The sequence below is a fragment of the Hakea prostrata genome, chromosome 5 (genome assembly GCF_041222555.1).
Source record: "Hakea prostrata isolate BN-2017 chromosome 5, UWA_Hpros_2, whole genome shotgun sequence".
Taxonomy (NCBI): domain Eukaryota; kingdom Viridiplantae; phylum Streptophyta; class Magnoliopsida; order Proteales; family Proteaceae; genus Hakea; species Hakea prostrata.
In genome coordinates this window covers 59,306,741-59,378,158 of record NC_142604.1, presented here as the reverse complement: position 1 = coordinate 59,378,158, position 71,418 = coordinate 59,306,741, and the positions used below count along the sequence as shown (strand labels likewise).

Sequence of the window (71,418 nt, the reverse complement as noted above, 5' to 3'; positions counted from 1 at the left end):
ATGCTTAACATAATAGTCAAACCCACAAACTAAAAAAGACATCATTGTAAACCCTTCAACACCCAACTCCACCCCCCCCCCCCCCACAAAAAAAAAAAATCATAGCAGTATCTTTTTGAAATCTAGAATCCATCATACCCTTAATGGCAATCATGCAGCATTCGGGGTTAGGACATGTTGAAAATCTAGGGTTATTTTAGGATGTTAGGGATAAATATCTAAACCCCAAATTGTGGATATTTTATCAATATAAGGGGAGGGAGCCTCCAGCAACAGAATAGAAATCCTTTTGCTGGCTGCTCTTTCCCATATCTTGCAGCTTGCATCTCTTCTTCCTTCTCTTCTTCTCTTGATTTGTTTACCTAGCTAAAGGTTTGTAACAGGACCTAAATTTACTGGACATGTGCATATGAACAACAAAATATGGTAAAGATTTCAGACAAATCTAAATTTCCAAATATCATTCTAGGGTAGTGAAAATATTTTAGGGAAAAAAAAGGTCCTAGGGAAGGGAGCTCCAACAGAAACAATTAAAAAACCAAGGGGAAAGCCCACACAGTTGACTCTTGCGATCAACCAGAAAATTTGTTAGGTGACACGATGTCCCATATTCTAACAGTCAGATTGCTAAACAATTTGACAATCTGGAAGGTGCATGACTAAATCCTCAGCCCATGTTGTGGAATGTTCAGAACAAGATAGGATGCCCAGGTAAGAATGTGCCGGAAACCTGATCCCAGTTTATTATTTTTTAAAATTTCTCTAACAAAAATATAAAATCTCTCCATGTCACAGCTTAGCAGGTCTTATGGATGAGATGTGCCTTGCATATTCCAACGGTAAGACATCACCTGGACTTCCTATGGAGAGCATACCGCATCCAAGACCCTACTTGATGAAGCACAGAAACCAAACAATCATGAAATAAAAACATAACTGAATCCCCAGTGACACTCTCTCTCTCAGAGAAAGTCATATTGACAAAATATTAAGGGTAAACATCCAATATACACCATGGGTGTCAAGGCGACAAGGCAATGCTAGGCGATAGAGGGCAACGAAAACCAAGGTGACGACAAGCAAGGGCGACAAGGCATCCACCTAGGTGCGTGGCAGCCGCCCAGGCAGACGCTTTGACAACTATGATATAAACCCACTTTTTTTCTTTCTTTCTTTTTTTTTTTTTTTTTTTTTTGGGGGGGGGGGGGGGTGAATAAGAAATTCATTAGCAGAAGGAAAGAAAAGAGGGGGCGGAGTACAACCGGAGAGCTAAGGGCCAAGCCCTACAAAAGCCAGCAAGGCCAAACAAAAGGAGAAGGGGGGGGGGGAAGAAGCTAGGCCTCAAAGGCCAAGAACAAAACCCAAAATAAACTCAGGCCAAATTATTTCTGCTTTTTTTTTTTTGCTTTTTTTCTTCTCACTGATGGGAACTCAACTACATAATTATCAGCGAGGGAGTGGTGTCCTTTTGTTGAGCATGAACTTCTCCAACAAATTCGAAAGAGGTGGAGAAGCTGTCTCTTTAGAATGGTGCTTTATATTAACTTCCTAAGCACAAGGAGTGGGGACTATTAGATATACCATCAGGGAGAAATGAACCCTGACCTCCCCACTAGGGAGGCATTGATCACTACCAACTGACCTGACCTTTGATGGTCCCAAGAAGGAACCTCAATGTCAGAAGAGCCCCCAGGCTCACCAGCAGCCACCAAAATGAGATCAAGATTATACTCGCGGAAGGGGAAAGGGGAAAGAGGAAGAGTGAAGCCCAAAGAGGGGCCAGCAGGAGAGGAGAAGGGAGCAAGGATGGGCCCAATAGAAGACCGAGGAGGGAGGGGAGGGGAGGGGTAGGAGCTCTCCCAGCAGAGAAGGAGGTGAGGGAAAGGTTGGGCCCAGATGAAACCCCCCCCCCCTTTTAGAGCTAGGAAGTTACTAAGTGGTAATTTTTGTTTCCTTTTGGGACATTACTTGCCCAAGTTGATTAGATTCATTAGAAGCAAAAAAAAAAAAGGCCCTTTCTCACCCCCAAAGCCCTCACCCTCCCCCCCCTCTGCCAAGCCCGGCCCCCAACCCAAAAGATGGATTAGAAGGAGAGTGAAGAAGGGGGGAGATCCATGACACGGAAAGGAGATAGAGAACAGGAAGAATGGACAGGGTGGGCCTCACGAGGTTGCGCGGGTGGAGGGAGACCACAAAGTAGGGATTAGAGTGAGAGAGGTGAGATGGCGACTTTTTTGATTTTGTTTGTTTTTATTTTAACATTTGATCACATGTAGAGCATTAAAAAAAAGAATGAGAGGTACAAGGAATAGTAAGGGAGTGGCAGGCAAGCAGTGGGACTGAGGAGACAAGCTCACGGAGGACAGCATCACAGCCAGAACTGAGCCGGCAGAGGATACCGGAGCCACAGGGATTATCAGCGGCAGGGGAGCCAAAGAAAGGGAGATGACTAGCAAGAACGGGGGAGAGAGAGAGAGATCGAGCAGCCAACTTGCTCCCGATGACGGTAAGGAAGAAACTCCTGGAGACAGGGTTACCAGAAAAACCAGAAGGAATGACCACAAGGGGAGGAAGGGTTGTATCAGATCCAGGGGTAAGAAAGTAGCAGTGAGAGTGGAGTCATCAATAGGAGAAGGAGAGTAGCACAAATCAGTGAGAATTGCAGGGAGATCATCCACTAAGAGAGCTACAAAGTGATTTGTAAAGAGCAGGAATGACTTGCAGGAAGATCAAGTCCGGATTGACTCACTGCACCATCAGACAGGGAAACCTTGACAGAGTCAGAACTCCGCCGAGGAGGACGAGAATTGTTGAGACTGCATGACTGGTCCAAGCCTCTTGGAGGGTCTACAGAAGCTCCACTAGACACAGGGGGTGCCGGCAGCACAAGTAAAGTTACCAAAGCACTTGCATACCAAATAGTGGTGTGGCTACCAGATTCCTCCTTGATTGGATTGAAGATGGAAGAGGAGCCACAGCAGAAAACACAATGCAAATGCAAGCGAAAGATAGCCGTCCATCTTGAGGGTTCTGGTGTCTGAGAAGAGAGGAGAAGTTAATGCAGAATCAACAATACTCAAGCTGTCAGCACACCAGTAGTGAAAAGGGAGTCTCGGTGGTGAGAACCAAAGAGGGAGAGAAGCAAGGTTTTCACGTGTGAGAAGCAAATTTTGATGCCAAGGTCCAAGAAATAAAGGTTTCTTACCAACCATCCACGGCCGTTCTTCTAGCACCTCTTTGACTGAGAATCTAAAGAGGAAGAAGCGATGGTTGAGCAGGAAGATCTCAAGAGAACCCGAGGGCTTCCATTGCTTGGTCACAAAGGCTTGCACGACGTGGAAGGGGGAATCTCGAGCCAAGGAAGTTGCCAACAAGACAGCAACTCCAGGTTGAGGCTTCAGAGTTGAGAACACCATTCGGACAAAAAGCAATGACACAGCCATCTTCAACAGAGAGAGCAAAGAATGCAAGGGATCCCAACTTTGGAGGGGTTGGAGGGCGAGGAAAACAGAGATGTCCATGGAGCAGGAGTGGTAGGGGAAGACAACAAGGTAGTGGGCAGGGAAGGGGAGAAGGGGGGGGGGTCCGCCATTCCTCAACTACACTTTATTCTTTTTCCTCCTGTGAGCATGGAAGTTTCATGTGAAGCAACTAAGAGCTTCAGATACTCTTTAATTGATTTTTTCTCACTAAACATAGGAAAATGTAAATACTCCCATTTTGTTATAGGCATTTACAATAACATCTTAAGTTACAGGATTTTGTTATAATTTGTGCTGACTTCAAGAAAATATTAGTTCCGGATACTTCCGAAAACCAGGGAATCAACAAATGTTGGTGCACATAAAGTTACAAGCATAGTTCAAGTCACACTAGGAAACAAAATCAAACTAGATAACATTTGGGCCAATGACAACAAAACCTAAGTACTTCAGAAGGTTAGGCAAGGATATGAACCTTGATATGAGAAGGATCCAGGAGCAATCAGTCCTGATTCAGACAGATGAACTGAACCTGCCTGATTTTTTGCCAGTACTACTAGTAACCAACCACCTAGTGTTGAACTGTTGATTAATTGGAATTGGCTGATAGACCCAGTCTGATTCCAATACATGAAAGTTGCAAGCTTGGGTCCTAGTCCCATAACAAATATACCGTATTTGCACACGCAGTACCTGGAAAATACCATGATCTGAGAGTTTGCTGAAGAGGAAGGTTACATACCTTGGGCACCACAGTACATTGTGAACGACTTTTTGCAGTGTCAAAGCAGTGAGAAGCAGCAGCAGCTATTGAACCAGAAAATCCAGCAGCAAGACTAGCAGCCAAAGGAGATACAGGACCAATTTCTTCAATGGACCTAAAGACAATGGGATCAAAACTGAATCTTAAGGATGGTGAAGTAACAAACAACAGGAAGAACAGCACCCAGTTCCAAAGGAAATTTTCTTCATTTTTCCAATCCATACATGGTGTACACATGAGTTCAAGCATAACATGCATGGGTAAGAGCAGAATCCAAAAACTCGCCAAAATTTCACTAATTTCAATAAGTCCATGATGAAACAGGAAGCGCAAACTTCTCTACTGTGTCAAATTTATGTCCTTGCAGCCAGTTGCCCCTCCTGATGGCCAAGTGAAAGAAATGGAAAATTATGCTGTTTCAGAAAATGTGAAATTTCACTATTTCACTCCACTCATTTAGTCTGACCAGAAGGGCCTACTGGAATGAAATACTGAAGTATAGGCAAGAGTAGTGTATCCCAACAAATGGCACCATCTAGGCATCTTTTCTAAGCCAATCAAATTTGGTCAGAACAGGAAAAGACCTTATAAAACAACCTGCTTTCGTGCAAAGCACACCAATTCAGTCATTCATTGATTTCCCATTTTAGATCAGTGTATGCATAACATGGAACAAACAAAATAAAAAATTATAGAAAAATAGGTCAATCTTGGGCAGGTTGGTTTGGGACATGGACTAACTCATATGCTTGAACAAAATAGTAACCATGACACATAAATCTAAACACTCACCATGAACCTAGGCCACCAGTAATTGTTTAACCTGATGGCTCTCGCCAGATCAGCGAGGTTCAGATAGGCTGCAAAAGCAACCCAACATTTAGTACTTAATACTGCCAGTATATGATGCTCTTGGGAGAAAATTCATATATCAAAGTAGGAAAATACTTTAGATGGAAAGAATTCTTTAGTCTTCCAAAATTGTGTATTAAAATGGAAAAAAAAGAAAAACTGTCTTGGTACAAATGAATAATATAATGACCATAATACAGAGCAAGACAAAAGCAAGATACAGCTAAGAGAGAGTGAAAAGAAAATAAAGTCAACTCAAAGCAAGAAACATCATGTAATAGAGCATAAATAAAACCTGGGTGGAGGATTCATCTTTATTGCCTTCTGCTCCAGCATCCCTATGTGCAAAAACTGCCAGCCTGAAAAGAATACACCACAAAAAATGGAATCCCTAACTACAGCTGGTCGAAGGCCTCTCCACAAAGCATTCCACCCTTCCAAGGAAATGATACTTATGGGCGTCTTAACATCATAAACAGCAGGTGGTTTTCCAGAACCAGTCAGCATCCATGGATACTCTTTTAGAGCACTCACCATATTAGGATGCTTCTTAGATAGAGGGGACAAAAGTTCAGCAGTATGGTCCCATGCCTTCTTATCAAGACTATACCCATGCAGAAATCTAGCAGTTACTGGTGTGTTGACTTGGTTAGCTGTGACAGATGAAGAAGCTGGGAGATCCACAGCAGCAGTAACCTGAGCACGAAGTTTAAAAAGTTCAAATGGAGTGCTAACGAGAGCTTCTATGGCACCAGCTGCAATGCCTGCCAAAAGGGCCTCAGACACATAGACATAATGGTCTTCCCGTCCATCTGCAGAAAGGAAAAATGCAAATTGTGGCAGAACTTAAATAGACCATAAATAAGACAACCCATTAACAAAATAAAAACAAGGTCAACAAGATAAGAAAATTATTTGTTCCAATTCTCTAATCTTCGGAGTAGATAACAATTTGGCATATGTGGATTACCTGTTCCACTGTAACAGTCTACAGAAACATGCATCTGTTACCTCACTGATTATTTTAATTCCAGAACTTCCCAATTACAATATAGTCTACTACTAAACTAGGTGGCAACAGTTTGTGTGCATGATTCACTAGTTTAGCGAGTAATGACATACTTTGATGAGTATCATTGTTGTTTGCCATCAGCCATCATTTTCTGATCCCTAACGCTCCACGACCAAAAAAAATAAACAGAAAAAAGAAAACACAATTATAATCCATCGTTGTTATATTCTATCACATTTCTTAAGTGCCTTGCATTGTTCTTTCAAATACGATGACCTGTAAACCTCAATAAATCATATGTATGGCTAGAATAGGACTGGCTTGTGGTTTGATATGGTTTCCTTAACCTGTCCTACATCATCCCAGGATAGCTTAAACAAGTAGGACAAGTTAATAGAGTCAGTCATATCCAACTTAAAAAAACGGATATTTGGGGAGTCACTCTCCGTAACAAGGACACTCAGGCTGTGCACCGACCACTAACTTCTGACATTGTGAAGAACTGATAAAAAAAAAAAGGGTCTGGTTGGATATGCTAACCAGAGGGGAAGCTCACAATCTACCCACAGCAGAACCTCTTCTTTGCAGAAAAAGAACTTCACCCAGAAATCAGGAAGTCCACAGTAACAGCAAGAAAGCATCCACAAAAGTAATATTTCAACTGTAAATCACTTCTACCATCTATTATAAGTGGAATCATCAATCCTTGCTGACCAAACTTGATTGATTGTGAGTCCATAGATCAAAAGAGCCTGTGAGATGCAAAATTTGCTCCAGCCAATGCTAAAGAAATGATGCCATGTTTGACACACTGCAACCAGATCACATAGTTTCTAAACTCAGCATTTACACAACAATTCAAGGACCTTTTGGGTGAGCTGAAAGGTTCCAACTCCTTGCTCTAAAAGCCCTAAGCTGGAGAGAACAAAATACTGCAAGCTAGACCAGGTGAAATGTCATATATACTTGAAGACAGCTCGGATTCATGATGGTCTGCTCCAAACCTCCTCACAGATACGCAATTCACATCACTATGGATCCAAATGAAGAAAACTTAAATACCAAAGTAACTACAGAAATCTCCATTCTCTGTTGGGATCCTTATTGTTTTAGTGGAAGTGGAGGTTGTGGTGGCCTTTTCAACTATCAAACCAAGTCTTAGCTCTAATAACAAGTTCAGATTTTAGTACTTGAGTGCATGACAGATTAGCAAGTATAGTTGCCATGGTGCCAATTCTCCACTCACTAAGTTGTGTTGGGGAGCTTATCCCTCGGTGAATGTTTCTTATAGATATCGTGACAGGTGATGTTCCAACACCAAAAGAGAGTGCTCAGGTGGCACATAAGATAGACACGACTTTTGTCGTGTGTGAATCGGTTTGTGCTTATGAACATCAGATATTTTTCATAATACTTAAGTTGTTAACTCATTTGATTGCTCCATCGCCACATAACGGGGTTTTGGGTGTAATAAGACAAGTAGATAGTACACTGACAGATATCTTGGTGAGAAACTAAATCATTTGAGTTAATACAGTTTAATTATTTTCCTGCAGTTAATGATTAATGGATTCTCTTTATACCATTGATATTGAGATCTATGATGTGGATGTGAGATGTGGCCCTCAGCTATGAGATCCTAGATTATGTTATGTGCAGCATGCCAATTATACCCTGAACCTAATAGTTCAGGTGAGGTGTGTTAAAGAGCTACTGCCAAAAATTAGTTTCATTAAACAACAAACTGCTGATAATGTTCAAGAAAATGTGAAGGCCCATCTTTTCTTCATTTATTGTTCTCTCAATGTACCATTGATCCTCCTTTCATTCTCATAACTTACTATAATATTTCACAATTTCGTCACAGCTGGTAAAGGAAATTTAAAGAAATGTTGTTTCCACATGAGAGAACTGCATAACCATTTTACAAGCAAAATAGGAAAGATGGTTGAATCAAATAAAACTATTGAAAGCATGCACTTACTCCAAATTAAGAAAAAGGAAAGTGATCCTACCTTTATAAAAAGCTGTCAAAAGTTCATAGACTCCAAAACGAGCTGCTAGACCAGGAAGCCTTCCAAATGTGGACCACCCAAAACCAGAATACAAACCTAAATACAATCATATACAGAGTTCACCTCAGCAAACAACAATGTGTAATCAAAATTAGATATGGTATGAGCATTTCCGGAAGGAACAAAAAGGTACATGATCTAAAACTAGATACAGTATGGGCATTTTTCTAAGTGTCTTTTTTACATTCTCCACCCCCAAACGAGGGAGTAAAAAAAGCCAATGAAACCAGAAAAGTGCAATAGAAACAGCATAACTTCCGGGCTAACCCAACCTGAGCCTAGCACATCTAACCCCCATACTGAATACATTCATATGTGAAAAGATCAGGGCAGAGGGCAAACAGGGACAAAATAGATCATGTGAGATGAGAGAAATTCATCAATTGACAGAGGATGGTAGAAAGAAAAGCAAAACAAGCAAAAAAAATGAAACAATTATAGAAGTTCCAATGGAACCTTCATGAAGGACAACAACTACAATAGCCCCCAAGTCCGGAGATACCAAAAGCCACTGACATGGAAGCTGAAACAAAAACTATACCAAACAACAAATCACCAAGAGAAATCCAGAAAACTGTAATATCACAACATGAGGCAGACCATCTCAAGTTGGAAAATGGAAAACCTACACCAATAAATCTGGAAGAAAAAGCTAGGATGACCCATGGGAAAAGCCAATTGGGGAAGCAGGCTAGGAGGTGCCATATCCTAGAGAAAGGAAGTAAGGAGGAGTGGGTGGACAAGCCTTTCGAGTCTTGTCTGTTGAGACTCTATAGTCAGCTTGTCATAGCCCTGGGGTAATACCAAATCAAATCTGAATCCAACATTAGAAAGTTTGTATGATATTAAACCCCTCCCCTTGGAAACATGTCAGCTATCAATCGTATCCAACTGCCATCCCAATTACGGAGAAAGAAGAATGAAAGAACTCAATGAAAAAAACATTGTGAGTTACTTCTCAAGTCATTTCCACTTCTTCTATGTAACTTGCAATGAGATTTACATACAAGAATCATGGCATTAGCTTTAAAAAATAATGAAGCAGGTTAACAAAAGCTCTCTTCAAAGATATTTCACAAAGTATAGAGTTTAAAGACGAAAATATTAAATAAAATTAATATTGCTCATTTAATGGAAAAGCTAGTTGTTAAATTCATAGGATTGCTTTATTTAATCAACAGCACAGCAAAATGGAAATGCAAAAGCATAAAGCTTCAAAGGGTAAATTAATGGAGTCAGCTAGCTGTTAGATTCAAAGGATTGCTTTATTTAATCAACAGCACAGTGAAATGGAAATGCAAAAGCATAAGGCTTCAAAGGGTAAATTCTAGCAGCAATTGTTACTGTTAGCATGCACTATAACTTCAAAATTGGTAATCAAACGTCAAAAGAGTTGTAAGAAAGGATAGATTTTCTAATGTATTCAGGTATGCATCGTTGTCTCAGTTAATAATTGCACGGAAGATCGAATGTGAGAAACTTTGCTCCTGTAATAATGTATTAAGGTATGGAGTCTTGTCTCAATACAGAATTGAATGGAAGATAGAACATGAAAGAATTTTTACTCTTGTAAGCAAGGATAGTTTTTCTAATGTATTCAGATAAGCATTCTTGTTTCAGTAAAGAATTAAATAGAGGATAGAATGTGAAAGAAATATTTTATTAAAAAAAAATCAATTATAACCTGGTCTAGTTAATATGTTCGCCGCTTGAGTAAAAAGTTTGAGAAACCAAACAGTACAGAATCTCCCTAACATATACCCACACCCCAATGTCTCATCACCCAGAGTAGTATAAAGTGCTATCCATGAAATTCTTTGAAATATAGAATGCAAAACATCTCCTAGTATTCTCTTTTAGCAGTACCCCGGCTGGAAATGGAATCAACCCAAAATAATAGTAATAAAATAAAATAAAAATTCTTGATTTGTTTTTAATTTAAGCACTCTTCTTATTTCTCCTTACTAAACAACCAAATATCACTATATAAACTGCTGGTGAACTCCTGTAATCAAAAAATGCCTCAACCATCCGCTATTCAATCAGAGCACATGCTGATAGACACAGTTCAGAACAGTCATGTTATTGACATCAAGTAGCTTACAATTTGCTCCAGCAAAACCAGAGCATGTTCATTTTTATTTTTATTTTTTTGAGCTATAAAACCTATATTTATTCGCTTTCTTTCTCTTTTCTTCGGGCACAATTTATTTAATTCTACTTGAATATCATAAAGGGAATTTTAAGAATATCCCTGCTTTCAGCTTATCCCAAGTATAAATTAGAGATGATATCAGTTCATCGATCACTAAAATAGAAAATTTTAACTAGCTTCATTACTTTACGCTTGAAAATCTAATCCGAAATAACTCAATAATTTTTAACAGGATGCCCGGCCCCAAAATGAAAGACCATAACAACAATTGAAAGAGACAGATATCTCAAAATCACCTAAGTCCCCTCTTATTGTTCGAATCCTCTCCAGAACTTGAGCTGCTTCCAAAGGTTTGCCGGGACCTGCACCAACCTATGATCCACCCTAATAAGCAGCATTTATGATATACAGTATTGGAATTCTTTGCATAACAATTAACAAACACGAAGGAAAGGGTTAAAAAGTTATACCTGGATTAGGGTTTTAAGTGTGTCCAGAGGATGAGTGATAAAAGTTCCAAACGTTACGGAGCCAGCAGCAGCAATGGCATGGGCAGCAAACAAATGGTTCTTCAAGAGATCCTCCATCACTCACACTCCTACATAAAAACCTAATCTGCAGAAGAGGCTTTTAGCGGATAAAACTGATTCATCAACAGTCAAGACTCTTTGGCGCTTCAAATTCGAACCAGAGAGAAATTAGGCTTCAAAAATCCAATTAATATCCATGTCGACATAAACGCCTTGCAGGCTGGCAGCCGCAGGTGAAGAAAGGCTAACGCAGATGAAAACCCAAAATGGTTCAACCGGAAGCTATCAAGACAAGACGCTGAAAATTTTACTAAAATTAGAAGTACATTAATTAAGGGCCTGTTTGGTTACATGAATCCAGAAATTTCAAATCTCTAGATTCATGAATCTGAGAATTATATTCGTTTGGTTGTAAAAATCTCTAGATTCATGAAATCTAGAGATTCACATTTTTACACTAAAAACGTGAATCTGTAGATTTATGGGTAAGGGGTGAAATCTAAAGATTTCAAAAAAGCTATACATTTGCACATTCATAAAAATCAAGTCGATCAAATAGTTTTTTAAGATGAATCCACAGATTTCATTCCACAACCAAACATCTAATTTAATAAATTATAACTCCATAGATTTGAAATTTATAGATTTGAAATCTCCAAACTCATGTGAACTTATTCAATGCCATCCATGTGCTATGCCTTCCCAATCCTTCATGAAGATGAATTTAGGTTTAATTTTCCCAAAACTGATACTTTCTTAGATATATTTTATCTTAAGATAATTAAGAACAAAAACCACATAGGATTACTTAGAAATATAAATTGTGATAAATAAACAACTAGTGAGAGTAATCCATGGAGAACTATATTTCCTAAATAGGCAAGTAAAATGCTAGGATTTATCTTCAAAAAAAAATTTGTTATACAATTTAAAATTATTAGTGATTTTGTTTTTTTTTTCGGTTTTCGGTTTTCGATATTCACAAAAATATAATGTGCGATAGCCCAAAGTTGTAATCTCTCAAGAAAACTTTGATGGGATAAAGACTATATAGGAAAATTACCCTTACTCTTGAAGAAGCCTTTGGCACACATTGCGCCAACCTTCCCCCAATAATTTCCAATTCAAGTTTCAATTGAACTTTCCGTAATTTTCGATTCAAGTTTCAATTGAACTCTTACTTTGCAATCTCTCATTGATTGTTGGTATTTCAGTCTTTCCATTTGGGCATTGTATCGGTTTCTTTACTTGGTAGAATCTTCCAACAAATACTTAATGAGTTATAAAATTCAACGCGTAACATTTTAATTCAAGGGCACTCATTAAATTTATCTTAACCATTGAATTAAAATATACCATACAAGTAAATTCTATAACTCATTGAACACTCATTGGAAAAAAACCCTCCAAAAGAAGGATCAAACCAATCATTAGATTTGCTCCTTCAGGCTTCAACCCTAATTTCTTTTCTTCAATTGCCTATAATCCTGCTCCTTCCATGTGGACCTTCGAAGAGGAAATGAGAAGCATCTATATTCTCATAGGAATAAGACAAATTATCATACCATGGAGGAACTGCAGCATGCCCAACTCTTTCTGAAAAATTAAAATTAAGATCAAACAAAAGTAGATGAATTTGCAGATGACAGGATCACCCTTTATATTTCTCTCAAAACCTCAGTTCAAGAATTGAGGATGGACGCATGTCTCAGGAAAAAAAACAAGATTTGCTGGAAAATCATTAGTTCTTCCTGGCTCCAGTTTTCAGGTGTTTTCATCAGAATTGGGCTTATTCCAGGGCAATTCAAACCCTCGTGAATGAGGTTTCCGTGAATTTAGTATCGACAATTCCACCAAAGTCCTGGCCGAGGTTCAACTTTCGGTAAGGTCACCTAACAAAAGAGGGGGAAGAAAAAAAATAGGACCAAACGACACCATACATCTCAAATTTTAGGGTTCATCATGAATTCTGCAATCCCCTATGATTTATCAAAAATCTCATTTTATCATCTTATGCATTTCACTGAAGGCAAATCCCAAATGCAATCAAAATGAAAACATGCAAGCTAAGAGAAAAAAAATTTGCAAAAACATTTTGCAGTGACAGTGCTCAAGTATTAATTTGTTACAAGTTACAGTGTAAACTCTGGAAGAAGCATCATGCGATACCATGACCTCAGCAACTTTAAACTATACGCTCCAATTCTCTGGCATAGCTGAGAGTTTGATTGATCAGTTGTAGCGATGGTATCTCCTTGCAAGGGGCAGAGTCCTTTGCTTTCTGGAAGAATACAAACCCATTTTTTATCTCCCACTCAGGGTGATCCTGCACACAACAGATGATGTGTAGATGCTAAATTAGCCCTCAAACATCAGACCCCCCAGATCATTTGGAGTTCAATTTTACTGCAGATTTTTGTTTGAATGTTTCCATGGAAACATGAGAACATGGATAAACAAAGCTTCAGAGCTCAGACAGTTTTTGTAAACAAGACTGTTCAACAAGACACTAATGACAAAAGTGCAAACTAACAGCAAAGCTGAAATATAATTTGATGTGAAAACCGTAAATTCTGCTAGGAAAAAAGAAAGACGTGAAAACCGCCAAACCAAACAAGAGAAAATATGTGGCCAGAATGAGCAACAACATGAATTTCAAGCAGAACATGCTAGTTTGATCCTTCAAGCACTGCCTACCAGACATCATCTGGAACAGTATCCAGTGACACATGAAAAGTCAAGTATGATTGGAAGACCCAGAGAAACCGATACCAAAATCAAGAAGTTTTCCAGTCAGACATTCAGAATCCCAAGATGGAATTAGGACTTCTTTTAATTTTAGATAATTATATTGACAACTATCCCAACGATATTCTGGGATGCAGTTCAAAGCACTAGGATGCAAAATTCACTGGAAACAGTTTTCAGGGACTTCCACTTTTAACAACACTGCCTGTAAGATATGTGAATTGTAAAAGGAGTAGAAAGATCCATCATTCATGCCGTCTTCCTGAGTTGACTGATTCAAGTTGGGGAAAGAACACCGTTACAATGGATCAACAGTTGTATCCTCGAGGGTATATGCAATAAAACCCAGATTCAAACCGTAAGTGTCAACTATACATTCCAATTTTTCAAATTCCTACATCTAAGACGACAAAAACTCTTATCCCAACTTACTGAGGTCCACTACATGGATCCAAGCCAATAAATACATATATATAAAGAAAAGAAGTGGATTCAACTAGTAATAGAGTAAGAAGATAAAAGAAAAAAAGCAAAGCGCTGTCAAACAGGAAACCTCAGCTAAATACAACCAGCCACATGGATCCTTATCCTCAGTGAGAGGTGAGATTCAATCATGAGATGCATTATCAACATAACACAAGCAACTTAACCCACCCATCCACCTCCCAAATACAAAAAACCAGAAGCCAAAGGGGGGGTTGGGGGAAAGGAACTACCTCTTTGACATATTCAAGCAACTCATGATCAGATGAGAACATCAACATCTGCTTGGCATCACTAATTGATAGATAATCATATGCCTTCTCGCTACAACCAGCAATTTCATCTCTGCAAGAGGCAGAAGTGATAAAAAGTTAGACTCCCATTTCAAATTTAAATGAGAAAATAATCTTTTGTTCCCAGATTTAACTTGTCAGAAAGGAAAGAAAGGGCACACCTTACCTTCGAGTAAAGGCCCAACACTGATGGGTCCATAGACCATGTCAAATTACCACGGTGGCATTTTGTGAGTGGATACTCAGAAATCAGAACACAAGCCTTGATTAGGGTGGCAAAGGATTGACAAACCCACCCAACCCATTATGTACCACGTTGTGAAAAAGGTCCAACCAAGAAGAGTATGTCAAGGTTGTCAAGGTGGCAAGGCAACCAAAGCGGTTGGGGTTCCACCTAGGCAATTAGGCGACAAAGCGGCGCCTTGGCGGCAATAAAGTGACCAAAGCAGTTGGGTCCAATTTTTTCAAAATGACTACTTTTATGCTAATAAATTTCTATTATAAACTAAACAAACAATCAAGAATCACATTTATCGTAAAAAAAAAAAAAGCATTCAAGAATCATAACTAAAAAGATTATTCAAAAAATAACACAAACATAAGTTCATCTCATCAAGCATCATAACATTGACTATAAACTATATCAAATTATAAGAATGAAAATGAAAGTAGTAATTTTACATTTTTACTTACTTTTATGATAGTGTGATGCCAAATAAGTGTCTTATCCATTTAATGATTCATTGATTCCCAATTCCAAAATGACTAACTATTAAGTTTGTATATGGCTTTGTAGAATAAAATTTTATTTAAAAAAAAAATCAAGAAAAAATATTATTATGTAAAAAATGTCAAAAATGTGACCGTTTTGGCGTCTAGGCGGCAATTAAGGCGCAAAAGGCTACAAAGTGGAAGCAATTAAGTGAAAAAATGGCAAAAAAATTGTATGTTAACAAAGCGAGTTCAAAACAAGGCGGTTGAAAAACCGCCTAGACGGGCGCTTTGACAACCATGACAGTATGTTGTCCATTATCCTGGTTCAAGGAATAATACCTCTTAGAATTAGAAACCAGGTAGATCTCAGTTTTGACAATTTGAGCAACCTAAAGTAGTGTATCCAAATTGGCATTGATACAAAGCAAATTAGTAGTCATAGGCATGTCATATCAATATCATAAGACCTGAATGTAGACCTTTGAACTTTCCACCCAAACCACGTGATCCCAAGCTAAAAATCCCTTTTCAATGCAACAGGTTTTCGGTTTCCAATACATTTAGTCAACTTCAATAGCCAAAATTGTTGTTCAGATTCCAAGATGTTACCTGACTGTCTTCGCAAGGAGATCCATGAAATAAACATAAGTTTCATGAGGAACAGTCTGCCTGGCACTCAATACACGGTTATAAGCCCCTTCCATGAAGGACTGTTCCAACTCCACAGCATGTTTAATACAAGGATTTTCCAGAGCAGCAGGTGAAAGCAGTTCTAGTTCAGTATGAAATTCTGCGATTCTATTCTGCACAAGGAGCCTGAGAAGGTTAAGGCCCAAGATTGGGTACTCCTGAGGCGATGGAGGAAGGCGGCCACTGTTCAACCAGAGAAAAGAACACTTATAAGGAAAGCTTTCCACATTGAAAGAGTAGCTGACGAAATAAACTACTCTAGAACGAAAGGCCCCCCAAACATCCATTAGCTATTAGGTTTGCATCAAAACTAAAGCTTTATATGATAACTTCATTGCTTTGTTTCTTCTAGTCATTAGAAAGTTACCCAGTATCCGTATAGTAACTAGTCATTAGAAAGTTACCCTGTATCTGTATAGTAAGGCTTAAGTTGAAAGAAGTCCCTCTCGAAAGCATCTTGATCTTCTGTCTTCACGCTAAGAACTACAGCATGTTCATATATATCTCCTGAAAGTTCACAGCCACAACAATTGATTGCAAGTCTGAGTCAGGAAATAACTGCAACTTAAAAAAAATACAGAGGGATGACTAAGAATGGCCCACAGAAACCTACAAATTTCAACACAGACGATAAAGCAGGCAGAAACCTACTATGCCATCCAAAGTCTATTGAATCCAGCCCAGGTGACCCACCATAAATCAGATGAGTACATCGAAGCTTCCTATCAAAAGCTAAAGCATACACAAAGATAACATCAATTTGTACAGACCCAAGTTTAAGGTCTCAGCTAACTGATGTGGGACTATTCTCCACATTCCCTGATGCAGAACCACCACCAATTTGGGCTTGTTTTCGTAAGAAAAAGTCTAGGGTTCAGTCATATATGATATATGCCTTTCACCCGATGGGTTTATTTTATTTGGTAATGAGCATTCTTTGTGGGCCTATAATAGGGGTACAACAACTGAGCAGAATTAGACTCAAATATTTCATTTATGTTTGAGAGTTTAAACCAGTTTAACATTGATTCAAGTTAAGTTAGTATCAACGTGTCAATTCAAACTAGGGTATGCTAGTCTTTTCCTAGAATTTAACCAGGAAATCACGCAAAGAAATTCATGTTTTCAAAGGGCCATGGAGAGGCCCTATGATTTGAACCTGTGCCATGTCTTGTTGATACTGGTGGCCCAAACTTCAACCATCGCATCAAGAGCTGACCCCCTAGCCTTGAGATTACTAATAAAAAGAAAGTTGGACCAAAATTCACCATAGCCATCATTGAGTGCATACTGATGCAGTACCACCAGCCTAAAACAAGCCATTCCTGGCCACTGATTCAAGTCACAGTCAGGCCCGCTTTTGGATCCATATGTTGGTTATACTTAGCCATATGTCAACAGCCATGTTCCACCTTATGTGGCCATACCCAACAGGAATTAAGGATTTATTAAGGAAATTCTTTGACAGATTTGTGGGCCTCATAGGGACCGGTGGCATGGGAACTTGTGAATGATAGGAACTGCCAAAATCTTTGAGTTTCTTAGTCACTACGATTAACTTCATCTTCCTTTTATTTTTACTTGGTTAATAGATAGATAGGCTAAGTAAGACTTTCTAGTTCCATGTGTTTCTAATTTCATTGCTCATTCCCCTTTCCATAACTACTTTGGCAGCCAGCCTACTCCTCGAGCCATAGAAAGTTTTTATTTTTGGAATCCTGTTACACTCAAATAAACTGGAAGTGCCATAAGAAGCCCAATTTTGGTGTTGAAGCTATTTTCTGCTCTGGTGACCTGTGATGATTCAATCACAACCTAGCGGTGAAATCTAGGAGGAAGGGTGGTTTTAAGCCCACCGATGGGCCATGGCCATAGGTATTGAAGCCTATTGGTCATATCTTGTTCTCTTCCTCTTCTAGTAAGTGTTTTATCTTTTTTTATCTTGTCCATCAATATTCAAGCAGCTATAGTTCTTCTAGTTTCTCTTCTATGTGTTTGTCTTATTCCTAATACTGTTACTTAAGTTTATTCAATCTGTTAATCTTTTTCCAGCAGTCTACCATCTGTGGCAACATAGCTTAGCCTTCAGGCGACAGATTCTAAGAATCTGGTTGTCAATCTGGGCTAACATTAAACCATGTTACTCTGTTTTCTTTGAAATCCGCGTTCATTTTATGGGTGGTTGGTGAGTTGTGACAGCTTCTTAATGTAGTACTGTATTTGAATGATCAAAACAGTAGCCAAATAGGACCTTTCACAGGGAATCAACTTTAGATTTGATAAGACTTAAGATAAATAAAATTCAGATATAAAGATAGGCTGAAAACCGGAGTGGTAGAACAAGGATATTGGTTTAAGAACAATGACTAAATAGGTCTTCAAAACAGCAGTAGACTATAAAGAAGAAAAGGATGGAACAATATAAGAGAATTAAGAGAACAATAAGGACAACAAAGAACACCGGGCCACACCGCAAGGTGGACGATTGGATCAAACACCAACCTACCGATCAAACACAAGGGTCCCAAGAGGAAGAATGCTAGCAAGCAATTTGATTCAATTCAAAGTGTCTCTTCACCACTACAAAGTCTCTTTATAAGCATTCTAAAGAGACATAAACATTAAGGCAACATCCAACCACAGCCACCACCACCTATAATAACTCACACACCTAACCTTGACAAGGAGAACTCCTTTGACAAGAGTCTCTTATTCAACTAAGCCCCTTTATTGACTTTCTAAAACAGACTTAGGCTAGGTCAGACTGAGTTCAACAAATGTGGGCTAACTTAACCCACTAAACAGCCCTAGCCCAGAAGCCATGGGCTGATTCAGGTGACAACTTTAGGCCTTTGATGGGCCTAACCCAATGGGCTTTTTTCGTAAATATGTCTTCAATTCTGCATCACTTCTACTTACTAATTTACTGTTTGTGACATTTACTTTACTGTCTACTTCTATTTCTAATCATCTGAGCAGCAACTTCCTTCAGTATTTTTCCAGCTGAGCTCCCACATAGGTTCTCTAGGGTATATTAATTTAAACCTTCATCAAGTTCTTCGGTTGAGAGTTTGCTCATCCAAAGTTTAGGCTATGTTCTAGGATCACCGTGACTCTGTATTCTGTAAAGTGTCAGTGTGTATTTGTTTCAGCTTCGCATACGGCGTTGTACAGTTACTTTGAAACCACAAAACCACAAAAAAGAAGGGGAGATTTGTCTGATTTTACAGAAGAGATAAACAGCCAACAACTCGGCAAGCACTAGCCAATGCAGAGTTGGTTGAGTGGTAAAGATCCATACTTCTCAGTGGAGAGGTCATGGGTTCGACCCTTGCAGACGGCATTTCATTTACAGTTATAATATAAAAAAATAAAAAACTCGGCAAGCACTAATATAACCTTACACAAAAACAGAATCAAGATAGGGCTCAACCTGAAAAGAAATGCCAGGGGAAAGCAGGGGTTTTTAACTTGAGGCTCCAAAGCTAGTTTTGATAGTGCAGGAAAGAGAAGGATTTGTGAGGAAAATTGATACAGGTAATGTTATTTAGATTTTAACCGTGACGGGGTCATCTAGAATTAGTTTACATTATATTGAGGTGCTTATAAAGGGAGCAGGAGTTATTATCCCCCCCCCCCCCAATAAAAAAACGGAGGTAAAGCTGCTTTACCACAATAAGTTGAGGTTTGAGATAATTATAGTGGAAAGTGGAAACTAAATAACACTTTTGCAACAATATTACAGAATTCGGGTGCTACATTGGCTTTATGATAGGGTTCTGAGTCATCTGACTAGGGCTGCAAGGCTTTGAAATTGGGTTCAGAAAAGGTCCAACTGACGGGGGAAGGTGATCATATGCTGATGTTCAATATCAGGATTGTTGAAAATGGAGATGCTGAAAAATTCAGTGACTAGAATTAATACAAGAGAAATATTTTAAGATGAGAGAAATCCCCATTTCTAGCTGTCCAGCACCCATTCCTAACTGAAATTCAAATCAAGTAATTAATCATATCAGACATTTAGAAAACCCTCGGACTCTGGAAACATTATCAGCCAAATGATATAAGTGGACCAAGAACTAACGGGTTGATGAAAATGAAGCAACATCTGACCCCAAACCAAAGGATCAAATCATGATTACTTACATTTGTCAATGAACAAATCAGAAGGTGAACTTCAATACAGTTATTACTGAAAATTACTATAGAAGCAACCAGTGGAAAATTAGTAATTACTATGACATTGCAGGAGAAAGAAGCTACATGATGTTTTGGTGATTTTAAACTGTCAAATGCATTGAGAAATTCTTGCCACCCTTTTTTGTGGTGGTGGTGGTGTGGTCTTTTTTTTTTTTTTTGGGGGTGGGGGTGGGGATGGGGGGGAGGCATTTAGGGATAGGTTGAACATTTGATATTGCACAGATTTTTTCTCCCTCAATTCATTCTGATTTCAGAATTAAACTAATACCATGCTTAGGACTTCTTAATGCATTCTTTCTTTCAAGTTTCAATAACTAAGAGCATACTACATAATACTGTTACTTTTCAACATACAAAAATGAGAAAGAGGCAACAGAATATTATCCGAATCTGCACAACTACGATTACCAATAAAAAACATAGAAACATGGTAGATTAATGCTCAAGTTAAGAATGGTTACTTGCAACTGTCAACTCATGAACAGCATTCGGTGAATCTTCAAACAATGGTGGGAGGCTTTTAAATTCTGTCAACAAGACCTGAAGGAAAAAAGTAAATACAGATCCTATTATTAATCCGATAAAAATACAGATCCTATTAGGAAAAGAAAATTTCTTTCAAAAGAATTTCTAAAAAACCATCACTAGGGGAAGAAAAATTAAAACATTTGTTAAATGTTATTAATCGGCAATCCGAGGGACCCAATTAGCAGCCATAAAAAAATGATTTTCTTCTTCTTTCTAAGAGATTGCACTTTGATAGGCCAATTACAGTCCATGTCATGTAATATGATTAATGAAAAGGCCTCAAGCCATGTCAACAAATAACTGTTGTAATCAAGAATTAAGGAAGTCTATAATCAGCAGGAGATCATTCCATGCAAGCAAAACACAGAAATGGACTTATATGGATTGAAATATCTCATAGGTTAGACCTTTCCTGAGTCAATGATCAAGTAGCTTTTCTTTGTAAATGTACAAAACTTTGTGATGTAACTAAAAAGACTTTAATAAGCAACAGTTGCATATCACAGGAAGTGTACCAACAGAGAGTGAACTAGGATAGATCCCACTCACTGAATGCTCAATAGGCCACCACAAACCACAGTAGCATTACATTCATTTACCTTGACAGGACCAAAGTAATACACAATGACAATCTGTCTCTAATTTCAATTGTCAATTTTTTGACACTAAATTCTCTCCACTCCTACATTATTTGAGTTAGAAAAATCTCAATTATTCGTCCAGGTACATGCAGACTGTGTTGAGCATACCAATCCTACTCATCACTATCCAGAACGATTAAGAAATTTCCAATCAGAAGAATGAACCAATAGTTACATTTTTAAAAGTCAAATGCTTCATGCACACATTCATTTTTCTGTCTTTGTTTCATCTTCTTCTTCATGATAAATCACAGATCCAAACATTCTCCCTCAATCAATTGCATTTCTCTGGTCTCAGTGCAATGGGGTTCTTGAGGATTATAAAACTTACTGGAGTATTTCTTATTGGTCATAATTATACATGATTCCCTCTGTAAAAAAATTTCCCAAAGCATTAAGTGAACTCTCTGTTCATAACCCAAGTGTTCCTGGAGCAGTACCATTTTTTAAGTTAAGCCAGTTTTCACTTGAACATTTGCTGCTGGATCAACCACTCACAGTTAAATTTCAGTAATTTCTTAGAGTATTCCGTCAATAGCTTTGCAAATTGAAACCCTCGGATATGAATTCAGAACTCTATGCACCCTGGCAATTCTCGAATTTCACGGTTCTCCCCCATCATGGCAATTGCAACACCAAATTCTATAATCATACCATTTCGAAAAAAATTTGCATTCAACCCAGTAAATGAAGTGGCAAGATGGTCTACAGTAAAGGATAAAAGTTAGGGACTTGGACCCCATTTGTAAGTGAGAACTAAGATGGGTGCAAAAATGCTGATATTGCTCTTCAAATCCAAACCCATCCTTGTTCGGTTAATTTCAGGGAACAAACTTGCAAACACTCCAAGAAGGTCATTAATTGCTTCCTCTATTGCTGTGGTACTTCAAAAATCAAAACCCACCCCTTTAATACCCAAAGTCCCACCATTTACTGTTCATTGGAAAAGTAACTTACCACCACCTTGTTTCAGCACTCACATCCCAAAAAAATAACTCATAGATATGCGGGTTCATCTTCTATACAGTCCCACCGCACCTTCCCCCTCTGAACAATTATTTGTGCACTTCATTCAATAAGTAAACAATGATCTAGCAGCAACACTTCCTCTAGAGGAAGTGTCTACCGGGTCTAAGTACTTGCTCCCCTGCTTGCATGGATACTCTGTCTTTGAACTCTCACGATCACAGCCTTGCAGATAACATTTCCCTCTACCTTCTTGTGTTTGAAATTTTTAAACCACTACTCTTTTTTGCAAGTTTGGCTTGGTCCCCTTAAAATTCTATATAGTTAACAACCTGAAACTAAGTACAGTGACATAATTAACATGGCATGCCCAGTTAGTTGGCACATAAGCTGGGAAATGGGGGAAGGAGGGACTTTGAATCTTCCTCCATAAGCAAATCATGGAAAGCTCTCAACAGACGTTGTAATGATGAATTCAGCATTATTTGGCTTCCTTCTCTTCTTCTGCATTTCTTCATCCTCCCCCTTCCGACAAAATAAATTAAAGACTGTGTTTGACTAAGTACAGCATCATCTACGTTTATATTCCAGGCAGACCTTCTGCATTGTTCTTTACTCTATCTTCAATAACTCCAAATATCTCACTTGATCAATCACAAATTCCTCGACATTATGAATAGGTATAAACTTAAGCTCCATGATATGCACTTCCCAATATCTTCTTTACCAATAGGGATCGAAGTTTAGCATCCATTTAAAACAATCACCCTAGATCCTCGCCAGGCACCATGAAACCAAAAGGAAACTGACAATGTTTTCGAAATATTTTGTATAAATCCATCCCTTAATAGTTAAGAACTTCATCTCAACACCGTAGAAGTAACCCAAAAATGAGAAACAAAGTCTAAAGTTTCTAGATGCATTTAAACTTAAGCAAAATTAAACGTCCAAGAAAGGAACAACGGTAGAAAACAATACCTTGAGCTGAGAGAGGAGATGTGCGCATGTATCGAGATCTTTCCTAACAAAAGCAGCCTTGAATCTCTCAAACAACTGAGACACCTCAGTAAGCTTCGGATCCATGATCTTTCCCTCTCAAATTAGTCTCAAACGCTGCAAGTATACCTACTCTGACACGTTTTTACAACAGTAGACGAGTGCGAAACTGAACAACACAATCCAACGAGGTGGAGTAATTAGGGCATCCGCATACAGAGCGAAGGTGGGATGCGGAAACCGGATTCCGAGCCAGAGAAAACTAGCCAAGCCACAAGCCGAATGCGTACGTGCGGCGGAGCACACTTCTGATCAAATACTCACCTGGTTAGGGGTTTTTTTTTTTTTTTTTGCCCTTTTTTTTAAAATATGGTGGGGCCGTGGGGATGCATGAAAATCAATTTATTACTTTATCTCATTTACTTTTTAAAATTAGCCAATGATGGGTTAATAAAGTAGTTAAATTTAACCCGACTCGACTTCTCACATGCCGTTAAGCTCAGTTAATTTACTAATGATATATCATTGAATAAAACTAAATATTAGAAAATACCAATTTTAATTTGAAATTTAAAATTAAAAATCACCTAATGCTAACCATTGTGCATGTTACCAAATTTTCTATTAATTAACATTTTATATGTTAATTTGTTTGTAAAATTTTTATTATTGTGATTGTGAAAAAATTAAATCAAACTTGAAAATTTCAACAACCATTAGTATGTGGCCCCACCAATCCCTAATTAAATTCTCGAAAGAAAACAAAAAGAAAAATAATTCAAGGACAATGTTTCTATTGAATATGAACTTCACCTGAAAATCCATGTGTTTATATTTTTTAGTGCAATAGTAAAACCCTCATTAACAAGTATCACGCTCCAGTAGAGATCATTGTTGTTTTTGTTTTTTTATGTAAATCATAAGAATTACAACACACATACAAACTCAATTATTTTATCCCTATCCTGCTCTTGTTGTTTAAACTTAAATTTATACCGCGAAATAGTTCGTCTTCACCATGATGCACATTTTGATGGAGTTAGGGACGAATAAGCAAAATCTCAAGAGGTATTTTATTCACAAACTTTCTTGATCTGGGTTTTCATCAAGTTTTAAATGGAAATGATTGGTACTCTTTCAAATCTAAAATTGATTCTAAAATATAAAATTAAAGATATAATTAACATTCAATATCATCAAGTTTCTATAAATGAGGGTGAATATCATCTTTTTTTACTTCTAAGTTTTAATGAAGGGCAAAATAGACATAATATATCCAATGTTAACAGCCACTTAATACCGTTAGAAGTGAGGGGGCAATAGTAATTTTATAAAGAAAAATGTTTGATTATTAATAAAACTAAAGTATAGGAGGCAATAGTAATCATCCCAAAAACAAATTATCAAACTTATGTACCAAAAAAATTTTGTGAAAGTGGATACATTGTAGCTTCTATGGCAACATTTTGTTCAATTTCTTTGTTTTTAGTTTTTTTGTAATAGGCAATTTTATATATTAGGGATGCGGTATTACATAATAAGTGGGGCTATGCCCCTAGCCCAAGGAAATTCAAATTTTGATCTCTTACTTGGAGTTGTTAGATTTTTACCAATTAAGCCATCCCTTGGGATTTAGATTTCTTTGGCTTTCCACAAATGTCAAAAAAAAAGACAACAACAAGCACGAATTGTCATACAACCTTTTATTAGCTTGTTGAGATGAACATAATATGATCCAGACTCTTATAATGCGTTCACTTGAATGTTTGTGCAACTGATCCAAGGTCATTTTTTAAGCGATTCATTTTAATTTTTTAAAAAATGGTCACTCTTCTTTTTTTTTTTTTTCCCCCCCCCCCCCCCCCCCCCCCCCCCCATTTGGAGTTATAAGGTAGTTCATTTAGATTTGATTATTGCACTAAGGGGATCTAACATTAGTTTATAATATCCCCTTAGTGCAATATATAATGTTTAGGTCCCAATTCCCAACCAAAGTAACACCATCGCCCATTATTAAGTATTTTCAAATTCAAACCTAGAGGACCGAAATACCATGAGATTATGTAATGACCAAAATACACATCCTTACATATCATATTTTCTTTCTAATGCCAACATTCATACTACCTTACCCAAACTTAACGCTTTTGATTTTCAGACAACCAATCCAACTCACAAAGTCCTGAGCATCCTTCTCCCACTCCCTCTGCAACTCTCACCACACCTCCGCCCGAGGCTACAACTCTCTCTATCACACCCCACTCAGCTGGATCCGATCATACAAGAATACCCATGGGGGTGATACACCGCAAGACCTATTTCAATGACAACTCCATACAACACACGATAAATCATAATTAAAAGGACAAGAATAAATTAAGTTCAAGTATAAAGTTATCAAATCTTAATTATCAAAAGGTTACAGTCATCCATTATCTAAAGTTAATCAAACTGGACATCAGAGTTTGAAGGAAGCATAGTTTGTTACAACGGAATTTAAACTAAACTGACTCCCTAATGGAATCTAACCTCATAAAAACAGTACTTGCACGGGCGAAGCTACATCTTCTTCAGTCACTCCTTCAAGAAAGTCTATCAACAACGAATCATCCACTTGGAAGGAGTCCTTATAACCTGCTGAATATTCTTATAGAACAGACATATAAAAATGAATGAATTCAACAGAATTCAGTGAGGTCAACTCAACATCATATAATGCATTCGTACACAAGATCCCACATCATGTCATGCCCCATGTTGACCCCTCAAATGGACTCTGATTTTGGTGATTTTTGGCTTGTTGGAAAGGTCTTTCGACAATCTTCGATTTGATACCTTATTCGCATCAATCGGATTCTCCATCGCCGATCTACGGATGTTCCAAAATCACAATTTTTACACCATTGTGATTAATCTTCCATCTTCTCTTAAACTCTAGGAGAGTTGATGAGTCATCACAATGGGTCATCCACTAACATTGGTTCAATTTCCAATCCTTCGAGTTCCACTTGAATGGCCCACATTTGTCGTCAACTTGAGGCCCGATTTTCTCGGTCTTGAAGCCACAGGTTAAAGGGGTAGAAATTCGGGAGATTTCACACACACACACACACACACACACACTCTCTCTCTCTCCTCTATGCCCTTATTTTTATCTTCTCCATTTATAAATCCTCTCTTAGGTTTCTTTTCTAAATGGATGCCTATAAACTAAACAAATCAGTTGGGGATAAGAGCCTTGCAACCTATCTGTTTCAATCTGTAGTTTCGTGGCTTCGTGTAGTAGTTTGATATTTTGAAGGTTGTGGCTGTCAATTTTTTTCTAGATCCAAAGTAAGTTTCGCATCTGCCAACATCAGCTTCGCTTGATTCTAAGATTGTTTTTAGTATTTCTCAACCTATTGTATCTTTATTCTTACGTTATGGTATTTTCCCTCCGTTCGATCCGGATTCTATAACACCCAAGTCATTCTACTTGACAAACCCATCGAAAAAGCAATCAACGAATTTTGTATTTTTCTCTAAAACTACTTGCTCTCTTTATAATGAACTCACAGAGGTAGGGTTGAAGATGATGATCAAAGAAGAAAGCACATAACATAAAACCCATAATTCGGAGTCCTTGATCCTTGGTTTACCAAATGAGATCGCCAAACACTATACTGAAGCCTCACTCAATATATTTCTTCGTCATGGAATCATGTCATCACTGATATGAGCTTCTTTCTTTCAAAGAAAACCCTCTGTCTTTCTCTACCAATGGCAAGCATTTGATCCGGTGATCCTGATGACAGTTGCAGACTCAAGTGGAGATGCAAGGTGCGGTGAGAGAGGGACAATGAGAGTGATAGTCACGACTACAAGAGTTGGAGTTGTTGCCTGGGAATCAAAGCGTCGAGTTTGGCATTAGAAAGAAAATATGATATGTAAAAGGAGTATTTTTGTTAGTGAATAAGCTGAGAGATATTTAGGTCTCGCTAGATTTGAAATTTAAAAGCACTTAATAGTGAGTGATGGTACGAGTCAGGTTGGGATTCAAAGGTAATACATGGTACTAAAGGAGCCCAACATTAGTTCATGATCTATTATGAAGACCCATACCCTAAAATTAAAATTAAAATAAAAAAAAAATATTTTTTTTTAGGTATTACCTATTCGACCGCATCGACTCTTTCCGGCTTCCCGGCCTGCTATAATTTAGAACCGCTTTGGATATAATTGACATTTATAAGTTCACTAGGGCGAAGGCCAGTCAAATACGATTAAAAGAGTCATATTAATAGGCGTGCGAGTGATCGTTGCTTCAAATCATCTAGGTTCCATTTACAACTGCTAAGGTGGAGAAGGTATTCTCGATTATTTGCTGGTTTGCTTCTTCGTCTTCCTGGAGTATTCACACAGGTCTCTCTCCCACTTGCAGAAGAGGTAATACTCATTTGTGTTCAGCACTGAAAACCATATGAATAGAGAACTCAACTGAGCCTCTGGGTACTCTGAACAAAAAGGTACACCAAGCTTCATTAATATATACTCATCCGTACTTTAATGGAGGCGCCAACGGATTCGCAACCACCACCGCCGGAATCAGGGGAGCCGAAGAACGAGAGCGAGGACGAAACCTTGCTCACCAAAGCACATAACTTAATATCAAAGATAACATCTTCCCGGGCAAACCCTAACCCCAAGCTTCTTCATGCCTTGGCTTCCGTTCTCGAGACTCAAGAGTCCAGGTTTGATTACTCTCTTTCGATATGTTTCTTTCATTTTCTCTTTTTGGCGTTCTTTTGATTCGACAAGTCGCGAGTTTCGTGGATGATAACGGCAGTTTCGAGAGTGAGGGAACGTTGGTTGCAGTGGGCAGATGGTGTTATATATGGGCGATTGGGAAGTTAGGTTTGAGTTAGTTGGGTTTTTTTTCCTTCTGGGCAGTGGAAATTCGTTGGAGAAAGGGTTCTGATAACGTCGAATTTTGGTATTTATGAAGTTTACTTGAGTCGTAACTCGTAGTATAGTCAAGCTTTAATGTCGATTATTGGTTGTGAACACTTATTTGATACCTTTGGTGTTCATTGTTCGAAATGATGGGCGCCTTCAAATAAAACGTGGTTCTTGTTTTATTTAATTTTTTCTTTTTAAAATTTGTCAGAATATGAGACATTTTTAATATTTCTGGGTAAAGAATCTGCGAGTTGATGGCTTCTAGTGTTTTCAAGTTTGCTCCTTCCCTCCGGGCTTCAAAATCTTACTGCTCGCAGTACGTCACTGCTCTCTATGCTGCCGTATTATTTGGAAACTTGAGCAGTGTTCACTTTCTTTAAGGCAATAATCTCTTGGCAGTGCCCCGGGGGGAGTTCATGAAATAGCCTATGGAATATTTTTGTTTGTGATCTCCTACATATGTGTGCTGTGCTCGTGTTACACAGGTCCGATCCCCGTACTTCATTAAATCTTCCAATACTTCCAAAGAAATAAGATGTAGTGCCTAAACTTTCCAATCCTTTCCTGCTTATTATTTCTTAACATGAGATACTTGCCTTAAGGTGGCAACATGCAAGTGATGCAATTACCTTTACTTACAGAATTTGAGTCAGTTATTGCTAGTTTGTTCCTATCAAGTTATACATATATCAGCTTTCTAACTTTCTGATCGATGATTTTCTTTCTCTATGGGTTAGTGCATACTAAATTATTTTGTTCACTTGTTAAGTTTTTCTCCTTACACCATAGTTATGAAGGGAGCAAGGCGTTTGGTGCCTTCCCAACAATATTGCAATTAGGTGGCCGCATGGTGTCTCCTTGGCCAACAAAGCATTCTAGCGTACATTTTCTTAATACAACTACTTTATGTGGCACAAATAGCATTCCAAAAACTTATACAATTCTACTATAAGCTATACAAAAGTTAAAAGAGTCATAATTGTACAAGATTATCATATAAAAAGCAAACATAAGTTCATCTCATCATAATACGAATATACAATAGCAACAAGCTTAATAACATATGATTATGTTCTATATAAAATAATAAATATGAAAGTGAAAGCAGTAGAACACTACATAGGAACTTTGGAGAAGACGACCAGACCTGAATGTTGTGGACTCGACCATATAGGGTTGCTGTGGAGAAGTAGTTCTCTTTCTTTAGTGTAATAAGATTTTTCATCTCCCATGATTAGTGTTTCTTCTTCTTTTTATTTATAATTTTACCCTTTAATCTCTATATAATCTCATGCTTGTCGTTGCATGGTATTGCTATGCATACAACCAATAATATATGGTTCTATTGAATAAATTTTGATGGTTTAAAAAAATCCAAAAATAAAATCTTAGTACAAAGTGTCAAAAAAAGTGACCGCGTTGCCCATAAGGCGTCAATAGGGCGCACAAGGCATTGCATTGGCGCTCCTTGGGCAACGAAGTGTTAGTTTTTTTGCGATCACAATAAATGGCCCATTGCCTATGCCTTTGCGATGCTTTGATAACTGAGCTTTCCACATACTGCCATGTATAGGTTAGGATTTCTCGAAAGATGTTGATAGCTTAATGCTGCTTTTATTATAGCTGCATTGCTTTCGTGCTTGAAGCTTCATTTTGACATGGGTATTATTTCTTTATTCAGATACATGGAGGAATCAGGTCATTCATCTGTTGCTAATGGACGGGCATCTCATAATATTGGAAGGCTAGGGAACTTGATCCGGGTAACTACTTTCAGCTTTTATGACTTGCATTTAATATAAATATGCCAAATCTTGGAGTTTTGTGGTAATAGAAGTTCTTGTGATAGTTAATGGTTTAGCAGGGGTATTGACGTGTAATTCTTCCTCCTTCTTTACTAACTCAGGAGAACGATGATTTTTATGAGCTTATATCGTGTAAGTTTCTTACGGAATCTAGATACTCCACAAGCATCCGAGCAACTTCTGCAAGGGTACTTCTTAGCTGTTCGGCGACTTCAATGGTAAAGTTGTTTGATGTATATGTGTTTATTTTCTGTTTGATGTGAGACAAATGTTGACATGAAATGCTTGACTTATTGGGGAAATGAATGATGTGCAAATTTCTGCAGTATCCTCATGTGTTTGAAGATGCTGTTCTGGAGAACATCAAGCGGTGGGTGCTGGATGACAATTCCAGCTCTTTTGGTGATGAATGCAATATAAAGAATAATTCAAGGATAGATACACCCACAGATTCTGAAATGCTGAGAACATATTCTACTGGACTTCTTGCTTTATGCTTAATTGGGTATGTATTTATGAGCGTCTTTCTTCCTGATTTCCTGTCTGAAAAAGGGCATACTTAATGCATGAGGAACCTGCCACTGAAGGGGCTGGGGACTGTCAAAATGTAAGCAGCCTTACCCTTGCTTTTGCACTGAGGCTGTCTACAGACTCAAACCCATGACACTTTCTGATTTCTTGTCTATCCTGTTTGTTTTGTCTCTGATATTTTCTGGATGATAATTTCAGTGGAGGTCAAGTTGTCGAAGATGTGTTAACGTCCGGATTGTCGGCCAAGCTTATGCGTTTTCTTCGCACAAGGGTTCTTGGGGAAACAAGTACAAGTCAAAAAGATGCTAGTTATCTTACAGAAAATAAAAATACATCTAGTACTTGCATAAAAGGTAGAGAAGAAAGTAGGGGTAGGTTCCGGCAGGTTATGGATGCCACTCAGTTAGATGGTCCTAGGTTAGTAGACGAGGGATTGTTAGATGATCAAAATGGGGACAGGGATCTTGATAGAAGCAAAAGTGTGCGGCAATCCCGAGATGAGGAGTGTTTGGGTGATGGAAGAGAATCATTAAGATCTCGAGAACATGTGGATGATTTGCCCCAGGAGGTTGATGTGCTTGAGATAGATAAGGATGATGTTGGACAACTTAGCGAGGAAAGAAGGCAAAATCATGATTTGCTTGATGGGAGGGAACATTTTGGCGATAGATATGGTACAGGTAGATCCATGAGAGATGAAGTTGCTGAAGAGAATGTCATAGATGATTCATCAAGGCGCAGGACAAACCGTGCGTGGGGAAGGAGTAGAGGAAAGGGAAGGGTTAATGAAGGAGCTGTGGACGATGAAAGAGCTTCAGTCCCTCTAGGATCTGGAGTACGATCAGGAGGACAAAATCGGGGTGTCAGGGAGAGGAGTCTAATGAGAAATCAAGATCTCAAGAGAGTATCTGATTCCAAAAACTCTTCAGGAAGGACTGGTGCTGATGGATTTGTTGTATCAATAGAGGATAATGATGATCGTTTTCAAGAATGCAAAGTTGGCACGAGGGATATCTCTGATCTGGTAAAGAATGCAGTTAGAGCAGCTGAAGCTGAAGCCGGAGCAGCTAATGCATCTGCAGAGGCAATGAAGGCAGCTGGTGATGCTGCTGCTGAACTTGTGAAGACTGCTGCTTTAGAGGTGAGTATTGAATTGGTTTGTCTCTTCTATTTTTACTTTTTATATATTTTTAATTTTAATTATTTCCTTCTAACAAGTATTGTAATTTGATCCTTTCATATGTAGGAATTCAATAGTACAAATAGTGAAGAGGCTGCAGTTTTAGCTGCATCAAAAGCAGCATCAACTGTTATAGATGCTGCCAATGCAACTGAGGTCTCAAGGTAGTAGAACCAGCTTTGTAATTTCTTTGTTTATGCCTTAATAGTTTGCAGTACAGTGGGTCCTATAGATTTTAGTTGTTTGACAGGAGCTCCAGTAATTCCAATGAGGATTCTATTTGTTCAAAGGTCACAGAACCAGAGAAAGACGAGGAGTTGGATGGTTTGTTTGTTTTGGATAGTGACTCTCTTGCACTGTTGAGAGAAAAGTACTGTATTCAATGTCTTGAGATACTTGGAGAATATGTTGAAGTCCTGGGTCCTGTTCTTTATGAAAAGGGAGTGGATGTCTGTCTTGCACTACTGCAACGAAGTTCCAAAAAGAAACAAACTGCTGCTTTCACTGGTCTTCTACCTGATGTGCTGAAGCTAATTTGTGCTTTAGCTGCCCATCGTAAATTTGCTGCATTATTTGTCGATCGTGGTGGCATGCAAAAACTTCTTGCCGTCCCTAGAGTTACTCAGACTTTCTTTGGTCTTTCATCCTGCTTATTTACTATTGGTTCTCAGGTAAATCAAAATAATGGCTAACCAGATCTTGTTAATGAGGTCGACATTTTTATTTTTTGTGAGAAAATTACATGTACACCTCTTGGGTTTGACACCCCCTAAATTTTTTTTAATTAAAAATTTTCCCTTGTGCTTAAGATAGTTTTAAATAGAAAAAGACATATTTGACCTTAGTGAATTTTTTTACAAGTTAGAAAAAATTGAAATTTTCCTAGAATTAGTTGTTGCAACCCACCAATGGAAGACAAAATGGTCTTCCCCTCTTTGGTCTTTTCCCTATCTTTCCTAAAGAACGGAATGGGTTTGAGGTTAAAGGAGGGCAAAAAGGAACTTGAAAAAAATGTAGTAGTTGCTGAGTCATCACTTACCCTTATTATTTTGACGGTAGGGGTAAGGTTGATTCATATTTGAAACATAGGGGATGTAAATGTAATAGAAAAACATTCAAGGGATCTAAGCATACAGTTGCAAACCTGGGGGTGCATATGTAATCTGCTATTATTTGATTTAATTTTCGTTACCTGCATTTCTTGACTCTTTTGACCTAAAGATTCTTGCTTTGGAGGTTATCTCTTCAGGGAATTATGGAACGTGTATGCGCTCTTCCTCCTGATATTGTCAACCAAGTAGTTGAGCTCGCTCTTCAGCTTTTTGAGTGCCCTCAAGATCTAGCCAAAAAAAATGCTGCTATCTTTTTTGCTGCTGCATTTGTCTTCAGAGCAATTGTGGACTCTTTTGATGCACAGGATGGTTTACAGAAATTTCTAAACCTCTTACATGGTGCTGCCTCAGTGAGGTCTGGCGGTAATTCTGGGACACTGGGTTTGTCCAATCTGGGATCTCTTCGAACTGACCAATCACCTGCTGAGGTGCTGACTGCATCGGAGAAGCAAATAGCTTATCACACTTGTGTTGCTTTGCGGCAGTACTTCAGGGCACACCTTCTCCTGCTTGTAGACTCCCTTCGTCCTAACAAAACTCGAAGTGCCAACCGACATATTCCAAGTGCGAGAGCTGCCTACAAGCCACTTGACATCAGTAATGAGGCCATGGATGTTGTGTTTTTACAAATACAGCGGGATCGAAAGCTTGGCTCTGCCGTTGTTAGAGCTCGCTGGCCAGCAGTGGACAAGTTCTTAGCATCCAGTGGGCATATTATTTTGTTGGAACTATGTCAAGTATGTAATTGCCATTCCTTTTTATTTATTTATTTATTTATTTATCCGATGGGCATATTATTTTGTTGGAACTATGTCAAGTGTGTAATTGCCATTCGTCTTTTTTATTTATTTATTTTTTAACTTTTTAACTTTCTTCTTTTTGTTGTGTCCATTTTGCATCTTATCATATTTAAGTTGAGTGACTGACTGATTTATTACTTAGGCACCAACTGTTGAGCGCTACTTGCATGACTTGGCTCAGTATGCATTGGGTGTTCTTCACATCATTACATTGGTACCTAATAGCCGCAAACATATTGTAAATGATAAATTAAGCAATGATCGTGTTGGTATGGCAGTTATCTTAGATGCGGCAAATGGTGCTGGGTATGTAGATCCTGAGGTAAAAATCTTATGTGTCGTATTTTTCTGATTTTTGGGTTTTACAATGTGCCTCTTTAAGTTAGTTGGTTTATTTTTTGTTTTTCTCACTTTGATGGTTTTGCGTTATCAGATGTTTTTTTTTTTTTTTGGCAGGTTATTCAGCCAGCACTAAATGTGTTGGTTAATCTTGTCTGCCCACCCCCTTCAATTAGTAACAAGCCACCTGTGCTCCCTCAAGGTCAGCAGTCTGTTTCTGTTCAGACCTCAAATGGTTCTGCTGTGGAGAACAGGGAAAGGCTTGCTGAAAGAAATGTCTCGGACCGCAGTGTTTCCTTGTCCATTCAGAATGAGTCCAGGGAGCGGAATGGTGAATCTGCTAATGTGGAGCGTGGTGTCTCAGCAGTATCTAGTACACCAGGTAATTCACAAGCAGCTGTTCCTACTGTCACATCCTGGGTGGTGGGAGATCGTAGGATATCCTTAGGTCCTGGTACAGGCTGTGCTGGCCTTGCTGCAATGTTAGAACAAGGGTATCGTCAGGCAAGGGAGGCTGTTCGCACCAACAATGGAATAAAGGTTCTTTTGCATCTTCTCCATCCTCGTATTCTCACACCTCCTGCTGCTCTTGACTGCATACGTGCTCTCGCCTGCCGAGTCCTGCTTGGTTTAGCCAGGGATGAATCAATTGCACATATTCTCACAAAGCTTCAAGTGAGTGATATTCCACTATAATAGTTGCTCCTTTCTAATATGCTGGTTGGTTATAAGTTAATGCACCACTATTTTTTCGTTGCTAATAGTGGCACCATTGGTTTTGAAAGAAAGCTGTTTAGGGGAGTTTTAGCTAGTTTATTTATACATCTGAACTGTTCATCCCCCCCCCCCCCCCCCACACACACACCCAAAAAAAAAAAAAAAAAAAAAAAAAAAAAAAAAAAAAAAAAAAAAAAAAAAAAAAAGAAAAAAAAAGAAGAAAGAAAGAAAAAGAAAAATGTTTAATGCCCGTCTAGTAGAACCAGATTTGTACCTTTTGATTTTGTACAAGGTGCCTTGAGCATCTGGCTATGCAACAAAAAAGCTGTCACCAAGTCAAAAGCCTTGACTTTTTTTTTGGTGGGACAGTTCTTTTCTATTTTAGTTTCACTATAGCAGTGATTATTGACTGGGGATTAGCTTTGGACAACACACAGAAAGGCAACTAAATGGTCCTCCTCCTTTTAGGTGCCATGGGGGCCCCATGGCATTACTGTCTTGTTTGTTCTCTTTTGCTTTTATTGGTGTGCGTTTATGGGGGACTGTGGGTGGGAGTTTGTTTCTTATTGATTGGGTTTCTTTCTATTTATCTGCTGTGCTTTTGTTTTTGGTTTGTCCTCCATTGAGGATTCTTGTTTTCTTGCGTCTCTACAAATGGTTTCTTGCTATTTTTCTCTTGTGCTCCTTCTTCGACATCTTATATATATATATATATATATATATATTTCTTTTTGGGGCCGGGAGGGGGGGGGGGGCACTGGTGTTGGGTTGTGTTGCTGTATTGTCTATACGGATGTACTCTCTGTACTCTCTATATTTATCCAAGTATTCAAATGGGTCTTTGATCTGAATCTTTAAATTTGAAATGGTGTTGTAGGTGGGCAAGAAACTCTCGGAGCTTATTCGAGATTCAGGCAACCAGATGTCTGGTCAAGAGCAGGGCAGGTGGCAAACAGAACTTGCCCAAGTAGCAATAGAGTTGATTGGGGTAAGCAGTGAAGACCTTAATTTCAGATTTATGACTTCTGTTGTGCATGTTCTTGTGGAAATAAAATTTGAGCATAACCATGCGTGCTGGAGAAAATGCTTTCCCAACTTTGTTCTTGGGGTGAAGGATAAAATACATTGCAAAATCACGTTGATACCTATTAATTGTCTTTTTTTTGTGTGTATATGTATGTTTTTTTGGTGCATATTTGAGTGTGTGTGTGTGTATATATTTATGTTTATATATATTCACACATACGTATTTTATATATATACAGGTCAGCCATGATTTGAGTTGTAACTTATTAAACTATAGCCTTCATCGGTGTTGTGTGGGAACATCTTTCTTGTTTTCTTCAGTGTGTAGTCACGAATGTGAAACTGAAAAAAATGCTTTTTCTTTACTGGACCTTGCATTGTTTTTCTTGCTGAGCATCAAGACTGACTCTCTAGTTGGAAGTCGTGAGAAATATCCCCATTGTACGTCATTCTATATGACTGGGGTATACATCTTGCACCTCTTAGTGCTTCTGTTCAGTAAGAAGAGAGGGTTTGGGAGAAACAAAAAGTCCTCATCTTTTGTTCAATGATTGCAGCCTGAGGGGCTCCTTCAGGTTGAGTAACTAGAGCTTGCTGCAGTAATTCATGATATTGCAAACTGATTAAATCAAGCTCTGTTTTTGTGTTAGGGGCTCCTTGGGTTCTGTGAAAAGAGCTATGCTGGCTCATTTGAAAATATTGCATATTGATTTCTTTAAACTTTGTTATTGTCTTTGTTGGTTTAGTGTGGCTGGCTGATCGCTTGTAATTTTTATAGTAGCGTGTTACTGTTATGCTTTGGTAGCTGTTTTATGTGAGTCGTGCTATGTTTATCATTTATGAGTATTATGCATTAGTTTTTTAAGCGATGATTGCTCTGGTTTGTAGCTTTGAACAACATCACTTCTATCTTTTTATTTTTTAAATTGAGCAAGATTCTGGTGAATATTTCTTAGTAGGGCTACCTAGATATACTTTCTAGTTGGCACACAGTTTCTGCATGTGGATGAAACCTGACTTTTGTGGCCAGGTTGACCACAAATTCCCTTCTGATTGTCACGTTTGAGTTATAATTCGAATATGCTGATAAGTAAGCCCACTCTTGGGAGTCCAGGACTACCAAAGCGGTACACAGCAGTTTGTCTGTTGTGAAGTTGAGTTGGTTTGGCTCCCCCCCTTCCTGGTGGGAGTTGGGGGTTGGGTTTGAGTGTTGCATTGGTTTAGTTTTTAAACTTGACATTTGAAAATCCAACTTTGCTCTAGTTATCCTAGTGTAAACATTATGACAGCATGCTAACAACAACAACAATAACAAGCCTTGTCCCAAGGAAATGGGGTCAGCTACACGGATCCTTGTCTTCTAATCAGCTCTATTCGAGACCATACTAGACACTAGCCGTAAGCAACATATATCCTTTCTCACCTCCTCTTACGGTGTCTTAAGCCTGCTTCTAGTTCTTCTAATTGCTTTGACTTGAATTAAATCACTTCTCCATACAGGGACTGATGTAACCCAGGGTGCGGGTTAGATCTTTCAGGATTCTCTATAATAAGAAACAGCAAATAATTAAGCTATCAATACAGTTAGGAGTTATTTATGGGATGGTTTGGAGAAGAATCTTGAGTAATAGTTGGCTTAACAAAACTGAACGTGTTGGGTTTTAGGTGCGTTTGTGATCATTAAAACTATGGGATATGGGATGGTTTTGGTGAAGTGAAAGGATAATACGTTGTGTATCTCGGTTTAAGGAAGTAAATGGTAAGTGATTGGATAAACTAAGGTTTGTAGGAAAGGGATGGGATGCACTAGGATTGGTAGGAAACAGGAGGGAATATCTTAGGCTTTACAAAATTGGTATGGGTAGGGTTTAGGGTGTTCAACAATCAAATGGATGGGATAGATTTGGATAATTTAGGGTTTGAGATACCCAAAATTTTATGGGCAAGGAAAAGGACCCGTAGTTGGGAAAAGAAGGGGGAGTAGAAGTTTGTGGTTGGGTATGGGGTGGGTTCTTGGAACTTCAAGGATATTGATATTTCTTCCCTCTTCTTTCTTTCTTTCTTTTCTTTTCTGTTTTGTTTTGTTTATTCTTTTTGGTAATCCTGTGGCGAGAATTTTGGGAAGGAAAAAAAGAGGGAGAATAAAATCAAGAAAAGGGGAGGGGAGGGTTTGCAGTAAGGGTGTCAACTATGGACCGGAACCGTTAAACCGTACCGGACCGTGCCGCCTAATACCGGACCGTTTAAAATTCGGTCCGGTACGGACCGAAACCGAATTTGAAAATTCGGTTCGGTTCCGGTTTCATATGCACATACCAATGGTACAGAACCGAATCGGACCGAATTGCTTGTACCGATTCCGCACCAAAAATCATGGTTAAATTGTAATTTTACACTAGGCTCTAGTTTAGTTTGCCCTAGGGCTAGGCTTCGAATATGCAATTCTCATTCACTCTTCGCCTCTTCGTCAGTTCGTTGTCTTCGGTGTCTTCACTCATCTCTCAAGTCTCAATCTCTCATCTCTCAATCTCTCATCGTCTTCGTCTCACATGACTACATGAGTTTCATCGTGCAAAGCAGAAATCGTGAGCCTGAAGACTGAAGTTGAGGACTTGCTTGGGAAGCCGAAAACAAAAGTCTCATCTTCAATGTACGCTTCCTTCTTCCTTTACTCTGTTTCTCCTTCTTCTACTTCTTCGCCTTCTTGAATGATTCATGTTGCTGCTGGTTTCGATTTCATTTCTTCTTCTTCTTTTTTCTCTTGGGGTTATTGACAAGATTTTCAATTGTTCAACCGATCGGTTTTCCTCACATCTTGTTTTAGTTTTAAAGTTTTCAAATTTCTAGGTTTTAGCGATCGGTTTTGGTCAATGCCAAACAATTGGGAAATTTATGTATCACCTGGTAAACATTACGAACCATTCGATTAAACGTTATCTAGCTTTCCTTTTCATCAAACTTTAATTGGAGCTGCATTTGGATTACATTTTCGAATTATTTCATCTGTCACTCAAAAAAGAGATTCTTTTTAAGTTGGGTCAGTCGAACTCCATTTGTATTACTCATGGATTTCCTTTTGATCTTTTGGGTTGTTTTAGTTTTAGTTTTTCTTATGGTAGTAGGTGAGAGGATCCCACTGTAATTTTCTTTTCTCGATCACGAGCAGCATGACCTAAACATCCATATCTTTGGAGCAAGTGTCTCTTTCTTCTCAAGTGAAGACTTTTAATGGAGTAAACAACGGTCTTGGTTGAATGCCCATACCCAGAATTGTAGTACTTTTAACTTTGGGACACTCCCCTTCATGTTCAATACATTTTACAAGTTTAGATGGGTGATGGGATCATTAAATTGTAATTTGTTCTTCTGTCTTTCTTTGATAGTATGAAGAACATGGTGAAGAATTTGTGAACATATAGTTTTTATGTTCTTCTATTCAGATCGGACAAAGCATATTGTTAATATATATATATATATATATTGTGAAAAGAATAAAAAATACAGCAACTAGAATTTTCGATTAATCATGATTCAGTACACAATTCGTTTGCATTTTTGAGTGACTCAAGTCAATAACCGTGAGTGTATCTAATTAGGCTGGTCATTCACTCATTTGGCGCAGTTATCTTGATTGGTGCGACAGTGCGTGAAAGTGTGAAACCGATTGTATAACGAAACCGTACCGGACCGCGCTATAAACTATATTAAAACCGTTTTTTCATACCGAAACCGTACCGGACCGTTTTTGCAAATATCAAAACCGTACCGTACCGTACAAATTCGGTACGGTTTTGGTTCGAGGTATTCAAAGTTGGTACCGTACCGAATTACCGAAACCGTACCGATTGACACCCTTAGTCTGCAGCAAGAAAAGGGGGAAAGGGGGCTGGCTTCTTGCTGCCGCAAGAGAGAGGGGGAAGGTTGGGGCTGCTGTCATGAGAAGAGAAGGGAGACAAGAATTGCAGAAAATTCTGCAACTTCAGAGAAGTCCTGCAATGGCGTTTTCCCGGATCCCTATGCTGGTGCTGGTTCCAGAATGGGGAAAGTAAGTGGGACAAAGGAAGGAGAGGTGCTGGGGGGAAGGGTTGTTGATGGTGGGGACAGATCTTACTGGGAAAGAAGGGGGAAGGGGCTGTGACTGTTCTTGTTGGAAGAGAACTGTTGAGGAAGATGATGAAGCTGCTGGAACTTGCTGAAATTTCTCAAGAATTACTCCAGTCTAGGCTGCAAGGGTTTCCTCCCACACGGCCCAAGATTTTTCTTAAATTCCAGATTTCCTTTATTCATAATAAAAGGGTCTATTTATAGCTTTACAACTTATGCTTATTTAGACCCGACTTGGACTCTGCTAACTAATCAGACTTGGACTCTAACTAGGCAATCCACTTAGGATTAGAATTCCCTTTACAACTGAATACCAATCAAAAGGAATCTTCTAAATAAACCTGCAAAATAAATAGGTAATTATCCGGATGGATTTTTCTTGAATTAGATTCCGATTGGGACTCTAGACTACAGTAGGACTCTGTCATATCTCATACAATACTGATCCAAATTAAAAAAAATAAAGATAGATCTATGACCCTTGGATCGAAAGGATTCCAACCAAATCTTATTGAGCCCGAAAGGGCTGGTAAAATGACCAAAATACCCATGGGGTATTCGGCCTGCTTTAAAGTCGGCCTTTTGGGTTTGGTTTTCGGGGCTAATAATAATTTTTTTTTGGGGGGGTCAACTCTGGTTGCATCAAGGATATTTAAAGGTCTATGTTGAATGTGGCCATGGTACCTCGGTCGACTTTCTCGTAGCTTATCATTTATTAGAGCTACTCTTAGACCAGCTTTCTATGATCATTCCTTACCTTGTCCTTCCTAATTTTGCTCTTTATCCATCTTAGCATCCTCATTTTTGCTACACTGAGTTTATTTATTTTGGTGATTTTTAACAGACCTACATCATGCACCATACATTATAGCTAATTATGAAGGTCTTATAGAATTTCTTATGAGCTTTATAGGAATATGTCGATGACATAAGACCGGACACACCTCTCTACTTTGTCGACCCTATTTTTATTCTTTAGGAAACATTTTCCTTTGTATCATTTCGTTCGTATTTATGATTGGGCCACTATACCTAAATTAATCATTGTGCAATCTCCTCATCAAGTTCCACCACCTCATCGTCTGTCTGATCATGACCAAAGTTATCCACTAGATGTTTTGTCTTTGTTGTTCCAAGTTTAAAGCTTTTTGATTCCAAAGTTACTCTCCATGTGACAGTTTTAGGGGAGGTGCCAATGGAAGGTTTTTTTGACATTGTACTATGTACGGGACACTTCCCAAAGATTTAGGATCAATGTTTATACTTTAACAACTGTAGTTAGGATCTAGTTTTTCTTTTATTTGCTCTTTAGTCTTGTGACTTGTGTGATAGGCATAGTTTTTCCTTGGTGGTTTGTCAAAAAATGGTTCCCTTGATGGTAGAACACAGGCTCTCTACTCTCTTTTCAGTTTTCAGCATGGAGTTCTGTCCTGGCAAATTAGAGATTTGAAAATCTTGGATGAATGAAAAAAATGGATCGACAATACGTGGGGAATATGCGGACACATGGGGGAGTATTTGATCAAGTTCATGATATTTGACATGAAGATAGTGTAATTATTTAACATCATCCTTCCACTTGGTGAAATTAGGAGAAAGTTTTTCCTCATTGAACATATAAAACAGCATGCTTCACATCTCTTAAGTCTTGCCTAGACCTCCATGTCCCAGGTTCCAAGATGCCTTTGTGCCTTCATGTATGCTTGACGCCTTTGGCGTCCATCATAGAAGAAAATTCGACCGAAATTGTCGAAATTTTGCATTTTTAAAAAATGAAATGAAATTCCAATTATTTCGGTAAAGTGTCAAATTTCGACCAAAATTTCGGAGATTTCGACCATTTCGACCATTTCAACCAAAATTTGGACCATTTCAACATTCCAACTTGTTTTTCCTTAGTTTTTGTTGATTTCTATCCCATTTTCACCTAATTTTCACAACTCCTTTGCTTTCAAACACTAATTTTGCTAATTTTTTTGCCTCCAAACACCTCCTAAGCTACAACAGTTACAAAGGAAACTCCGACAACGATAGAATATGAAGCATGACCATACCCAACAGTTCCAAGCTTCCCCTTTTTTATTTTTGTTTTGTTCATGCCTTAAATGATCTTGTATTGCCTTGAAATTAATATATGTTTAGCTTGGGACTATGATCTATGATTGTGTGTTGTTAAACTTATCTTTTTATTGTTTGCTACCATTTTTTCATTTTCTGATTTTAATAATTATTTTATAAAATTATGTATTTTTATTTTATGCATATATGATATATAGGCTTCAACTTAATATATGTGAGACACCATCACTTGATCTAGTCGGTCATTTTATTTTGTTGAGTTGTTGTATATGTAACCATTCTACCAAACAATACATGTATGTTGATGATTCTATGTCTGTATGCAATACAATTTGCACTTGTCGGAACTAGTCATTTGTTAGTATACTTGAATGATAAATTTTCAATATTTTTTTTTGGCAAAATACTAGTTCCATTGTGTTTATTATGCTTGAAATAGGTAGTATGCAAGAATCCAAATCATTTTGAGTCCATATGAGGCCGGAAATTGAAGTTCCAATTTTCAGAAAAAAGTGTCCAGTTTCGACCGAAGTTTCGTTGAAATTTCGACCGAAACATCGAAATTTTGGCCTTTTGCAAGGTTGAAATTTCTGTTTTGGTCGAATTTTCTTCGTTGGCGTCTATTACTCCAACCCTTCAGTTGTTCTGAGGCTGAAATTGCTAGTGGAAAATCCACTAGATAATGGGCCATCCACTTGGGATGCACCAGGATGCTCGACATGCACAATCAATGCAAGTATCTATTGATATCTGTGTTGGCCACGATATGCTCTTTGCATGGGAAAAAGTAGTAATCTGTCAAAACATTCATTTCTAGGTGTGCTTAATGGTGGAACATGTTGGTTTCTTGTTATGAGGCACTGAATTGAACTATTTATTGACTAGATCTTGTATTGATTTTCACAATTTTTATCTGGTTATGCTGGGTGTGGAATTTAGATTACCATGGTAAAATTATGAGACAAATCATTTTATGACATACACCTATCCTTATCCTGCGGAACATTCATTTCTAGGTGTGCTTAATGGTGGAACACGTTGGTTTCTTGTTATGAGGCTCTGAATTGAACTATTTAGTGACTATATCTTGTATTGATTTTCACAATTTTTATCTGGTTATGCTGGGTGTGAAATTTAGATTGCCATGGTAAAATTACGAGACAAATCATTTTATGACATACACCTATCCTTATCCTGCAGATTGTGACAAATTCAGGACGTGCAAGCACGCTAGCAGCTACTGATGCTGCTGCCCCAACTTTGAGGCGTATAGAAAGAGCAGCTATAGCTGCCGCTACTCCTATAACCTACCATTCCAGGTATTTTTCACTTTATTTATTTATTTTATAGTTATACCCCAATTTTGTTCTGCTTTGTTTCACTCCTTTTTGATAATCTCAGGGAGCTTTTACTTCTTATACATGAACACCTTCAAGCATCCGGCTTGACCAATGCTGCTTCATCATTGCTAAAAGAGGCTCACTTGACACCTTTACCATCTATGGGCCCACAACCTTCAGTCCTACACCAAACTTCTGTTCAAGAAACTCCTCACACTCATATTCAGTGGCCATCTGGTCGCACTGGGTTTCTTTCAGATACATCAATCCCAACAGTACGGGATGAGGATTCTAGCCTAAAGAGTGATTCAGTTATGTCTTCCTCCAAGAAGAAAACACTGGTTTTCTCATCTAATCTCAGTTTTCATTCAAAAAACCAGCCTCTGTTTGATCCACTATCAGCCAGCAAGATGCCCACTTCCTCAAAGAATTTAGCCACATCCTCTGGGGGGTCAGACACTTCAGCAGTGTCTGTTGTAAAGCCTTCTGGAGAAAAAGAAATCCAATTTAAGTCCCCTATTGTGTTACCAATGAAACGGAAACTAACGGATTCAAGGGATAGTGGATTTTCTTCACCAGGGAAGCGACAAATGACTGGTGAGCATGTGTTTCGATCTCCAATATTCCAGACTCCCCCTGTTGTCCGTAGAAACACTCAAACAATGGATTCCATTGGTTTTTCCATCACACCAAGCTGTTGTCATCGAGATCAATGGGGGCGCTTGACCGCAGGTGTCGTTGATAATTTGGATGATGGTCAGTTAAATAGTACCCCTATAGGTCAGGTTACACCCTCTTACTCTCAGCCTGGTCTCGTTGCTGACTCACTACCGAATAACACAGAACGAGTCACTCTAGACTCTCTTGTGGTCCAGTATCTGAAGCACCAGCATCGCCAATGTCCTGCTCCAATAACCACATTACCTCCGCTCTCTCTTTTACAGCCACATGTGTGTCCTGAACCAAGAAGAAGTCTTGATGCACCTGCAAATGTGACAGCTAGGCTAAACACACGTGAGTTCAGGAACCATTATGGTGGAATCCAAGGAGATCGTAGGGATCGTCAGTTTGTCTACAGCAGATTTAGGCCATGGCGCACTTGCCGGGATGATGCTACGCTCCTGACATGCATTGCTTTTTTGGGAGATTCCTCACAGATAGTGACTGGCAGCCATTCTGGTGAGCTCAAGATTTTTGACTCAAATGGTGGAAATGTACTGGAGACCTCTACAAGCCACCAGTCACCAGTTTCACATGTTCAGTCGGCCCTGTGTGGGGATAGCCAACTGATTCTGTCTTCAGGAACTTATGATGTACGATTGTGGAATGCATCTTCAATTTCAGGAGGCCCTTTGAATACATTTGATGGACGCAAGTTGGCACGGTTCAGTAACTCAGGGACCACATTTGCGGCCCTATCATCAGAGTCATCCAGGCGTGAAGTTTTCTTGTATGACATCCAGACCTACAATGAGGAACTGAAGCTCTCTGATACCATCACAGTTTCTTCAGGCCCAGGCAGAGGACATGTACAGTCCCTTATACATTTTAGCCCATCGGATACAATGCTACTATGGAATGGAGTCTTATGGGATCGGCGGGGTCCTGGCCCCGTTCATCGTTTTGATCAGTTTACTGATTATGGGGGTGGTGGATTCCATCCTGCTGGAAATGAGGTATGTGTGAGCTTCTTTTTCTCCCTGAAAGTAGTTAAGTGTGCATTTATGAGGAAAACAAGTAGCTTCACGTAATCAGTTCCTTTCGCTTTCACGGAATGATGAGTCTTATATCTGTGACTTTCCTTAAATAACTTCTAACTGATGCGACGTTTGTAGGTGATCATAAATTCAGAAGTATGGGATCTCAGAAAATTCAAGCTTCTCCGCAGTGTACCATCTTTGGACCAGACAGTCATAACATTTAATGGACATGGGGATGTAATTTATGCTATCCTCAGGAGGAATCTTGTGGATATAACATCAGCAGTACACACCCGACGTGTCAGGCACCCACTTTTTTCTGCTTTCCGCACTGTGGATGCTGTTAGCTACTCAGACATTGCCACAGTGCCAGTTGATCGTTGTGTCCTTGATTTTGCCGTAGAGCCAACTGATTCTTTTGTTGGTTTGGTATCTATGGATGACCATGAGGAGATGTTTGCTTCTGCAAGGCTCTATGAGATAGGACGAAGGCGACCCACTGATGATGATTCAGATCCCGATGATGCTGAAACTGAGGAAGAAGACGACGACGATGATTCGGAAGCAGATGAGGATCCAATTTTGGGGACTGACCTGGATAATGACATGGATAGTGATGGTGATGATATGACCAATGATGAGGATGATGAGAGTATAGACGACGATGAAATGGAGGATGATGATGATGATGGAGAGTTTGGCATTGATGATGGTGGTACAGGAATTTTGGAGATCATAACTGAGGGTGATGAAGAGGATAGTGAGCTGGTTGGATCTTTCAGTAGTGAAGAGGAAGGAGACATTGACAACCGGTTTGGTTTCTAATCTTATTTTGGGAACCCTAGACCCAAACAGTGCGAGCGAAGCCTGGAACCATTTTTTGATAGTTCTCAAGGGGATTTATTATAGGGAAATCATTGTGTCACCACAAATGGTGACAAATGCATTTTGATGGCTCTCATTCTCATGTGGAAAATTGACATGGCAAATAAGACACCTTGGATGCCTAGAGAATGATTAGGGAATTAGGATAAGCCATGTGGCAAATTTTTTCTTCTTCTGCCCCTTTTCCCCCAGATTCGTTCTTTTTGCATCCATGTAATGGCATGCACTCTAATGTATATCCATGCGGCTTCTATATAATGCTATGAATCTTATTTGTTTCACTGAAACTTCCTAGTGGTGTTTGTGGAGGATGGGTTCGATGGTTGCTTCATTGGGGATATAGGTTGGAGAATGACTTGATTCGTATTCACTCAGGAAAATCATGGGTACTCAATCCTGAGGGGTGGTTCAATAGGCAAAAGACCAATGCCTTCCACATAGGAGGTAAGAGTTTGAATCTATTCGGGCCAGGTCGAAGCCCCTTTTTATATTAATTGTATAAAAGCTCTTCAGAGGATGTAATCGTGGTGCGTGCAACTCAAAATCTACCATAAACAGAATCTGAAGGTCCAATGGCATATAAATTTTCCTAAGAACAACAAAAAGGTCGAGTAAATAAGATGGAATAAAAGCGAGTTTTGACTTTGCAAGTAAATTTTTTTTTTTTTTTTGTAATTAAACTTTTATTAAGAAAGACGGGAACAACACACTGGGCTTAACTCCCTCGAGTCAAGGAACCAGGGATTGGAAAGCGGCCAAAACGTCCTCCTCGAAATAGACGTGGCTTTCTAAGCCAAGCGGTTAGCCACACTGCTACATAACCTGGGAACATAAGAAAACTTACAATCCACAAAGGACATACCCAATTACTTTGCAAGTACCTAGAAACATCATATTAGAAGGATGATTTTTTTTTTCAGGTAATCAAGTTGAGGTGCATCATATTCTCAAAGGAAATTCATTTCTTTTTTCTTTTCCAAATAAAAAAAATGTTAACAGGTATAACAGTCATTATATATCTGATTTTTGGGAAAAGGGCATTACAGTCATTTTAATCTTCGACAAAGATTAGAGGATAGGATAAACTTCCTCCGAAGAGTTCAGATGTTAGAAACGAGAGTAGGGGGGAGCTAGACGGTGTAGAGCTCCTGGAGCATTCAGCAATGGCGTCGGTGAGACTAAGCTTCTCTTCATGGACACCGAAAGCAGTAACAGCTCATAAGCAAAACTCAAAAGCCACTCTTTTCTCCAAGACTAATCTCAGCTTTATCCCTTCTGCTTCCTTTAATCCTTCCGAGATACTTACCTTCTGTCCTTCCCTGACTTCTCCTGTATTGTCTCGAAACTCCACCTTTTCGTTTGTAACCAAATCCACCGAATCTGAAGCAACCGTCGTTGAAACTGAAGCAGAATCTGAACCGAGTGTCGTTGAAACTGAACCAGAATTTGAACCAGACAAACTCCTTGAAACACTGAAAGAAGTTCCCAAACGCGAAGAGATTTTTGCTGTTGTCATGGTGAGTGAAATAGAAATGAAATTTTTTTTGGAGAAATTCGGATGATTTTGTATTTACCCAGATGGCTTTTTGGATTCTTTCTTGTGTTTGAGCGACTGGGTCATGTTTTGTTCCATTGATACAGGTTGGGTCTCGTCAATATATTGTTCATCCGGGACGATACATCTATACACAAAGGCTCAAAGGTGCCAATGTAAATGATAAGGTAATTGATTTGCAGTATCGGGTTTATTTACTGGTTTGTTAGATTCCTTGGGAATGTAAAATGTGCTTTTCCTATGTTGTATGGCCTTCTTGGAGGAATGAAGGCTCCAATGAGTAACTCTGCTATGTCTTCTATATAAGAAACCAGGCTTCTTATAAAGCAACCATTAAGTATGAATATAACATTATACTGATTAAACATCAAGTCCATCAGATGATTAGAAGCTTGTGATTTAACAGAACCATGACATATCATATGGCACTAGTGGTCCAAAGTGGGCAAAATAGAACAAAGCCGCTGTTTTTGTTATTAGAAAAGTAGGACCGTAGAAGCTGTAGGTGTTGAAACCAAGGGTTTAGCGATGGGGGATTTTTTAAGGTGTTGAATGAGAGTTTTGCTGGCATATGAGAGTCTTACTGCCTACTGTAAGTTTTAGGATGAAATTAATATTGAGATGATGTTGTCTGGGATTATTAGTATGCACATGAATGCGTACGAGTCTATACAATCGCTTAGTATATAAATGGATTGCCATGCATCAAAGAAGAAACATTGACCAATGCAAGCTATGTCGTGTTAAGGACAAAGTGTTGTGGAAGCTTGAGGAAGCATATACGAAAGCTTCATGAGTCCCAAATCCATCACTAGTTGAAGACATGGGAGCATCGTGAAGAATACAAGCTCTATAGGAATAGGATTATTGTTATTTATCTATAACCATATGTATTTGGCTCTAGCTTAAAAGCCACAAATAAGTCAGCTAATCCATAATGGAATAATGCTCCAACTTAAGATGTTGATTTTGTGACTCAAATTAGGCTTGGACATAAGAACATAGACGAATGTATAAGCTAAGGAGAGAGTGCAGTAAAGTATCCTGTATGAGGATGCCTTTTTGGATACCAGCTGTACCGTTGAAGTTAAAGTTGGACATCTTTCTGGTTGGAGAATCTCCGTTTAGAGATATTTCCATGTTTCTTGATGGGTAGGATTATCTTATTGGGTTGTGGTGTGGACTCCTATGTCAGATTTGGGTAATGATTTCTTGATATGAGTATCATCTGATAAGACTATCAAAGATTATACAATTATAAGATACTAGTTTGTTAAATCTTTTTCTCAAACTTGAAGGAGAGGATATTGTATTGAATGGTACGGTTAGAAGAATTAGGATCATAGTGGTGTCACAAATGACAGCTGCTTCTGGCTATGATTGACGAATATGAGAGTGACTTCAACTTATCTGAACAAGTGTCATGTTCTATGTATGATTTCTCAATGCTTCTTAAACATGTAAAGGATTACTGTACTCTGGTTTTAGTCCTGTCCTCTTTTCTCTTAGTCTTCCTTTGACTTCTTTTAATTCTTGCTGAGATATTATATATTACCCTCAAACTAGAAGTTAATCTGTCCCCATGGAGTAGTTTTTTAGTGATAAAGATAATACAATTTAATTTAATAGGCATTTTGCTGGTCATGAAGTACAATTCCTATGACAGTTTTTTTTGGGTGAATGTCCTATGATATTCAGTTTCCAATTTAGTGTTTTTGGATTTATTACTTTGTTACTCACAGTTGTGGTCATTACGTAGGACTTCTATGATAGTTTACTTATTTCATTTTAGTGTTTTTGGATATATTATATATTAGGATCTTAGTATTTTCCCTGTAACCTCCGACAACCTCCTATGGTACTCCTGATAATTCTGGCACTGGTTCCCTCCTTACCAAGGGCCGATCACTCATTGAATACCACTGACATTTTTAAATGGTAATGGAACAAGCAAATAATAAACAATGAAATGGAATAGGCAGCCTTATAAACATTTGAATGCATACGAATCCCTTAACAGTCGCCAAATTCCATTACAAACATCAAAGCCCTTACCCTAGCATATGGCTGCTAATGCTACTAAACCACTGAACTCACCCCAGTTCACTCACCTGAGAGCCCTCCTTTCACTGCAAGCCAGCTTATACCAAAAACCTAATTGATAACCCCACTTCTCTATTCCCCTACTTTCTCTTAATATACTCCTAGACAATCCTAACTGCCTACGCTTTCCCTTGCAAAAAATCCCTACATGAATGTGGCTGCCCCCAATGAAACCTCACCATGTGTCCCTGTGTTGCTGAGCTCATTTTGTCCCACACGTCTAGTTGTATTTGATCCCCTGTCCCTCCTATATGGTGTGGTATACGCCCCCGGGATATCAATGTCTTATCATTATCTTTTTGCTCATAGTTGGGTAGGCAATTGGGCGTAGAGAAAAGGCCATAACTGGAGAGTCTTGACCAATTTGAAAGATCATTCGATGTAGTTGTTGGAGGGGTGCTAAGGTTAAAAGGTACTTGCCTATTTACCCCAGGCATGCATTAATGACTATTTATAATATGGTAATGAATAATCATTATAGTTATTTTATATGCAACATAGGAGTTATGTCAGCGTAAATATCATATTATGCTAATAATTGTCTAATGTGAAAAAAACTAACATATAATAAGCGAAGTATATGATATGTAGTAAGTGTTCTCATGGAAAATAAAAGAATGAACTTGATGCGTCCAAAATCTGCTAAGCCCTTAGATCTCCTTAGAATGACCTGCAAAATGAAAGCGTCAGATGTGGCCCGACCGCTGGGGTCGGGAGTCCACCTCCGAAGGCTAAGTCAGTCGATGAACTTAATCATAAACGGCTCTGCTAGAAGCACAGAGCTAAGGAATGAATAACTGGAATACGATTTAGATCATAAGCATCTGAGTGTTTACGTCCAAATGTGTGTGTATGGATCTCCCCTTACCTTGTAGGTAGGTGATGTTTATATAGAGTGTACCTTCGAATCTTCTTCGTTGGATGTATTTGAGCCTTCTTCGGATAGTCGTTGGATCCTAACAGTTAGATCCGTTGAGCGATAGACTTCTACTAGTTTGAACTAGTAGAGGACTCCTAGGATAACCTCACGGTTATTTGATGGTTATCCCTTCAATAGTGATAAGTGACAGCCGCCAAGTTGTGTCTGCCATCATTAGGGTAATTAACCTAATCCATAAGTCGGATTAGGGCGTGCTTGTGGCTGATTTAGTTTTCTTCCTCAGCAAGCTATCTCCTGGACCCGGCTCGCTCGGAAGCGAGTCGATTCTTTTCGTCTCGACCGGAGTCGAAGGTCAAACCAAGCATGAACCAGGTTTGATCATATTTTCTCCACATCATGAGCCCCCCAGACCAAGCGTTCGGTCGATCCCGAGGGCTTGGTTTTTAATTGGGTTCTTCGTCAAGCAATGGTCTTTGCATAACCCACTAAATGTTATGTCACATTTAATGCGGTGGTCACTTTTTCCTCGAGCGTTGTGAGGGCAATGCCACATGTCCTTTTGCAGTCGAACTATCGTGGTTCACGTAACCTAAGCGACGGTTTCTGAACTCCTGTTTGGGATTCGTGAGTTCAAACTTTCAAAACGTCTTCAAATCTCGATCGTCGATGCTGAATTAATCTCGATCGTTCACGTCTTCGAACACTCGTGCGGGTGCTTAAAAGCGGTTTGTTGTCTTCGTAGGTTTCATTCTTCTTGTCTGGAATTTTGAAACCTCGTCGTCTCCTTCGCGCCTTCTCGTTCTCGTGCTTTTTGCCTCATTGAATCAGTAAGTTTACTGATCCCTTTGCAAAGTTAACTTTCTGTCTCCAGGTTTTTCTTTCTTCTTTTTGTACCATAATGAGACTTTAGTAATGGAGGACAGTAGGGTTTCTTCCGAAGCTTCCCTTGTGCCTAGCGCCAGTAAGAGTGATAATGGTAACGAGGCCTTTGTTTCCCCTTCCTCTGAGCAGTCGGATAGTGATAATAAAACCCTAACTGCTCTCTGGCGTGACTTCGCAGAAGTTAACTAGAAAAGATTAAAAGGAAAAGCTGAAACTTCTTCTGCCCTTCCTGAGTCTGGACCATCCACGACTCCTAGGGTGATCGCAGAGTCTTCTGGGCAGTCAAAACAAACTTCCAAATCTAGTGGTGGACCTGATTCTGTTGCCTCCTCGTATAAGGAGGAAACTCTTCTTTTGGCCATCCAGGGTTTTGATTTTCCTTCCTCTTACCATCTTAGGGCTCCCAACCTTGATGAGAGGGTTGATTCGACCCTTCCAGGCAATTTTCCCTATATATAGATGCACTGGAAAGTGGGGTTTGCTTTCCTTTCTTCAATCCTCTGTTTGCAGCCATTCTGAATCACTGGGACATTTGCCTTGGAATGTTCCTTCCCAATAGCTGGCGTCTCATCGTCGGTTTCTTGGGTTTATGCTTTGAACTTGGCATTACGCCTTCTCTTGCTCTTTTTGTGCATTTTCATTTTCTTTATATCTTCCATCCTCCCGGTTGAGTTGTTTTTTCCAAGCGCATTAAGACTGAGCCTAATTGGAGGGGCATCGTTTTTGCTAAAGGAACTTGCCCTTTCAATCACAAAGGATGGTGCAAGCGATATTTTTTCTGTCGAGCGCCTCAATCAGATCTCAAAGGTTAATGTACTTCCCGACTGTCTGGAAACATTATACTTCATACTCTGAGGGTAACCGAGTCCTTCCCTTATCCAAAGAAGACAAGACGGCCGTCAGGAAGATCAAATCAATTCCATGGTATCAAGAGGTACATGGATATGAGATGGAATACAACTCCATCCTCCAGTACTGGGGACTGGCTCATCGTGAGCTTCTTAACCATCATCTTTCAATTTTCTAAGAATGATATGCCTTTTTGCAATCTTGATTTTTGTCCTTCTTTGCAGTGCCACCAAGAATGAACCCTGAAAATCTTCGGGCAAAGGCTGTTAGGGCCGTGGTGACAGCTGAGCAATGGTCGCCTCGAGCCTTGACTGCTGGACAAGTAGCCTCTGTTCCCTCTCCCGACCCTTCCTACAAGGGTATCAGAAACTTGAAGCCAATGGTTGAGGCTTCGGGAAGAGGGAAAAAACCAATGGTGGAAGAGTCTGATATCCCCTCCGTCGCTCGAACTAAAAGGAAGCACGATTCAATTGATGCTTCCGCCCCGAAAAAATCCAAAAGGAATAAAGATTGCGAGGAGATCTTCATGCCTCAGTGGACACTGACGCAGACTGATAGGGCAACACAAGACCCTGAGAAGGCTGCAGAATGGAGTTCTCTTGGTCTTATGCCTGTTGATCGTCAGGCCTTTGAAGCCTTGGAAGATGATGCTCTCGTTCGTTAGTCCACCAGGTACCGTCTTTCTTGATTTTTCATCAATTGCTTTTCATAATCTCTTATGAGTTCTTCTGATAATCTCCTCGTCATCAGGAATGCTGTGTTGAGCTTTTATCAACACATGGAGGCATTGAGCCGAGTTGGTCGCAATGGCTCCTTGCTGCAGACTTGTGAAGAGAATTTGGTGAAGGCCAATTCTGAAATAGACCGGCTGAAGATAGCAGCCGAAGAGCTGAAGGTGAAGCACGATGAGGAGATGAATTCCTTGAAAAAGGATCTTGACTATTCAGTCGCCCGTGCTGTTGCTGCCGAACGCTAGGCTAGGAAACAGAAGAAAGCTGCTACGTTGTTCGGTGAGAGTCTTGAGCTTAAAGCCATAGAGAACTAATGTATACTGAAGATGGCAAGTTCTAGCAAGCCTGAACATATTAAACTAGAGCTTCAAAGGGATTGCATTCGGAAATACCTGAACAACGTTCCTTTCTCTAACCTGTTGGGCGCCTTCAACCTTCAAGCTTACTGCGTGGGGCAGAATGATGTTTGGGAAAAGATCCTCAAATCTAACCCTTCCTTCGACACAACTCATTTTCGTGAGGTGTGTCACAAAGAGATCTTTGGGAAGCTTAAGTTGGCCTTCCCTGACTGAGCTTTGAGAGAGGATGATCCTATTCCAGCTGACCCGAATTATGAGGAATATCTTGCTGATTCACCGCCCCTTCAAGAAGAAACTTCACAGCCTGCCGCTGAAAAGGATCCTGAGGAAGACGTTCCTGAGAAAGACTCCTCAATCGATAATGAGGAAGAGTCTTAGGGAGTCACCCTTTTTTTTTTTTTTTTTTTTTTTGTAAAGCTTGACCCTCCATAATCAATGAAAATAGAACTTTTTCAATGATTGCCTTAATATTTCCTCATCCTATATCTAAAAGCTTGTCTTGGAAATAAAATATAAATGATATAAATTATCACTTAACTTCTTGTACCTTGACGAGGGATGACCTTTGGGATATCATGAAGAGGCGTTCGGGAGAGATGTTTCAGCTTCTATCTATTCCCAACTACTCTTTCATTTATTACGAAGTCCCAACGTCTCTCTGCCTTTGTATACCATTCACTTCTCCCAACCAAAGTTCGAAATGTCGAGCCGTGTCGCCGTGTCTCCGTGTCGGTCCTTGGCGACATGGCGACATGGCCGACATTTCGCCAAAAGTCGGGTGACTTTTGGTAGGGGTTCGATGAAAAATCGAACCCCTGTTTCGATGGGTTTTTTTGGTCATTTTGACCTGAAATTTGATGTGTAGCCTAATTTGAGGCCAATAAACACATTGGTAGTGTTATTTTGATCTAAAACATTACCTAAACTAATGTTCTTAATCGACCCATGTCCTACTATACGCGGACGAAAGCCCCAAAACTAAAAACCTAAAAACTCATAAAACCAAATCATATAAAGTCTACAATTCATTGTACAAATACTGTAATACATAAAGTCATCCAACCATATAAAATCTGAAACTCTCAACTGGGCAAGTCGTGCCTAGGTGGATCGAACTCCTCCGACTCGGATTGTCTCCAGTGATGCCCCCCAACAAATTCACATACTCATCCCATCTCATACGATATTGAAAATGGTCTAAGTAATCATTAACTGCAGTTCTATAGCGGTCATCTTCCGCTGCCATGAGAACTCCAATTTGAGGGAAGTGAGAATAGGGCCAAGGAACGTCTCGCATGCCATCGGATGCCCTTGTTGGTACGAATGACTCTGATTGTGAAAGAGGGAGAGGGACACCATAGCTCCCATGATACGAAGAACTAGAGGGGTTACTAATTCCCATATCATACTGTCCATGTGAAGGAGGGAGAGGGACACCATAATTACCCGTAGGCCAATAACTTTCTTCGTGGAGCCTACGAGACTCATCCAAGCTCATGGACCCCATTGATGCAATCGCTGCATCCCAAGGATTAACATAGTCATGGCCAGCTCCCCTCTGATGGTGGCTCGGCCTCGTATCAGGATATTGACGACCACGCTGATAATCACCACCATGATCATAATCTTGAGTGGCATGATCAAAATGACTCTCCCTAGTGTATCCGGGGTGGGGGCTTGCTTGTGTCTCCGGTAGTGGAACATGTATACGCTCTCCAATGCCTCCACCACCACCACCACCACCACTACCACCACCACCACCACCACTACCACTACCACCACCACCACCATCATCTCCACCAGTCTGACTAGGCGAGAGTGTGTCATCGGGATTGTCGTCCTGCGGCTCCTCTGTGCCTGGTGCAATCATCCAATCCTCATCAGCAGTGGCAGCTGCCTCTGCATGTGCCTGACCCTCTTCAGTGGCCATATACTCACCCACATTAACCCCTGCAGCTTGAGCTAGTTCTGGGTCAGGCCTCCCTCCAGGTTGGTCCAATTCCGGCTCACCCCTGTCCAACATCCACTGAGTGAGGGGATCTTGGTCATCTTTGGCAACATCAAATATATCATTGAGATTGATGTATTGCCTTTCATTCTCGAGCACTGCTCCCCCGGCATATTGCAGCTTCAACCTCATATTATAGTGAATAAATACGAGGTCATTTAGACGCCGGCTTCCCAACCGGTTCCTCCTCCGGGGAGTGGATCATGCTGAATGTACTCCAATTCCTCTCACATCCAGAGGCAAAGCAAGTCTGAGACAAGATCCTGATTGCCAATCTTCGCAAGTTTGATGCACTATTGCCATAGAGATACCACCATTCAGCTGCATTATCACAAAAACATTAAGTTAGAAACTCAAAAGTCAAAAGACTCAAAGCATTTATGCATCTAAGCCCTAAGGATCTAACTATATAAGTATCTAACCTAGATCCATGGTTTCTCTGCCCCGTATAGCACCAGCTCCACTAAAAGACCCAAATGTATCTCTAAACAATTTGATCTGCAATAATACAATCATTAGTATTGATTGGTTATCTAAATTATTTAAACAATTAATACAACTCACTAATCGTTTGAAATTCCCAATGTCTCACCTCATTGTGGCAAAATGATTGGAGCATCTCATCCGGCTCCAACTTCGTTATCACCCGTAGCAGGGCATCCAATAGGTTTGTGTCCAATCCTAAATGTTGACTATATTGATAGTTAGGGTTTAGAAAATATGCTGCATAATTAAAAAAGCTTAAAATTAGTACCAACTACCAAAGTACCAATACCTACAATGCTACAAGCCCACAAGTCTACAAGACTACAAGTCTACAACTACAAATCAACAACCCGAATATTTACTTACCGGCCCTATGAAGAGGATGCATCAGATGAGCTGTCCATCGTGCATCGACAATATCTAAGAATGCCCGATGTCCTCTAGGGTTTGCTGCCTTTATAGCATCCTTCATACGCTCAAGGGATGCATACAAGTGGGGCATAGTGGGTCCCCTCAAGGAAGAGTCCACCATACGCAAGACCTTTACTATAGGATCTATGGTCCGCAACACTACAATAACACATCTCCGTAAATCATCGGATGATATTGTGTCTTGTGCGGCACGCCCATTGGTCGTGTTGAATTATCACAAACTCATTAAGTCAATAGACAATAAATATCATACAAGATAATCATAAACTCATAATATAAATATAATAATTTATAAGATGAAATAGTAGATAGTTATCTTACTTGGATCCAGCCCAATTAAACCACTCTTGCGATGCAAACATGGATCTGAGGCCCGACTTCTTATCTTGCATGCTGCTCAAGGCGACGAAATTTGTCGCAAATCTTGTCGGACCAGTCGCACCAACTCACCTCCACATGATCTCCGCATCATTGCCAAAGCAACGTTATGATTGTAGATGAAGTTGGTTACCTGTCTTGCACTCTCAACGGTGTTGTGGACAATGCTGATTTTTCCAATGTCCTTCAAGATTAGGTCAATTGAATGTGCAAGCACAAGGTGTCCACATAAGGTTATAATCAGGTGAAGCCATCAACACTTCACCGGCCTTCTTATAGGTGGAGTCATTGTCAGTGACAATTTGCACCACATTTTTCCTACCAACCTGGTCGATCACATCCTGCAGGAGACCCATGATATATCTGTGGTCTTTCATATGACCAGTAGCATCCATCGATTTCAAGAAGACAGCTTCTCCAATCACAAGATACCATGAAGTTGATGATGGACTTTCTCGTCGGGCCGGTCCATCCATCGAGACATGATGGTGCATCCATAAGTATCCCAAAAGGGTTTCATACTATCAATATACTCCTGCAGCTCTTGCTTCTCCTCTTGAAGGAAGGTGGTCATCAACTCTGTAGGGTTGGGACCATTATATCCAGGGCCTACCGCTGCAATAGTATCAATCATATTCGTATAGTATGGACCCTGTCTTTGTGTTTGGTTGGGATGTGATTGTAATAAATCCACTTTGACATTGCTTTCTTTACCTTCTTTGCCATACCTTTCCATGCACCAGATATCTTGGGCTGCTTGGCCCCTTTTCTCCTGAATGTATCAGGATCCTGCTCCATCGTCGGGTCTGGACGGCGTGGATAATCAGATGGTTGCCGTGGTAGTGGCATTGAACGGTCTGAACCTGATGTATGGGGGGCCCGCTGACTCTGTGATCTGCCAAACATGCCAAATACACCACCCCTCCCCCCAGAAATCAGAAGGTCTAGCCCCTGTAGGCCTAGATGGACCAGCTCCTGTAGCTCTAGCTCCGGCCATATCCCTGCTCCCCGATGGTGCAATCGTCGCTCTCTGCCATGGCCCGCCGCATATCCCTCTCCTCCTGATCTCTGTCCACATCAACAGGATCAACATCGCTATCATCATCTGAATCATCCACATATGATGACGGTCCCGCACTGCATCATCTAGTGCTCTGTTGACTTTCCTCCAATCATCTTTCTTCTTCCCCTTTTGTTTTTGTAAATCCCTGAGTAACTTGATTACATCTGGATGGGCCTCTGTGCATTTAGTCACATCCTTTGAACTCCCAGTGATGTGACCCTTGAACATACTGATGCCACATGAGTATATTCTTTTGTGACAAAAATTACACTCAGTTTTATTTTTGTCTCCATCAATAGCCGTACAATATTGCCATGCCGGGTCGGGTCCTCCCTCCCTCTGCCGATCTCTCAGGGTTGTCCCACGACCCCGTCCCCTCCTGTCCCTCGTCCCCGTCCACCCCGGGAAGACCCAGTTCCCCCTCGACTCCCACCAGCAGACATGATGACTGTTGCATTCAAATAACATTAACAAATAACAACATCATTATAATTGTTTATACACATATAAACAATCATATATGAAATTATGAATATTGCATGTATGATATAATTATAAAAATAGGCTGCCCATATCAAAACCGGCGATGAAGCCACATGGGCAACACAACCAACGGTTGAAAAATACTTATATAATTATTCCATAATTTTCAAAACATTTCCCCCCATTTCCCCTATTTTTTGCATTTTTCATAATTATTGATATTTTTATTAATATCAGGATATTTTTTGAAAAATAAAATAACTTATTTTTGGGTCAAAAAATATTTCGACTCCGTGAGTCCGTAGATCGGCTCACGGAGTTCCACATATGTTTTTTCTATCATCATACAACCACTGTATCACTTAAAAAGTAATCATACAAGATAATCAAAATATCATTTTTTACCCACAAAAATAAAAAAAATAAAATACTTTGCGGAAAAAAATTCCGACTCCGTGAAATCGTAGATCGGCACATGGTATTCAACATATATTAATTTCAAAATCATCCAACATCATATAGCATGCATTTTGTGAAAAATTACTTGGATAAGAATGGTTACCTGTTTGATGAAAAAACTCTCAGATCTGTGCGAAACGGCTACTGATCGACAGAAACAACGTGATATCCGGCAACAAGGAAGCAAGATGTACCCGTAGATGTCGAAGATCGGACGAAAATATAGTGAAAAGTGCGAAAAATGAGAGAGAGAAGCTCTGGAGAAGAGAGAGAAGAGAGAGAAATTAAAAAAAATCAAACGAAATTCGGGCGAAATTCGCCCTTTTATCGCCATATCGTTAATGGTCGATATTTCGACCGTTAGCAATATATCGCGAGAAGTCGGCGATTTATCGACCGACTTCTCGCGATGTCGGTGTCGCTGGGGGGTGTCGTGTTGCCCCCTAGCGACATGGCGACATATCGCCCTGTGTCGGCGATATGTCGCCGACATTTTGAACCGTGCTCCCAACGAGTTGGAAATACAAATATTATTTAAGTGGTGGCGCGACGGTTGGAGGTATTCTCGCATCAGGTGCATAGTTCCACGTGGCTTTCCTCTGATCGTTGATCTTGCTTTTTGAAGAATTCGAAGCGTTTCTTCGATCCGGTCCTTTGGTTGCCTTTGGCTTTCAACCGTCGCCTCATTACCTGCGGCTATTTAAGTCCCTTAAGGGTACTCCTCATTTATCCTGCTATCTGCAAGTTAGATTTGCAAAACAAAACGACATTCCGTCTTCCTTTGATGCATTCATACTTTTCGTATTCCAACAATATTTTCGATCAGCATCTGAACAAGTAAGCTTTTTGCTTTGCGTATGTCACGAATCTCCTCTCCTTCTCCCTGAGTGAACTTCACAATAGTAATACTTGGGGTTCACTTAATGGGTATTCTGAGTAGTTCATATTTGTCTGAGAACTAGGGTTTTCCCTTTTTCTATATGTTGTTGGATTTTCGTATTGATACTGCCTTTTCTGTACTTGCAGTGCCTCCCAGAATCGATTTGAGCTTTATTAGGGCGAAGTCCTGCAAGAAGACTGTCCCAGTACCGACGTAGTTTGATGCCAGTGAGGTGATTGCATCTGGTGAATCTTTTAAACGTAAGGAGACTGCTGTTGGTGAATCTTCGAATCAGATTCCCCCAGTTTCTACTGATGCTCCTCCTACGCTCCCTCTGCCTGAAGAGATCGTTCGGTCTTCCCAGGAATATCTTAATCCCTTCGTCGCTGCCTGTACTGTTGATGCCCTTGCTGGAGAAACCATTCGGGATTCTCCGAAGGTGACCCTTCGGACATCTAAGGCAACTATGTTGGCATCTGACGAAAGCGCAGTCCCAGCAGGTGCTGCTTCTATTTCCAACTCTAATGCTTGTTTGGCATCCTCTTCCTCTCCTTCTTTGGAGCTGGAGGATTTTGCCACCAGGAAGCCCTGCCGGTTGGCAGATGATGTAGCTCATCCTTCTTGTTCACTGAGGAAGTCTGAATTAGTGTCAAACGAGTTTGACAAGGCGCTGGAGTGGTGCACTGCTGTTCAAATGCCTAGCCAGAGCAGAGTTCTTTCCAAACTTCCAGACGATGACTTTATGAAGTCATTGGTAATGTAAGTTTTTCTTCGTTACCTTTTGATTATGAAGATTATTCTTTTGCTCTCGACTAACTCGGAAGTTGTTGCAGGAGTCTCACTGGCAACTTCTACAACCAAGTGGAAGCAGCCTCTAGACTCAGGAAACTGAGTAATGAAGTTTCCAGGCATTGGGAAGACTCCAAAGCCAAGGATGCTGAAATTGCTCGCCTTAGGAAATTAGCTTGGGAGGTTGCAGGAGAGAAGAATTCTGTGATTGAGCATCTCCGTTCAGATTTGGATGATGCCAGGGAGAAGATCCGGCGGCTGGTACGAGAAGCAGGAAAGTCAGGGGCGAAAGGATTTGAAGCGTTACCCCAAAGGCAAGTTGTCATTCCCTTGCCCGAATCCCTTCCAACTGACGTTCGCAGAGCTTACATCTTCAAGTATTTGCACAGTAAGCCCTTTATTGACATGCTGAATGCTTATAACTTGCAGGCATACCGGGATGGCGAAAACGAAGTATGGGAATCGATATTAAGGAAAGATCCTCATTTCAACACGACTCCCTACAGCGCTAGTTGTCATCCTGAAGTGTTTGCAAAGCTGTGTCTTCCTCTTCCCGACTGTTCCAAGGGTACGAACGACCCTCTACCTCCAGATCCGGATATCATGCATTATCTCGATGATTCCCCTCCTTATGCTCCTTTCCAAGGATTCAGTTATGAAGAGCTTGCCTTGAATGCAGGTTTGATCAATGATCAGACTTCTTTTGATCAAGCTGGATAAAGAGTAGGGAATTGCAGAGGATTTTGATAACATGCTTTTTTTCCGACTCTTTTCTTCTTCTTGAATTTGTGTTGCTTCCTGACTCTGTATTACTTCTGGCAAAGCTCTTTTAATCTTGTAACTTCTTGATGATGTCTTTCTCATTTGACCGAGTGAAGATTGTACCCCAACATTTGTTTATATATATGCTGGTTGTAAAGGTTGGCCTCTTCTGGTCGTTTAAAGAAATAAAGAATTGAACTTCATCTTTGAACTTTGCTAGTCACTTGAGTCATTGTTGCAGTAGGTCTTATAATGCCTTTACTTAGAGATTTCCGGAGAAATTCAATAAGTCTAAGAAGGAACTCACTCGGGTTTGAAACCGATGCCTTGTAGAAGGACCCACACGGTTTTTAAACCGATGCCTTTACTTAAAGATTTCTGGAGAAATTCAATAAGTCCGAGAAGGAACTCACTCGGGTTTGAAACCGATGCCTTGTAGAAGGACCCACACGGTTTTTAAACCGATGCCTTGTAGAAGGACCCACACGGTTTTTAAACCGATGCCTTTACTTAAAGATTTCCGGAGAAATTCAAAAAGTCTGAGAAGGAACTCACTCGGGTTTGAAACCGATGCCTTGTAGAAGGAACTCACTTGGGTTTTAAACCGATGCCTTGTAGAAGGAACTTACTCGGGTTTTAAACCGATGCCTTTACTTAGAGACATTCCGGAAAGATTCAATAAGTCTGAGAAGGAACTCACTCGGTTGTTAAACCGATGCCTTGTGGAAGGAACTCACTCGGGTTTTAAACCGATGCCTTTACTTAGAGACATTCCGGAAAGATTCAATAAGTCTAATAAGGAACTTACTCGGGTGTTAAATCGATGCCTTGTGGAAGGAACTCACTCGGATTTTCATCTGATGCCTTAACTTGAGAAACTCCGAAAAAATACAATAAGTATGAGAAGGAACTCACTCGGATTTTTATCCGATGCCTTGTGGCTGGATCTGTTCTTGAGTGTGGTGTATGATGCCCCCCAATCAAAAGATAGTTGTTGAAAACCAATAATTGTATTGATTGAGTTGAAATTTGTTACATTATGAACAAAATTGATGATCTTCAAGGATAACATTTTTTTAGATGTCTGGCATTCCACAAACGATCCAACTCTTTCTGGGTTGTCATGTTCTTCAGCTTGTAAGCTCCCGAACCGACTGGTTTTATAACCATATATGGTCCTTCCCAAGAAGGGTCCAATTTTCTTTGATGGCGTGGATCTGAAGCTAAGGTATTTCTCAATACCAAATCTCCTGCTAAGTACCGACGATTCCTCACTCGGGTATTATAATGTGACGCTATTCTTCGTTGATAATGTTGAGTTCGTGCTATTGCTTTTGCCCGAACTTCATCCAATAAATCAAGACTATTAAGCAGTCCTTGCTCGTTTGCTTTTTCTTCGAACTCTCTGTCCCGCAAAGTTCCCGCCATTACTTCCCACAGTGCCAACGCTTCGGATCCATAAGCCAATTTGAAAGGAGTTTCTCCTGTGGGTGTTCGAACCGTAGTTCGGTAGGCCCACAATACATTATGCAGTTCTTCGACCCATAAGGCTTTATCGGCCTCATGTCTTCTCTTTATTCCCTCAAGTAGCGTTCGGTTAGTAACCTCTATTTGTCCATTGCTTTGGGGGTATGCCACTGATGACATACGATGCTCGATCATGTAAGTTCCACAAAACTGCTCAAATTGTGGACAGTTGAATTGAGTGCCATAATCGGTCATGATTATTTTGGGCATCCCGAACCGATATATAATCGACTCGAGTATGAACTTCTCCACCTTTCTTTTAGTGATTGTTGCCATGGCGCTGGCCTCAACCCATTTAGTGAAGTAGTCAATTGCTACTATCAGAGATTCTCTTCCACCCGACGCCTTGGTGAATTTGCCCATGATATCGATTCCCCACATCGCAAAAGGGATGGGATCTAGAATTGATGTCATGGTTTCCGCTGGGCGTTTGGATACTGTAGCATGAACTTGACAATTGCTACACCGGCGAACATATTCCATAGCAGCTTGTTGGATCTTAGGCCAATATAACCCAAGTCTCAGGATTTTGTGTGCCAGGGCTCGTCCACCCATGTGAGCGCCACAAATTCCTTCATGTACCTCGGCCAGAGCCAACTCGGCTCCTTCGGGACCTAAACATCTCAGAAGGGGTCCAGAATAAGATCTTCTGTACAACCTTCCGTTTTGCATAATGAACCTCACTGATCGTATCTTGACTAATCTTGCCTCTTTTGGATCCTCCGGTAGTTTATCATCTTTCAGGTATTCAACTATTGGATCCATCCAGCAACGCTCTGCTTCAATATAGGAAATTTCTTTTTCGTGATAACTCGGAAATGTTATCTCTTCAATGTAGACCGAAGGGTCTAAATTTTTTTCTTTGGCATTGGCTAATCGGGATAGCTCATCTGCCACATGTGTTTTGTCCTTGGAATCTGACATATCTTCAAATTCCTGAATTCTTTTTGCAATGCTTGCACAATCTCTCGATATTTCTACAAGCGAGGTTCTTTAATACCATACTCACCCTGAACTTGATTGACAATAAGCTGAGAGTCACTATAAATAGTTACATCTGCTACTGCCAATGCTTTTGACAATTTGAGTCCAAATATCAGGGCTTCATGTTCTGCTTCATTATTGCTAGCTTCGAATGCAAATCTCAATGCATATCAAATGATAAATCCTGCTGGACTCTTCAAAAGAATTCCAGCCCCTGCTCCGTCTTTATTATTCGAACCATCCACATATACTTCCCAAATGGTTGGTATAGTGGGTTCTTCAACAATGTTCTCCATTGGTGCGGTAGTTTCTACTACAAAATCGGCTAGTGCCTAGGCTTTGATTGCCGTTCTAGGCTTAAAGCTTACTTGGAACTCACTGAGTTCAACTGACCAGGCTACCATCCTTCCAGACAAATCAGGTTTACGAAGAACTTTACTAAGAGGGAAAGTTGTAAGTACCTCTATTGAGTGAGCCTGAAAGTATGGCCGTAGCTTCCTAGCTGCTGTCATGAGAGCTAGAGCCTGCTTCTCGATCTGAGAATACCGTGTCTCCGCATCAAGTAACACATGGCTGACATAATAAATAGGCCATTGCCTCTTATCCTTTTCCCGAACGAGTACCGCACTGACTGCCGAAAGGGATGCTGCTAAATATAGTTGTAAGACTTCTCCCCTTTCGGGTCGGGATAAAAGCAGTGGTCTTCCCAGTGTTTCCTTTAATTCTTTGAAAGCTTTCTAGCACTCTTCAGTCCAATTCGCTTCCTTGCTGCCCCTCAAATCTTTAAGTGCCTTGAAAAATGGTAGACACTTTCCTTCAGATTTTGAAATGAAACGGTTCAGAGCGGCTATTCTCCCCGTCAAGCACTGCGCATCCCGAACAGTTTTTGGGGCTTCCATATCAATTAAAGCTTGTATTTTGGCTGGATTAGCCTCAATACCTCTCTGTGATACCATGAAGCCCAAGAATTTGCCTGAAGATACTCCAAAGGCGCATTTCTCCGGATTCAGCTTCATTTGATATTTTCGCAGTACCGAGAATACTTCTGTTAAATCTGCGATATGCTTTGCCCTTTAAATGCTTTTTACCAGTATATCGTCAACATAAGCCTTGACATTTTTCCCGATTAGGTCTTTGAATATCTTGTTGACGGCCCTCCGATATGTAGCTCCTGCATTTTTCAGGCCAAATGGCATGACTTTATAATAAAAGTTTTCACGATCGGTAATGAAAGCCGTAAACTTTTCATCCTCCTTATTCATGAGGATTTGATTATACCCTGAGTAGGCATCCATGAAACTCAAAGTTTCATATCCTGCAGTTGCATCTATCAAGAGGTCAATCCTGGGCAATGGATAACAATCTTTAGGACAAGCCTTGTTGAGGTCTGTGTGGTCTGTACACATCCTCCACTTCCCATTTGCCTTCTTGACCATTACCACGTTGGCTAACCAGGTTGGGCATTCAATCGGTTCAATGAAACTAGAACTCTTCAGTTTTTCAACTTCGCCCCGAACGGCTTCGTATTTTTCTCTGGAGAAATTTCTCCTTTTTTGGATAACTGGTTTCACCTTTGGATCTATCCGGAGTTTATGCTCTGCAACATTCCGATCGATTCCTGGCATGTCTTCAGCAGACCATGCGAATACGTCACTATTTTGTTGAAGAAAAGACTTCAACTCTCCTTTGAACTCTTCCAGCTGCTCAGATCCGATATAAGTAATCCTTTCTGTATTATTAGTAAACAACTGGATTTGCTCCAACCTTTCTACCGGCTTGGGCCTTTGCATTTCTGCTTCTTCCCGATCATCTCGTACTTTGATTGGTAGGGCAATCACCTTCCTTGGGCCCTCCTTGTCCTTCAAATAGGCAACATAGCATTGCCGAGAGATCCTATGGTCAGATGAAACTTGACCGATTCCCATCTCTGTTGGGAATTTTATCTTCAAGTGCTTCGTAAGAAACAATAGCACCTACCTTGGACAAAGATGGCCGCTCGAGGATAACGTTGTAGGCCGGAAGTTCCCGAACCACCAAAAAATTTATTCGAACGGTAGATTCCTTGGGAAAACTCCCAATCGATAGGTCCAACTGGACAGATCCCTCTGCTATTGCTGACGATCTTGCAAAGCCATATAAATGTGTGGATGATGGCTCCATCAAGTCTTCATCCACCTTAAGCTTTTGATACACCTCATAAAATATTAGGTCCGCAGCAGACCCTGTATCAACTAAAACTCTATGTATTTCTCGGCGCGCGATCTCTACCTTGATGACTATGGCATCATCATGAGGTAAACAAACGCCTCTTTCATCTTCTTCGCCAAAGGTGATAGAATCTTCACCATTTGGCCTCTTACGCTTTTGCGTTTCTCCGGTTCCAACAAATTTAGATTTTGTTTTCAACCTCCGGAGTGATTTGGGTTTGGGGCCTCCAAATATTGTAAGGATCGGTGACCGAGTAGCATCAATCACCTCCTTACCTTTTTTAGACCTCGGAGCCTCCTTCGGTTGTTTTGGATTAACCGAATGGTTCCTTTTGGGGCCAGCCTCACGTGGCTCCTCTCTTCTCTTATTAACAAAATTGGACAAATGTCCCTGAGATATTAATCTCTCAATATCTGCCTTCAAATGACGACAATCATTGGGTATAATGACCGTAATCCTTGTGGAAACGACAATATCTTTCTCGATCCTGTTGCTCTCCGGGTTTTGAAGGAAGCTTTGGAGGCCACTTCAAGATATTTCGCTTTTTAATGATATTTAAAATATCAGCCCGAGGAGTATTTAATGGAGTATACTCACTTTTACCGGTAGATCTCTGCCGCCATGCCTGAGGCTTTCCAACTTGATCACGAACATTCTGCTTTGGCTTCTGCTTGTTCTCAGGAGCCTTTTGTTCTTTGGTGGAGGCTTTATTGTCCCCCTGGCGTGCATCTAAGATTTCTGTGACTTCCGCCTGCTTTTGGCATCTTTGTACCTACTTAGCATAAGTTGTAGGCATATCTTGAAGTAATAACTCCAAGAGTCTTCGGTTAGTGAGTCTAGTGAACAAAACAGTTTTAGCTACTTGCTCATCTAGATTCTCTATCTCCATTGTAACTCTATTGAATCTTTTCAGATATTCTCGGATCGATTCGCTCTTCCCTTGTCTTATAGTAAACAAGGTTTCCTTGGTCTTTTTGATCTGGATTCCACTCTGGAATCACCCTATGAATTTGCGTGCCAACTCATCGAAGTTTACGATCCTTCCTGATGGGAGGTTCGAAAACCATTTCTGTGCCGCTCCGGTTAAAGATGAACCAAAAACCCTGCAAAGAATTTCATCAGAATTACCTGCAACTGCCATAGTCTGCTGATAATAACCGATGTGGGCTGTAGGATCTCCAGAGCCGTCGAATGTGGAAAAAGTTGGCAAACGAAAATTGTGAGGAAACTGGTATCCCGCAATTGGCTCGACAAATGGAGTCTTTCGAATAACTGAATAGATATCATCAGTTATCCTTCATCTAGCCAATTGTCCCAGCTTTTGATTAATATTGGCCAATTCCTGACTAATATGTGTTGAATGATCTTCTGCAATACGATCACGACCTCGAACAAAACGATCATCACGAACTACTCGATCATCACGAACAGCCCGATCATCATGAACAGCTCGATCATCACGAACAGCTCGTCTAACAGTTGGCGAGTGAGTTCTCACTCCTGTAACCAACCTCGTATTCGAATCGGTTGTACTTCCTTGCGGTCTGTCAAACCGATCGTCCCGCCTAGGTAGATCGTCGATTCTCCTAGGCACTCGGTCACCTTCACGAAAGTTCTGACCGATATTCTGATCTTCAATCAATCTCTGATCCCGTGGCAATACACGCCTCCCTGCATCGCGATGATCAGGTTCTTGTGGTAATACCACTCGTCTGGTTAGCACACGGAGTGCTTGACTTACTTCCAAAAGTTGGACTTTCAATTGATCCAATTGATTTTGGAGTGTCTCTGGAGGATTGTGTCCCCCCTGACCGGCATCTACTTCGAGAGGTGGTAAACTTCCCTGAGGAATATCTGGATTGTTTACTCCAGGGATTTGGACACCAGTATCGCATTGTGCAGCGGCTGCTGCTGATCTAGTCACCATAGCTTTCTGAATCGATTTCCCACAGACGGCGCCAAATGATGTGTCCAAAATCTGCTCAGCCCTTAGATCTCCTTAGAATGACCTGCAAAATGAAAGCGTCAGATGTGGCCCGACCGCTGGGGTCAGGAGTCCACCTCCGAAGGCTAAGTCAGTCGATGAACTTGATCATAAACGGCTCTGCTAGAAGCACAGAGCTAAGGAATGAATAACTGGAATACGATTTAGATCATAAGCATCTGAGTGTTTACGTCCAAATGTGTGTGTATGGATCTCCCCTTACCTTGTAGGTAGGTGATGTTTATATAGAGTGTACCTTCGAATCTTCTTCGTTGGATGTATTTGAGCCTTCTTCGGATAGTCGTTGGATCCTAACAGTTAGATCCGTTGAGCGATAGACTTCTACTAGTTTGAACTAGTAGAGGACTCCTAGGATAACCTCACGGTTATTTGATGGTTATCCCTTCAATAGTGATAAGTGACAGCCGCCAAGTTGTGTCTGCCATCATTAGGGTAATTAACCTAATCCATAAGTCGGATTAGGGCGTGCTTGTGGCTGATTTAGTTTTCTTCCTCAGCAAGCTATCTCCTGGACCCGGCTCGCTCGGAAGCGAGTCGATTCTTTTCGTCTCGACCGGAGTCGAAGGTCAAACCAAGCATGAACTAGGTTTGATCATATTTTCTCCACATCAGAACTTAAATCAATGTAACAAGGTGTGCTGTTGCCTTGACAACTATGCTTGTAATACATACCTGTAACGTGTAAATTCATCTCACTCATAGGAGCTAAAACCAAGCATCAAGAAGTTGGTTTTGAGGCTGGTTTCAACCACCTATAAGCTGAGATATGATCGAATATGGTTGAAACCTGGCCAAAACCTTTCAAATTTTCCCAACCAAATTGATGAGGTGGTTCCAAGGCTCACATTTGGGTTTCTTTTGTCTGAGTTTTTGCATGTTACCTATTCTCATTCCTTTTCTAAACACAATGCATGAGCTATTTTATTAGAGAATAAGTACTGAAAATGGTACTTGTGGATTTTAGCCCGAGTTTAGTAGTGTTGCTGAAATTCTGAATTTGTTTATGAAGTTACAAATTCTAATAGCGATATTACAAACTCAAAGTTCTAATATAATTAAAGTACAAGAGGACTAGATTCCGTGGATAGTTTCCTGGTGGTCTGCGAGGTGCATAGCCACTGAATATTTTCGAGCTGGTCCTTTGGATGTGCTACACATGTATCAAGTGACATGTTAAGTGCCCATTTCTGATAGCCCACAACTGCCTATCTTTTTTCCTTAACCTTGAAGTACGCATGGGGATGTGAAAAGCTTCATCCAACCGCAAAGTGGTAGAATGCCAAGTTGTCACACACGGCAATGACAAGGCTACCATTGCTAGATGATCGGCCACACAATTGGCCTCCCTAGGAACAAAATCGAAAAGTCAATCAGAGAAAAGGAAGAGAAATTCCTGATGTCTGGGAGCATAGGTTGGGAACACAACTGCCTATCTGCATGCCCCAAGTTTACCAGTGACCATCCATCATATGTATAGTTCATGCCTTTGAAAGAATGAATGAAAGAAAGAAAGAAAGAAAGAAATTCTACCATGTATTTGGGGGTGTTGTACAAAAAAAGGGTATTAACCTAAAGTGTTTGAGTTTTCAAATACTAGCTTAATTAGGTTAATGCAGCTTGCAGATGCACTAAACAGCGAAGAAATGTGGGGTCCTCCACCAAAACAGGTCTCCCAGCATATGTGAAACAGAAGAGAGCTGTGTCAAAACATGTGAAAGATCGAGGATTTTGGTCAAATGACTTGAAACTGGTCAAGTTCCTGAATTTTTTTAATATTACAGCCATAACTTGTCTTGGTTTTCTATGAAATAAGACATCTTGCAGGTTTTGGTCAGTTTTTGCAGACTTCTTTCTCCATGGCTGAGACATTAGCTTGAATATTTTTGCTTCCTGGTTTCATGTTGATGGTGACATGCTTTAGCCAATGGTTGCTTACAGGAGATGAGATTTACATATTTTAAAATGACTGAAATTTTATTAACATACGTCACATAAATGGTTGTCTGCTTTTTTTGAAGTGAAAAGTTGAAACTTAACAGTGTAAGCAACTCAATATATTGAATCCTTTTCTCATATTGTATCATTGAATTTGATGTGTATATACGAAAATGAGAGATGTTGAAAACAGGGCGAGTTAGTTCCTGTATTCATTCAATGAGATAGGACTAAAATACCTCTTCATATGCCACTGTACTCTGTTTTTCGTCTCTGTAGTGTCACAATTTTTCTGCTTTGGTTTTCATGTAAGTCTTTGTCTTTTTAATGCAGATAATCTTGAACAAGGTATTACTGGTAGGCACCAAAACAAGTGCATACATTGGTAAACCAGTGGTGCCTAATGCAGTTGTGCATGCAGTGGTTGAGGAACAGGTGGGGGCTTACCGTGTCCCTTGGGAACTTTTAAGCTACTTATGATTGCAATTGCTCAAATGTACTATTCTTTTGCAGCTGTTAGACCGCAAAGTAATTGTCTTCAAGTACAAGAAGCGAAAGAACTATCGAAGGAATATTGGTCACAGACAGGTATTATGCAGATTTTTACTTTGAACAAGTTGCATTGGCACCCCAAATTGGAGCCCTTAAAGCACTGACACCCCACTTTACGTTTGAAAAACACAGACACTCCAAAATTGAATTTTAATTGGACACATTTGTCCAATTTGTCAATGAAAACCGTTAAATCATTGTTTATTTTTTTCCCTTCATTTTTTAATAGGGATATCTTTGGAATTGAAAGAAAATAAATAGTGATTTAATGGTTTTTAATGACAAATTGGACTTTAGTGTCCAATGAAAATCTAATTTTGTGGTGTCTGTGTTTTTCAAACATAAAGTGGGGTGTTAGTGCTTTAAGGCCTTCATTTTGGGGTGCCCGTGCAATTTGCTCTTTGACTTTTATCATATGAAACCCAAATGTTATAACAATGATTAATGATCAAAGGGGTTCACTATGTCTCTGCTTGGATATGTTCCTTAGTTTTCCCTTGCTTTCTTGGTATTTTGGGCAATAGGGAATGGTTGGGAGTCTTGGGATTGTGGGAAATGTTTTCTTTGAACATTTCTCTCCAAAACCAATATTTTCATGTGTCAAATATTTTACCTTTGATCAAACATCCACAGTTGGAACATAATCCTTTCCATCTAAGTGCATTTATGATTCTGCTATGTTATACTGACAGAAGTAATTTTGCAGCCAATCTCAAGGATAAGGATAACAGGCATCACTGGTTATCAAGACTCACCAGCAGCTGCCCTGGAGACGTAGGGTGTGATGGACATTTTGTTAAGCTGGAAATTGCTTTTTAGTTTTTGTAAATGTAGTTTCTTGACTTTCTTCCAGTAATGTAGAGTTTCGTATGGATATATTTTTGGGGTGGAAAACCATAATGATTTCTTTGGCATTGGGTCTATTTACTGAAACAAATGCTTCTTACCCCCACAGGAAAAAGAAAAAAAGAAAAAAAGAACACAAATGCTTCTTACCCCACCAGGAAAAAAAAATGAAGGAAAAAGAAAAAGAAAAAGAAAAGAAAGAAATAAGAGTTTTTTTTTTAGGGCACTTACTATTTTTGAGGTGAAATTAATGACCACCCAGTATTATGTTGTAAATTACGGATTTTTATTCGCAATTGTGCGGATATTCTCTGTGCAGCGACAATATTACGACACCACGCTCAGGAAAATGAATTGATGGATGGGTGGGTGTTCTAATAATTTAAGACTTTAATTTCTTAAAATTACAAGAACTAGCCCTTATTGAATCAAAATTTACCAAAAGAGGGCCGTTAGAACCCTAATCCTATGTCTTGATTTTGTCATCTTTGGTGACGAGTTCATTCTTTCCATCCCGTTTCCTTAGATGATTCAGTTCATCCTCTCCATTTGGGTGATGAGTTCATCCTCTCCGT

At 39.8% G+C, this 71,418-nt stretch overlaps 4 protein-coding genes across 6 annotated transcripts in view; 2 read left to right on the top strand and 2 right to left on the bottom strand.

The window, feature by feature from the left end:
- The window catches only part of LOC149016863 (Mitochondrial substrate carrier family protein), an 11,884-nt gene extending 778 nt beyond the window's left edge, over positions 1 to 11,106 (bottom strand). Inside the window, exons 1-5 of the mRNA XM_089154899.1 lie at positions 10,810 to 11,106; positions 10,636 to 10,711; positions 8,125 to 8,220; positions 5,393 to 5,909; positions 4,225 to 4,360 (exon numbers count right to left, since the gene is read on the bottom strand). Of these exons, the coding sequence (XP_089011025.1) occupies positions 4,225 to 4,360; positions 5,393 to 5,909; positions 8,125 to 8,220; positions 10,636 to 10,711; positions 10,810 to 10,926 (942 nt within the window). The 5' untranslated portion in view covers positions 10,927 to 11,106. The remainder of the gene's footprint in view (positions 1 to 4,224; positions 4,361 to 5,392; positions 5,910 to 8,124; positions 8,221 to 10,635; positions 10,712 to 10,809) is intronic.
- A 1,674-nt stretch (positions 11,107 to 12,780) lies between these two features.
- On the bottom strand, positions 12,781 to 23,435 carry LOC149016862 (26S proteasome non-ATPase regulatory subunit 8 homolog A). Its single transcript, XM_089154898.1, has 6 exons — positions 23,114 to 23,435; positions 20,462 to 20,540; positions 16,202 to 16,304; positions 15,717 to 15,980; positions 14,334 to 14,445; positions 12,781 to 13,195 (listed from the first exon to the last, which is right to left on the bottom strand). The coding sequence occupies exons 1-6, from the start codon at positions 23,216 to 23,218 to the stop codon at positions 13,055 to 13,057; spliced, it is 804 nt and encodes a 267-aa protein (XP_089011024.1). The 5' UTR covers positions 23,219 to 23,435; the 3' UTR covers positions 12,781 to 13,054.
- Positions 23,436 to 27,388: 3,953 nt separating this feature from the next.
- LOC149016861 (DDB1- and CUL4-associated factor homolog 1-like) lies at positions 27,389 to 46,142 on the top strand. Of its 3 annotated transcripts, none has more exons than XM_089154895.1 (15): positions 27,389 to 27,477; positions 27,552 to 27,861; positions 29,751 to 29,832; positions 29,976 to 30,092; positions 30,201 to 30,379; positions 30,604 to 31,546; positions 31,652 to 31,749; positions 31,836 to 32,256; positions 32,835 to 33,434; positions 33,640 to 33,819; positions 33,954 to 34,511; positions 35,431 to 35,541; positions 42,963 to 43,081; positions 43,164 to 44,778; positions 44,938 to 46,142. In XM_089154895.1, exons 2-15 carry the CDS (start codon positions 27,677 to 27,679, stop codon positions 45,625 to 45,627), a joined length of 5,898 nt encoding a protein of 1,965 aa, XP_089011021.1. In that variant the 5' UTR covers positions 27,389 to 27,477; positions 27,552 to 27,676; the 3' UTR covers positions 45,628 to 46,142. The 3 variants fall into 3 exon arrangements, with proteins under 3 accessions (XP_089011021.1, XP_089011022.1, XP_089011023.1); XM_089154896.1 differs by having other exon boundaries at positions 27,389 to 27,556; positions 27,637 to 27,861; XM_089154897.1 differs by lacking the exons at positions 27,389 to 27,477; positions 27,552 to 27,861; positions 29,751 to 29,832; positions 29,976 to 30,092; positions 30,201 to 30,379 and adding an exon at positions 30,388 to 30,481.
- Positions 46,143 to 46,788: 646 nt separating this feature from the next.
- Positions 46,789 to 70,977, top strand: RPL21C (Ribosomal protein L21). The gene is made up of 5 exons (XM_089154894.1): positions 46,789 to 47,204; positions 47,329 to 47,409; positions 69,779 to 69,880; positions 69,959 to 70,033; positions 70,704 to 70,977. The coding sequence occupies exons 1-5, from the start codon at positions 46,851 to 46,853 to the stop codon at positions 70,773 to 70,775; spliced, it is 684 nt and encodes a 227-aa protein (XP_089011020.1). The 5' UTR covers positions 46,789 to 46,850; the 3' UTR covers positions 70,776 to 70,977.
- Positions 70,978 to 71,418: the final 441 nt, after the last annotated feature.

Bases quoted from the DNA above. Each gene is read 5' to 3' on its own strand.
- LOC149016861 (XM_089154895.1), top strand. From the start codon at position 27,677: ATGGAGGCGCCAACGGATTCGCAACCACCACCGCCGGAATCAGGGGAG. The intron at 33,435-33,639 runs GTATGTAATTGC...TTTATTACTTAG, and splicing joins TTTTGTTGGAACTATGTCAA to GCACCAACTGTTGAGCGCTA. The intron at 33,820-33,953 runs GTAAAAATCTTA...TTTTTTTGGCAG, and splicing joins CTGGGTATGTAGATCCTGAG to GTTATTCAGCCAGCACTAAA.
- RPL21C (XM_089154894.1), top strand. From the start codon at position 46,851: ATGGCGTCGGTGAGACTAAGCTTCTCTTCATGGACACCGAAAGCAGTA. The intron at 47,410-69,778 runs GTAATTGATTTG...TTTTTAATGCAG, and splicing joins GTGCCAATGTAAATGATAAG to ATAATCTTGAACAAGGTATT. The intron at 69,881-69,958 runs GTGGGGGCTTAC...ATTCTTTTGCAG, and splicing joins ATGCAGTGGTTGAGGAACAG to CTGTTAGACCGCAAAGTAAT.
- LOC149016862 (XM_089154898.1), bottom strand. From the start codon at position 23,218: ATGGATCCGAAGCTTACTGAGGTGTCTCAGTTGTTTGAGAGATTCAAG. The intron at 16,305-20,461 runs GTAACCATTCTT...GTGAACTTTCAG, and splicing joins TCATGAGTTGACAGTTGCAA to GAGATATATATGAACATGCT. The intron at 13,196-14,333 runs GTAGTTCCTTTC...TGTTGTGTGCAG, and splicing joins TGCTTGAATATGTCAAAGAG to GATCACCCTGAGTGGGAGAT.